General features: G+C 39.3%; 2 protein-coding genes across 2 annotated transcripts; one reads left to right on the top strand and one right to left on the bottom strand.

Annotated features, from left to right (window-relative positions):
• Positions 1-2,359: 2,359 nt before the first annotated feature.
• On the bottom strand, positions 2,360-12,370 carry LOC145776606 (uncharacterized). The gene is made up of 8 exons (XM_082587838.1): positions 12,187-12,370; positions 6,352-6,422; positions 5,798-5,951; positions 5,029-5,084; positions 4,640-4,741; positions 3,540-4,029; positions 3,144-3,203; positions 2,360-2,748 (listed from the first exon to the last, which is right to left on the bottom strand). Exons 1-8 carry the CDS (start codon positions 12,278-12,280, stop codon positions 2,684-2,686), a joined length of 1,092 nt encoding a protein of 363 aa, XP_082443964.1. The 5' UTR covers positions 12,281-12,370; the 3' UTR covers positions 2,360-2,683.
• An 8,030-nt stretch (positions 12,371-20,400) lies between these two features.
• On the top strand, positions 20,401-50,041 carry LOC145782834 (endoribonuclease Dicer-like). The gene is made up of 36 exons (XM_082594602.1): positions 20,401-20,519; positions 20,643-20,802; positions 22,655-22,782; positions 23,164-23,301; positions 23,678-23,803; positions 24,787-24,960; positions 25,604-25,709; positions 25,824-25,985; positions 26,789-27,012; positions 27,636-27,733; positions 27,975-28,145; positions 28,801-28,957; positions 29,806-29,927; positions 30,213-30,333; positions 30,940-31,088; positions 31,605-31,758; positions 32,095-32,200; positions 32,679-32,788; positions 33,420-33,599; positions 34,254-34,352; positions 34,773-34,887; positions 35,486-35,705; positions 36,124-36,279; positions 36,744-36,935; positions 37,286-38,117; positions 38,621-38,744; positions 41,293-41,496; positions 41,873-41,953; positions 42,335-42,502; positions 42,869-42,997; positions 45,172-45,335; positions 46,078-46,309; positions 46,968-47,149; positions 47,762-47,950; positions 48,138-48,331; positions 48,898-50,041. The coding sequence occupies exons 1-36, from the start codon at positions 20,433-20,435 to the stop codon at positions 49,046-49,048; spliced, it is 6,105 nt and encodes a 2,034-aa protein (XP_082450728.1). The 5' UTR covers positions 20,401-20,432; the 3' UTR covers positions 49,049-50,041.
• Positions 50,042-51,533: the final 1,492 nt, after the last annotated feature.

The following is a 51,533-nucleotide window of genomic DNA, read 5'->3' as shown; positions in this document are numbered from 1 at the left end:
TGATTAGTTTGAACATATTCCCTCATCGTGACGTTATCATAGCAACCATGAAGCCAGACTTCAAAAAGGACTACCCAAGCACCATGATCATCATCGACTGCACTGAAGTAGGCCTACGTCTCGAAACACTGTCCTCACTTCACCGTCAGTCGCAAACGTACTCGAACTATAAAAGTACAAACACTGCAAAGGCATTAGTCATTAGTGGGAGTTGATCCAAATGGGGGTAATATGTTTGTATTTCAGTTGTACACTGGTAATGTGAGTGACAAAGAAATATATCAGAGGAGCGGATTTTTTCACCTTTTGAAGCAGAAAATAGCTGCTAATGAACTGCACTTCATGATGCTGTTACGGCCGATAAAGGGTTTCTTATAGAAAAAGACTTAGCCTACATGGTATTGGTCTACATTTGAATATCTCACCGTTCCTAGGTAGAAGGCCTCAAATGAGTGAGGACAAAGTGTTGAATAAACGAAGTATTGCACGCCATCGCATTCATGTAGAGAGGACCATAAAAAAATTCGTCAATTTCACATCTTCGACAGGAAAATACCAGTGACTATGCTTGGTATCATCAATAAAATGTGGTTGGTTCGTTGCATATTATGTTATGCAGAATGAAAATAAAATGTTGCAAGACAAGGTGCCACTATCGTGGTCCATAATTCCCGGTCAAAATGCACACGCTTCACAATGGCGTCCTAAAATTGCCTTTCCTAGTCTGTTAGCCAACACTATGATTAAAACGAACAAGAATTGAAGTGTGCCGATAATCTAAAACAATTCATAAACACAAAAAATTTACTTTCACCTGCCACCGACCTCACGCTTGCTTGCAATAACAAGAAACGCCTTCATAAACCGTAGTAAACCAGCGATTCTCAACTCTCAGACTCCGCGTAACTCAAACGTCACGCTCTGGTGATTTTGAATGTGCAAAAGGTCTATTGATTACACCCTGAGTAGAGGTAAAGCTGTGGTTTTCAACAACCAGCTTAAGCCGGGAGTCGAACCAGGATTGGAGAGCGAGCATCTTCTCACCGTCATAAAGACAGTAGCCTGACTTAAAAAAGCCAAAATTAACATCAACTCGTCAATCGTAGCGAGAGTCCACACAAAAATATTATTAGCAGTGGTTTGGTCAAGTGCCCCTTTAAATTGAAAAAAAACCTTGTTTCTAATTTATTAAAAAGTTAAAAATCGTCTCATCCTAGATAAAACTAAACTATCTCGATCGGGCTTGCAGCTGATCTTATTACAAACAGAACTTGGTGACTTTAATGAACTGCCTGTAACTATAGGTTACCAGATGGAACAATCGCTGCAATAGCTTCGTTAGATCAGCGCTTCGTCAAGACCACGCTGCGCAAGTTCGACTCTCGGGGTGTGCGCTTGAGCAACGCATTTCAAGACTGCTTTCCTAGTGAATGAAAGAACTCCCTGGCAACACTTCAACAATCGGAAAACTTCACTCTGTCAATCTCGGTAACCGGCCCTGTGTCAAGAACCTCTACAAGTATGCGAAACTACCAGGAGTAAACCTATCAAGGCTTTGTCAGTCCGAGTATAAAAATTCAAAACCAACCAAAGCAATCCAGCGCCAGGTTTTTTGAGTGTGCGCTTAAGCAACACACTTTAGGGACAGCTCAGGATTCTGCGGCACCTTATGAATGGAATAATTCACAAGTACCGTACTAACAATACAATAAGCTTCAGCACTCTGTCAATCCCGGCTACCGGCTTTTAGAAAGTAAACTTTTACGATCATTTTTTCAAGTGACTTTCTCAGTCCTACAAGAAATAAAACGGCTGCTGTTTTACAACGTTTAGGCTACTTTGACCTAGCCGTGATGGCACCCTGGACGCAGTGCCGGTCTTAGGGTATTTCGTGCCCTGTGCGAATATCCTTTGCGGGCCCCAATGACAATGATCCAATTCAGTAGCGTAGCTAGGTATTTTGAAAGGGAGGGGGGAGTTGACGGCCGGTGGGCAAAAATTTTGAAAAATTACATTGTATTTGTTGCATTCTGAGAGCATGTTTAACAAAAATTTGAGTATGAATATTACTGTAAAATGGTGCTGTCCCTGTTCGGTGGCATAGCAAAACGATAAGGTCACATTTTCTTTGGCATTTTTCGAAAATACAGCTGAAGCCGCAACTGACTTCAAGGATACCGGTACTTGCTTGTGAATCGAATTGAATTTTTTTCATTGGAAATGACAAAATCACTACATTTTCTGAGTAAATAGCGGGCCCTGTGCGATCGCACGGTTTGCACACCCCAAAGACCGGCACTGCCTGGACGTATGTATCTTTTAAATCAGCTGTTGAGTGTGACAATTAATGCTAAAGACACACAATCCGTTCAGAGTTTTATTCTGTGTTTATTCGTTTGATTTGCGTGGATACAAAGATAAATATAGCGCAATTCCTACTCCTTTAAACTTGATAAAATAATTTCTGGTGGTAAAGCATCCAATTACGGAAGTCATGTACACAACCAACTACTAAAAAAGGCAGTAATGTTTTTTTTCTATCCGTCACACTCTTCAACCTCGGTCTTCCTTGCATTGATCCCGACCCTTCGCTCTGCTTCCAACATCGGTGACAATTCGGAAGCATTATTCCGCTCTATCACAGGCCAAACCTAACCAAGAATGCGCCAGAGCTTGAACTGAATCAAATGATAGAGTCCAACCAATCTTCAAGGTCGTCTTGTTCCTTGACGGATTTGTCTTGTAAGCCTGCAACATATTAGGCCTAGTAAGAGGATTATGATTGCTAATTTACAGATACGAGATATAAATCATTATTTCATGCACAATTCAAACAACACTGTTTGTTGTTTGCATCACGTCTGAGTCGACCATCAGATAGAAGTTTTAAAGAGTGGCCAACGAAAATAATAAAAACTGATTTGCATCGCTCCGACATTGGCGTGGTGAACTACGAATGACAGTCTATTCTTAAACCTGGTGATAATCATGCGGCATTAGAGCGCTTAAAAAAAGCAACCAGGTAATCGAATAAAGCTGTCAATGCATCATTCTAGCCCTTTTCTGTGGAGATAAAAAGTAAGCGTGTCTGACAGTAGGCTACAGTATAACACGGATATCATTCAAAGGATAAACAAGTCAACCTTTTGTAGCGAACGCAGTAGTACCGCTTTCGATTTTCGGGTTCTTTTTCACTTCAGAATCTGAAAAAAAAACGTAACCACTTGCACTTAGACAAACTGTCAAAATTATTCGAACTGCAACAACGATAAATGTGTAAGGATTTGTCCACAATTTTCATGGAAGGTTCAATTCATCTCTGACATCGTAGAACAGCTATATATTTGTCGTAAAGACGATTATCCGATTAGGTTATGTTGGAAGAATGATAAGCAAGCCAACCTTCGTGCACGCCTTCAACCATGTCACTATGCGTCTTGCCAAATCACGCCGCATGCTGAAGGAGGGTGTCGAACTGTCGGTCAAGCTTTGTTAACATTACAACAGAGAGTTTATGTCAGAATAAAAAGCTAACTTACTTTGAGAACTGGAAATAGTTATAGTACCAGAGAGCAAGTCGTCCAGTTCGCTTTCTAAATCTTCTGTGATGATAGACTTGGCGGTTGTAGAAGCAACTTGAGAAGTTGGTTTTGGTGAAACCGGTTTAGAGAAAGATATCGGTGAAGTGTTTCTATTTTCGCTTGGTGATGAAGTGTCTTCACATTTGTTTTTTAGGTTTTCTTCGATAGCAGCTACGTCATCTATTAACTTGCTGTCAACTGATTGTTTTCCTGCTATAGAAATTGGTTCCGACGAAGTTTCTTCGTCGTCGTGTAGCACTGTGGAATCAATAGCATCGGTGTTTGCAATGATGAGTGACGAATCGTTGGTGCTACTGAAATCCTTTTCATTTTTTGGATTGCTAAAGTCAAAGTTATAATCACGAAACGAAAAGGAATGCAAAGGAGCAGCTTTGCTTTTGACCTCGTTGCTTCCCTGACTCCCATTCAGTAATTTGACCAACGAAGGCTGGAAATACAAAAGAAACAAACTCAATGCTGTTATCTTGGCAACTTGTTAAACTTTCTAATGATTATTCTCTAATGTCTGACGTTACTTTGCACAATCTATTTAACTTGTGTGGGATAGAAATTGATCAAAGGCATCATTGCATTGTTTACTCGTTTCTCCGTGTGCATAAGACCTGCGATTTTCCAGCAGTTTCTATGTCATCATACTGTGAAAGCAGGACAGCAAATGCTTGTAAGCTCGTGTAAGAATAAATTCGCTCGTTCATTGTTTCTACAATGCAAAATAATATTGCAACGCCATTAAGATAAAGGATTTTGTTCTCTACGCGATTTTCGTATTTTGAACAATGACTTTTCAATATATTGAGGCAGTGAGTCACAGTGTTCTTACCACTGCCCCTAGATACGTTTAAACAAAACTACTGTATATATGCAAACTATACTGCAGTTCTGCATTTTGCTGCCACACACAGAAACCACAGCATTCTTACTATCGGCAAAATGCATAAATAGCTGTCTAGAGACGTTGAATCAATGTAAGTGGCAATTTCGTAAGCAGGGTTGAAATTTAGTCTGCAATAAAACAAAGATTGTAATGAAAAACTCACATCGAATTGAGTTTCATCTAAACCGAGACGTTCGAAGAATGGAAGCTTGGAAAGTGAGTCCGCCAGCTTTTGAAAATCAATCGACAAAACTTCGTCCATATCCTTAAAATTGAAAAGATAGACAAAAAACTGAAACTTTGTCGTATATTGGTCAAGTTGCTTAACCAGTTGCAAAATTGTTTGCGCGCATTTTCGTCATAAATAAAGTGAAAAAGCGAAACCTGCACTCGTTCATGCGAGAACAATGTGATGAATCGAATAGTGGATTATTTTAATAAAGAACAAAACACATGTTTTTGTCTGATGTCAGTGCTTAGAATTCATTTTAAGAGAAACGTCACATATTTTCTACCAGAACACCAACAATGAAAGTTGAAAAATTTAAAAACCTGATCTAGATTCCAATCTTTTTCCGTCTTGAGCACCATATGTGACGAAGCTCCACCTGCCAATACAAAAATTAGCAATGAGTAGCAAAGTATAAACTGTACACAATATACAGTTTTGGAAGTTAGTTTACATTGTAGAACAACATAAAAACGCACGCAACACAAAAGGCCATAACATTATTTTAATTAACGTGTAAAAATTAAATTAAGCTTTCCTGGAGCCCTATTTAGGAAACTGACATGTAATAATTACTAGCCTATCTGTGTAGTCCGCATTCTGAGTCTTTTCACGTTCTTTACAGATATGGGTTGCTTTGAAGTCTTTCAAAGGCAGACGGTATTAGTGCAATTCAGTATCTCATTATTCTTAATCCATTTCACATACAAAGTGATACAAACTAAACTTTCTTATATGCTTCAATCGAAAACAATGGAATGACGTCATGTAAATTGTAGTAGCCTATGGCTTGGTATTTTCACATGTTTGTTAAAAATTGGAGTCAACAGCATGCAACATGACTTGAAGAAAATTAGATGGATGGAATAATTCCCTGGCAACACTATGTGAAGACTGAGATTATATGTAAGTTACTCTAGTAGACCACCAAATGGTGGTTTTACACTGTATTAAAAAGTAATGCCAGTTGGGCTACAGTATTATGTTTCTTGAAAATTTTATTATGTGTATTAAATATTCTGCTGATTAAAAAAACATTTCACAGAAAACCTTAACACAGTTTGATGTAATTACATATTAGGTAGCCTATACCTGCAGCACTTAAAAGTTCATTGAAATCAGCTCCGATTTGTACGTTTTCTTTTTCTTGTTCTTCATATTTGTCCCAATTATTCAAAAGCGTTCTTTTTGAGTAGCTTTTCTTACCCACTGCTTCTTGAGCAAGACTGTCCACATTGGAGTTAAACTAAAGTTCAAAAAAAAATGTTGAAGTTTCTATTAACAAGAGCGCTAAAACCTTACCAAAACAAGTGAATTAATGCTATCATCAAGATAAAAACAATCGTGTAAAATACATCACGCACATATCAGCACATACGATTTGAAATGATCATTCTAATTCGAAACTACAAAGATTTTGTTTAGGTACTCTGTAAAGAAACGAAAAACAAGGTAGACATTGGAGACACTTAACATTTTCATAAGTCTATAACATCAACATTTTCGTTGCAAGACAACTTTTAGCAAGTTGATCAAATGGTTAAAAAAATGAGCACTTATTACATTATTACAAGTATTATATGTCTATGTCTAATTAATATGTAATAAAGTTTTGCAACCTTGACAAGCATATGAAAGCAGCATACCTTGCTGGTTCCTTCTTGAACATCTGCGATTTTGTTTGTCATAGCTTTTTCGCCTTTGTCTTGTAAAAGATCTAAAACATTCAGTTTGTTTAATAGCCTAGTCTATTAATATTTAAAGATACAGTATTTTAATTCAACTGGTTTAAGATATAAATACATTATACACAAAAAACTAATATCATAATTCATACACAAAGCTATGCCAATCCAAAAGCTAGGCAGTTAGCTTAAAAATCTGGTCTACTTCAAATAATGGTCCATGCTTTGAAATTTTATCTTCACAACAATCAGTTGTATAGATTTAATTGGGCTTCTATAGCCTAGATTAGATGCTAGCAGCTAAGCTTAATTAACATTTTCAACATACCAGAAATTTAATAAATACTATCTGATCATGCACCAAAAGGCAAAAACTGAAATTTTGTTGATTTAACTAAAACAAACCACGCCCTATCACTTAAAAAATTGTACAACTTGTAGGCCTACAAATACAAAAATTTACAACTTTTATAGGCTGCGTAGCCGAGGGATAAAAACTTCTACGCAACGTTAAAAAGGACGTGGGTTTGACACCGCTCCACATGACTTGACACCACACGACTTTGTCTTGGCAAAAACACTTAACAGCATGCCAAAATAAGGGAAACAGCTGACTCAATGACCATGTGTCTTTTCGCCGCTTCCCATTGTCTTGTGTTGCCAATGTGTTTGCAGAGTAGCTACTGTGTGTTGTTACAATGATGCAAAATAAAGCATGATTAGCTATTATTATTTGTTCAGACTTTCATCAATGTTTTTTTCTAGTGTGGTGTCACTTTGCAGTACCAACAAAGTCATAAGTTTTGTTCTACCATCCAATTTTTTCCCTCGCTAGTGTAACTTAATCTGCCACGCACGCAAAAATTGATTTATCATTGTTTGCTAATCTCAAGCTATGGTACACTACCGTACCTCAGAATCTCATGATGTTTCTGTAAACTCTTTCCAATAATGATTGATAATTGCATAGCTAAAAAGTTTACCATTTGCGTATGTTTTTGAGGATTATGCAATGAATAACACTGGTCAACAACAAAAAAAATTTTTTTTGCTTGCATGGGCTTTGAGAACTGATTTAGGGTAACTTTGGGGTGCTGAATCCGAATCTGACATCAGATTTATCCTATCACGTCAGGTTTGTGAGATATGATAAGAGCAAATTGCTACTTTTGTCAAAAGTGGAAGATTTGACGGTGCGTTTACCACCAACATACGCAGTGCTACAACGAAAGTTTAGTGTTAGACAGGCCAAAACAGCTTAAATAAGGTTACTGAACAAGCATTGCCATAGGCCTGTTTAAATCTTTGTGGTTTCATGCAAAATATTGACGGGGGTGGGGGTCAGTTATACTTTTAGCCTCCCTTTTACCTTGTTACTACTGTATGGTTAATAATGTTGCTTAGAAAACAAATTGGTGTCAAAATTATAGTTGGTGGGTGCATTTCAGCTACTTATGCACCCCATGGCCTGGATTTCTGGATATAGCACAATGTGTATGTGGAATAAATGCAACGTCAAATCTTCCATTTTTGACAAAAGTAGCCATTTGCTGTTATCATATCTCACAAACCTGACGTGATAGCATAAATCTGAGGTCAGATTCGGATTCAGCATCCCAAAATTACCCTAACTCCATTGAAAAACTCCATGCAAGAAAAGTTGTGTTGACCAGTGTAATAAATGTCAGTAAATCTTCCAACAGAAAAAATTCATCCTGATAAATGGGTCCACGTCTTTTAGGCGCAGACAGTTAGGCGCCGATCAAATAGGCGCGCACACTGTGGCGTCTGGATATTTAGGTGCGGAGCACTGTGGTGCCCGTTCATTTAGGTGCTATTCCTAGTAAAGTCTGCAGATTGTATCAGCTTGGTAGGTAGGGCAATGCTTTTCACACAAAATGTTATATTGAACAGAAAAATATGTTGTTTTGTTATTACGCGTGTGGAGATGTGCGAGACAACGCTCTACTACTCTTGATATTAGCACATCTCCACAGGACATTTACTATGCATCCTGAACACAGGTTGCAGCCAGATGGAGCTTTACTTAATCTGTTATCTTTCGCAATTACTTCTACTCGGGATGGATTGGTCGTGTGGCGAGTACGCATGATACAACGCTCTACTAGATGAATACATTTCTATAGGGCAGGGATGGCAAACCTTTTTTAGTGCATGGGTCACAAAAGAGACCTTAATCCTTGAAAAAGCAAAAGTGGGTCATAGGCTACATTTAATTACATGTTAATGCGAAACTTGCTGCTGCATCTTCTCTGCAAGTCTTATTATCCTTGGTTGGTAATCCGTAGTTTTTAGCTTCACACATGCAGCACCCATATCTGAGCTGAGACGATTTCGTGTGCTTGATTGTATAAAATTCATGTGCAAAAATAAAGATTCGCACGAATATGAAGAACCAAACAACGTTAACAGAGCTACCGCAAATCTTTTCATAGTTTCAAACGAATTTGGCAGGGAGTTCCACTCTGTAAGAATTATGTTTTCAGCATGGTTTTCAACAGCAGGAAAGTCACAACCATCCATATCCGTTTTCATTTCAATTTTTTGTAGGAGATGATTTAAGTCTACAAATTTTGTTTTCCAAACTGCACTTTCTTGAAAATCTATCATTTCCATTTTCAAGTTGTAAAGACGAAGCCATTCGAAGTTTGATAATTCAAGATTTTCAAATTGAATTGCATGCGGAAAAAGAATGAACTGCAATGTAGTATCTAGGTTTCGGAACTGGGTAAACCTTTCTGACATTACATTTTTGGCCTATTTCGTCAGTAAAACATATTGCGTGCAGTTTGCTTTTGTTCATACGTTAAATTGGTGCTTTAATAACTGAGGAAAATATTTTAGATGACCTTGTTCAAGGTCTACAGAAAAAAATAGCGAGTTTCTACTCAAATGCTTTAATGTGCCCAAACATGGATGGGAAAGTGGTGTAACATGGACCAGTGTGTAATTTGGACCAGTCCCCTAACTCAAAAAATAAAAATCGTTTTGTCAGTATTTTTGAACAGCTTGAAAGAAAAAATAATAATAGCCCGGATGTGAAAAACTCAGCTCATTAGGTTTAGAAACGTGGACGGGAGATTGGAATTTGTGGTTTTGGGTATGCTGATGTTATTTGGAGGAGTTGATTGCTAAACGCTGAGACGTTATTGGCATGACGTTTGAGTCTGATATGATGTTGGTATTATCTTTAACCTATAAGGAGATGTTGTGATCAATTACAAGACTTGTAACCAAGTGTGGAAGTCATAGTTGGTAATTTTTAACAGTGCATGACAGTGTGTAATTTGGACCAGTGATCTCACCTATGCAGCATCGCGTCAGTTCAAAATTCCCAAAGCTGTAGTGTTAAAACATGTCCATAACAGGCTACCAATAAATCTGCTACACAAATGTCAAAAACCATTGGTCGACAACTTGATCTTCCCGAAAATATTGAAGATCAACTGGTCAAACATGTTTTGAAAATGGAGTGAAGATTTTATGGTTTAGGGACCATAGATTTAAGAAAGCTTGCATATGACATTGCGTCTGCCAATAATATCAATACCCGCTTCAACAGTGAAAAGGGTCTGGCTGAAAAAGATTGGCTTAAGGGATTCTTGAACCGTCATCCAGAAATTTCATTTCGAAGACCTCAAGCAACTTCAGTTGAAATTACATACTCCAATGGTCCAAAATACACACCCCAATAGTCCAAAATACACACCATATGTGTAATTTGGACCATTTTTGAACATTTTTTATTGCTCAATTATTCTGTATTTTTTTATTGTATGTGATTTATATTTTCTACACTGGTTTGCAAGTATCTAGACTGTATCTGGGTGCAAAATAATACACATTGACCGGAAGTTGGCTGAGTTGTGCTTATTTTTCTTTAAGGAGTTCAAAATACACACCTTTCCCTAGTAGGCCTACAATATTTCCGCAGCCTTGCAATTTAGTATTTAACTTATTGTAATGCATTGTGAAATCAGCGAAAAAATTTAAATCATTCAACCACGTAGGCTACTTTCGCTTAACTCTGGACTCTGACTTTCGCTTAACTGCTATAGGCTATGGCAATTCGGTATGGTACTAGATTAAAATAGGGTGGGGCCTTATTACAAATATTTAGTGAAACATTTATTCTTTGCTAAAAATTTTGTTTAAATTTCATTATTCTAAAAAAGACAAGTGGGTCACTGAATATCTGTGATGGGTCACTTTGTGACCCGCGGGCCAGTGGTTCGCCATCCCTGCTATAGGGCATATGAACTCTGGCTACAAGTTGCAAGCATACTGGTTCGACTTTGCTCGTTATTAAACCTAGTCAGGGTTTTGACGAAAAACTAAGTTACTCTTCACTCAAGCCTACCACCCGCTTGAATATAGGCTACAGTATATTTTTTACTGATGTTTAGTGTAGTTATTATTTGACTCACTAAAAGTGAACTCAGTCATCTTCGGAAACTTGAATAATTTATTGATAAAGCTTTCGCCGACGCAAACCCGGACTAACAACAAATAAATGCCGAACATGCGCAATTGCGCATTAAAATACAATATTTTTTCTGTTCAATATTACATTTTGTGTGAAAAGCATGGCCGGTTTAAGCAGCTTCACTCACGGAAGCCATGACATATTTTTCTGTTCAATACAACATTTTGTGTGAAAAGCATTGCCCTACCTACCAAGCTGATACAATCTGCAGACTGAATTAGGAATAGCACCTAAATGAACGGGCACCACAGTGCTCCGCACCTAAATATCCAGACGCCACAATGTGCGCGCCTATTTGACCGGCGCCTAACTGTCTGCGCCTAAAAGACTTGCTCCCTGATAAATAGGCTATCTTCATTTGGACTCTTAGGCTCAGTAGCGTAGCCAGGAATTTTAAAAGGCGGGGTTTTGACCACCCAGCGGCGGGGGGCCTGGGGGGCCTCCCCCATAAAATTTTGAAAAATTACTTTAAATTTGGTGCATTCTGAAAGCATTTTCAACAAAAATGTGGGTATGAATATTCCTGTAAAATGGTGCTGTCCGGTAGCATAGCAAAAGGATAAGATCATGTTTTCTTGGGAATTTTTCGGAAATAAAGCTAAGTCTCTATGTTTTCTTGTTGCTAATTCCTGGCTGAGATGTTTGAATGTTTGGTATTGGCAAAACTCGCTCTTTTGATGCAGTTTTGTATAAAATTAGGCAATTTTTTTTTAGACTGAAAGCATCATTCTCACTATCGTGACGTCAAACGCATGCCAAAGGGGGGGTTGTAACCTCCAAACCCCCCCCCCCCCTTGGCTACGCCACTGCTTGGCTACTCTGGAAAATATTCTACCCAAAAAAATTGAAACTGTTTTAGTGAAAAATATTTATCAACGTGGATTTTTTTTATGGGGATTTTTATCAATTACCATAAACAACAAGTATATCAACTGTGCCTTGTCAAAGATTTTTGACCTATCTAAAGATGAACTGTTTATGTCAGAGTATCTTAACTTCCAATACACAATCTATGGATTTTATGAAGCAACTATTTCATCATCATCATCATTTTATTTTTCGTCATTAACGCGTCCGGGACGAAAAAGATACTAACTACAAAAATTGATATAAACCTACTTCAGCACGTTAACGAACGGGAAAAGGTGGCAAAACCTTGAAAGGTTTAAAACGTGCCTGAATGAAAAATTATGTAGTAGGCTATATTATATATCAGTAGTTAGCACGGCCACAAAACCCAAAAAAACAAATAGTAAATTTGGACCAATCGTCCATTATTAAAATTGTACCTGTCTTTTGGGTAGTTACATTGTCAGTCTTTTGAATCCCATGTTTCTTCTTATACTTGGCACTACTCTTCTTTTTGTGCTCATCTGGTCGCATAATAATTTTATTAACGCAGGTTAACAGAGCTAAGTAATAGCCTAATGGGCAAAAAATAACAGAATAGCATCTAGTGTGTGGGCGACTAAAATGTACTTCTGCAAGCAACACATTCTTTAACAAAATAATAAATATGGCTGCAACCTCTTCTACTCTAGATTCAGATAAGTTTGCCATGCCCACCACCTTTGCCCAGTCCTCTGCTCTTGTACAGTCGTACAGACTACAGATTTTTAGGATCCTAATTCCTAACCGGATCCAGCTTTTGATGTTTGAGTATTGAGATCTCAAACTGACAATTTCTCAAATCCGGATTTTGCTGAGGCATGACATTTGTTCAGCAACCACATGACAAGCAGTCACGTATGCTTTGGGCACCAATACAAACAAACACCATGGTTCAAAACCCGTGTTAAAAACTTTCTCTGTGTTTGGAAATATTAAAAGGTTATGTTTTTGTGTTCAAAACAAAAAAATTTAAAAAATCATGCAAATTCAATCCGGAACTGGCTCCTGCACACAAAACAAAATCCTGGTCCGGTCTGGTTTAGTTCAACTTCAGGATTTGTTGAAAAACAGAATGCTCTGTAACAGATATGGGAATAGACGTGGTTGAGGTGGTTTCAAATAAACTGTTAACACAGGCTGCGGAAGGAAGTGGATTTCAATTCAATTTATTCTGCTATCTTAAAAAGTTAAAATTGTACGGCAACCTTAACCAAACCTGGAAGAGGGAAGTAAAGACTAGAACATCATACAACTAAGGCGAAAGTGAAAATTGAAAAAACAAAAGTAAATAGTTAAAACATCGCACTCTCGAGTTTTTTGGCGCAAAAAGTAGCCTAACTCATGGACTTCTAACTATATAGAAGTCCATGCTTAACTACTTTCAATTCTCTCATTTTCGCAAACCATCATTTTTCCCCCCCGATTAGTTTTCTTTTTTCAATTTTCTCTTTTGCCTGAGTTGTGTGATGTTCTAGTTGTTAGCGAAGAGGAAAGTGCCAGTGATGCCAAAGTCACAATGTTGACAAACTAAACTTTGAAGAAGCTAAATAGCCTACGTGAGAGCACTGAACTGCACTGTAGAATATGAGGCAAAAATGTAGGAATGCGAAACCGCAGTTAGTAGGCTGCAGAACTAAAATATCCCTCTTTCACTATCCACCTTGGCAAAGTCAGTTCCAAGAATTTTTCCGAAGAAGCATATTTACTTGGGTCAATCATTTCCGGGAAGATTTTTGCCCATTTGTTTGTGTGTGTCTTCTACAGACAGTGTACAGATCACTCGGCATGCGACAACTCAGCAAGTAGGCTACATTTCAGCTACTGCCAAGTCAGCAAATGAGATACAGTCAGAGGTGGGCAGTAGCGCGCTACTTTTGTAGCGGCGCTACTTTTTTGGTAAAAGTAGCGACGCTACTTTTTAGTTGGAGTAGCGGCTGCAGTAGCGCCTAGCGGCGCTATTTTTATTGCAAAGTAGCGGTAGCGGGAGAGCCGCTACTTTTTTTCAGTCGCACTCCCGCTACTTTTTAATTTAAATTGAAAAAAATGCTTGTTTTTTTGCAATAGCCTACTGGCGTGGTCAAGCAGCTATATAATCGGCTTGGTTGCAAAGTTTCGGTCTTTTCTAGCTGACGTCAATTTGTTTGGGCAATATCTCGTATGATGAAACCTATCTGCCAGGCTTTAGACATTCTCCAGGGCGAGTTCAAGACATATTACGGAGTCTTGCTTCTAACCATCGCAATTTGCGGGAAGAAGTTGACCGAGATCAGTGATCTTGTGACCTGTGAGGAGTTGAAAGTGAAAGTCCTTGAAGGGGTGAAGAAACGATTCAACAAGTGCTTCAACAACATGAAATGCGTTATGGCATCATGTCTTCATCCCTCCTTCAAGACGTCGTCGTGGCTACAATTTCTGCACCACGTTTCCACGGATGATGCTGACGCACTGCGAGAAAAGGTCAAGACAGATGTAATTCGACTGTTGCGGGAGACATCAAGCCAGGTTGATACCGAGAAGAGTGACACCAACACCAATCATGACTCCGAGGATGTATTTTTTGGAGTATTTGCGCCATCCCGTGAAACGTCGGTGCAGAAGGAAGCAACAATTGTAGACGCCTTTTTTTCGGACAAGAGCAATAAGTCCTTGAGCTTTTCGAATACCGAGTTAAAACATCTGTTCATTAAATACAACACCCCCATTCCTTCCAGTGCTGCGGTGGAGAGACTTTTCTCTGTTGGAAAAGAAAAAGATGTGCTTAAGCGAAAGTGTGGGTAGGACTTAGTGACTCTCATTTTGAAATTCTCGTGTTTTTGAAAGATGCGTAACAGTAAATTTCCCTTAGAATGTGTTTTCTATAACGACGTCAAAATGACAGCGTAAACGAATGATAACATTCGTTATCAAGGTCATTTTTGCGTCACTAAGGACTTGAGTGTTTCCTAGTGTCATTTTAGACAAAAGTAGCGGAAGAAGTAGCGGTAGCGCGCGCTACTTTGGCCCTAGTAGCGGTAACGGGTAGCGCGCTACTTTTGTAAATTGGTAGCGGGTAGCGGTAGCGCGCGCTACTTTGGCCCAGGTAGCGGTAGCGGGTAGCGCGCTACTTTAAAAGTAACGGTGCCCACCTCTGGATATACTTGCTCACAGTGGCGTACGCAGGATTTTCTCAAGGGGGGGCCATTGACAGTAGCGTGGCTAGGAACTTTGAAAAGGGGGGTTTTGACGACCGGCGGGCGAAGCTCGACGGCGTTTTTGTTTAAGACGACACCCAGCGGCGGGGGGTCTGGGGGCCTCCCCCATAAAATTTTGAAAAATTACTTTGAATTTGGTGCAATCTGACAGCATTTTCAACAAAAATGTGGGTATGAATATTCCTGTAAAATGGTGCTGTCAGGTGGCATAGCAAAAGGATAAGATCATGTTTTCTTCGGCATTTTTCGGAAATAATACAAAATCTCTATGTTTGCTTGTTGCTAATTCCTGGCTGAGATGTTTGAATGTTTGGTACCGTATTGGCAAAACTCGCTCTTTTAATGCAGTTTTGTTTAAAATTTAGCAAGTTTTTTTTAGACTGAAAACATCATTCCCAAGCATAAAGAGACTGAAAGCATCATTCTCGATATCGTGACGTCACACGCGTACCAAAGGGGGGGTTGTAACAAACCCTAAAACTTCCCTATGGCTACGCCACTGGCCATTGATATCCCAGACGTCTTCATGATATCCCATCAGTATGGTTTTAGTTTAGACTTTATCCACTTCTTTCTCATTATAATAGGGTTATAGAACACTATGCTACATTGGCATACCTGGGGTGGGGTAGGTGGATTGGGCCATGTATTTCGTATTGGCTTAGTCTATAGAATAACATTGTTAATTGCTTTGACAGTGCAATCCAAAACATCTTAAATGCCTTAATCTATCGTTATCATAACTATTAAAGCATTTTTAAGGGGGGGGGGGGGGCATGGCCCAATGACCCCTACGTACGCTAGTGCTTGCTCACGTCGGATTTGTTTGGTCATCGCTTGTCAAACTCACTTTGCTGACTTGTGACATTTTAAGTTTCAGCTTGCTCAGTTATTACTTTCTCAGTTTTATTTCTTGCTCAGACTTGTCGGAGACTCATGAAAATATTGCCCCTTAGTGTCGAAGATGCAGTCCTCTTGAAACGCATGACCGACCGACGAAGTGACAATCATTGCAATTTGCAATTGCAAAACTTGCAATGAAGAAACCAGCATTGCAGAATGTCTAGAAAGAATCAGTGTTCAGTTCAGTTTGTTTTTATTTCTGACCATCACAACGAAAAAAAAACAATATATGACAAACATAGCAGAGGTCTAGAAAAAGGTAGAAGCGACAAAACGCGGACGTTATAGCGTGCTGCGTGATACCAAAGCAGAACAACCAGTTTAAAATATGGCACGGTCGCAACACCAGTGGGAATGTATTAATAATATTACGTACCGTATATAGGTAATGCTGCAAGCACCAAGGTGCTTTTTCATCATTCTCACCTACATAATGCACTTGTTTTGTTTGTTTTTTATCCTGCATTGCAGGAAAGCGGACTTGAGCGCTATACATCGGTTTACACCTTCTGATGTACACCTGACCCACGCTGCAGCCGACGGCAACGTCTGTTTCCGGTCGTCAACTCTACTTATGACTTAAATTTGGTACTACCCATTACTCGAAATCGATCACTGGGTAGAGGCAATTATCGTAAAGTTTCTAGCCCAGAGAAACAACAGCAAGTGCGGATGGCTGGAGTCGAACATGCAGGCTCTCGACTGCGAGCCCAACGCGATAACAGCTACACTTTCATGTATATACATTTATTGTAAAACGTAGATCAGAAAGAACTCTATCCAGAGTATGGGTAGATTCGTAGATTGGTTACGGTACCCTAACAATTTGATGTAATATCAATTTAGTAGCAAACCAGTCTGATAGCTTGTAAAACTACCCAAAACACGATCTAAGAGGTTCGGGTGCAACCTAGTTCGTACCCTGAACAGTTCGTACCCTGACAAGATCGAGAGAAAAAATTAAAAAAGCCGAAGTCGCTGATCGCAGTTTAATAGCACAAAGCCGAAGTCGCTGATCGTAGTTTAATAGCACAAAGCCGAAGTCGCTGATCGGAGTTTCCGCAAACAACTCGAGGGTTAGGTTTAGCGGAAACTGCGAAAAAATATTTGCGGAAACTGCGATCAGCTAGGGTTAGGGTTAGAGCATAGATTACTCTATGGTTAGAGTTAGGGTAAAGGTTAGCGGAATTCGGAAACTGCGATCAGCGAGGGTTAGGGCATAGATTACTCTAAGGTTAGGGTAAGGGTTAGCGGAAACTGCGGTTAGCGGAAACTACGGAAAAATGTTTGCAAAAACTGCGATCAGCGAGGGTTAAGGTTAGAGCATAGATTAGTCTATGGCAACAGTGGGCAAACTGCGGCTCGCGAGCCGCATGCGGCTCTTCAACAAAATTTTGTGGCTCTTGTATTGAATCGTAATATACCGGTACTACAAAAAAATTAAGATTATAATTTATAAATGTATCTCGGACTGTCAACCAAGCAGTGGCGTACCTAGCGTATAGCAGGTATGGCTCGAGCCATGGGCGCCACATTGATAGGCGCAAAAATCGGTTGGTATAAATTGAAATTTGTGAATTAGCCTACACTGTCTTCAAAATCTAATTTGCGGCCAATACAACACAAAGATCAAACAAGAGTCTCTCTTTTACTGTAGCCATTGTTAAACAATGGAACTGTGACTTTGCAAAAGCAACATTGTGCTTCTCCTGGCTCATTTTGCGTTCAGTGAGCAACAATTGGAAGTTTACTAAAGTCGTTATAAGCAGCGATTAGTTGAAGCTTAACAGTAGTACCGGTACCAGAACTTACTTATTCATTTTTACAAAAATTTATAACTTTGTAAAATCAAAACATCGTGCAACCTTGACAAATGGAAGAATTAATTCGCACAGCAGTAACAACTTATCGTCCAAATTTTCAGAGATTAGTGAGTCAAGTACATTGTCGTCGTCTTCGTGTGAGCATCTGGGGCCGAGGGTCTATCCTTTTACCACCCCAGATTCACGATTTTCCTGAACTACCCTGGAAGGCTACTAGAGAGCAGCCAGTCTTTGGTTTCATCATCCATGACACTCAGACCTTCCACTCCGTTAGGTGGCTTGAAGATGGAGCAGTCATTGATGATGTGGTCTGCGGTCTGTTCCTCGGCATCACATTCACAGGAGGAGGAAGAGGCCATTTCCCATTGGTGCATGGTTGAGCGGAAAAGCCCGACGCCCGTACAGAGACGGTTGAGGCGCACCCATGCCTGTCTTGGTAGTGTTAGACCGATGGGGCGCGTGTCAGCGTCCGGGATGAACGAATAGAGTCTGGTGGCGGTTGACTTCCATTCAGAACTCCATTTATGCTCCGCCCAAGCAGCCGCAGAGATGAACATAAAGTACATAACTCATATGAATCAACAATCATTGTGTTTTTATTGCTGTTATGTTATGTCAACCGATTTTGCGGCTCGCTGGTGTTTATGGTTTATCTGCGAGCGGCTCTTTCTTTGAACAACTTTGTCCACCCCTGGTCTATGGTTAGAGTTAGGGTTAGCAAAAAGTGCAGAAAAATGTTTGCGGAAACTGCGATCAGCGAGGGTTAGCGTTAGGGTGAGGGTTAGCGGAAACTGCGATCAGCGACTTTGGTTTTGTGCTATCTTTCTCTCGATCTTTTCAGAGGGGAAATTTTTAAATGTTTGCGGAAACTGCGATCAGCGTCTTCCGCTTTTTTTAATTTTTTCTCTCGATCTTTTCAGGGTACGAACTGTTCTGGGTACAAACTAGGTTGCATCCATGAGGTTCCACCTAGCTAAATTTTAGGACCCACCACAATATCAGTATCTTTATGGCTGTAGTTATTTTTCCCATAGAAATGTTGCCAGATAAAAAATTTTGCCCTACTTTGGGAAAAGTGTGAAGCTGTTAAAGACTAAAATTATTATTTTGGAAAATTTTGAAGGGATGCAACCTAATTCGTACCATGAACAATTCGTACCATGAACAATTCGTACCGTCAGTTCGTACCTTGAAAAGATCAAGAAAAAAACTTAAAAAAGCCGAAGTCGCTGATCGCAGCTTCCACAAACATTTTTAAATTTTCTGCAAACAAAGAAAAACTCTTAGGATCATTACCAGAAATTTTAAAATGTTTGCGGAAACTCCGATCAACCCTAACCCTTTTAAAATGTTTGTGGAAACTCCGATCAACCCTAACCCTTTTAAAATGTTGGCGGAAACTGCAATCAGCGACTTTGGCAAACTCTTAAGATCATTACCGGAAGTTTTAAAATGTTTGCGGAAAAACGGAAACTGCGATCAGCGATTTCAGCTTTGTATTATTTTTTTCTCTCGATCTTTTCAGTTTGTTTGCGGAAACACTCTAAACCCTAACCCTTTTAAAATGTTTGCAGAAACTCCGATCAACCCTAACCCTTTTAAAATATTTGCGAAAACTGCGATCAGCGACTTCGGTAAACTCTTAGGATCATTTCTGGAAATTTTAAAATGTCTGCGGAAAAACGGAAACTGCAATCAGCGATGTTCTATTTTTTTTTCTCAATCTTTTCAGTTTGTTTGTTTGCGGATACCGATACCCTAACCCTTTTAAAATGTTTGCGGAAAATGCGAGCAGCGACTTCGGCTTTTTGAATTTTTACTCTCGATCTCTTTAAGGTACGAACTGACGGTACGAATTGTTCATGGTACGAATTAGGTTGCACCCATTTTGAGGTTCTAGGCAGACAAAAAAATCTTAGCCTCAACTTTTGCACAAAAGTATGCGAGGCTATTTGAGGCACAGAACATCACATCTTAACAATGGAATTTATTATGTTCCTGTTTTTCGTTTGCATAGTGTATTTTACCTTCAAGTTTGTGCACACATTTTGACTACTTTCAATGCTTTTGATGAAATTTTTGCTTCTATGTAGTAACCAGAATCTCGATGTCAACGGCTTTTCCAAATTTCGGACCAATTTCTAGAAATCTTGAGATTTTGTAAAAAAAAGCTATCCAATTTTGCTTGTTTCGATGTTGCTTTTAGGTGAAACCCGGTGCAAAATAAATATAATAAGCTGAATCGGCTGCCGAGAAACATTAAAGACTGGCCTAATGACCCATTGTCTGGTCATAAAATGCTAGAAATACAATTATTGACAGTTAAAATTTTTGAAATTTTGGCGGAGGCCATGGCCGCTTTGACCCCCCTCCTGGCTACGCCTGTGGTTGGACCATAGGGTACATTTTCACTGAAAAAAATATAACCATTTCATGTTGAAAAAACTTTTTTGCAAGAAAACATTTAGCCCTTAGAACTAGATTGATTTTACTAAGGTGGTCAAAAATAAGTATATAACTGAAATGAGTGACAAAACTGGCCTAAGTGGCTAGCCAACAATATTAACCTTACTGTAATTTTTAGTTTTTCAACATTAACACCAAATACTATTTTACACAGTAAAGTATATCAGTTTCATTCTGTAGAAAAGCCATTACAGTGACATATCGGTTTTGCAAAGTTTTTAAACTTTAATGTTGAAAGCATTTTTGTCCTCAAATTAAAAGATGCATTCAGCAAGTCCACCAAAACTCAATAAAAGCTCTTGGAACTGTGGAATTTTTACAAATATATTTACTCCCAGACCTTATCAGGTATGTCAACATTTAAAAGGCAAATATTTCTAGTTATATAACTAAAATGCCCTATTTGTCAACCAATTTTGTTTTGACAATTTTTATTTTTACTGGAAATAAGCTGAGATTACCTTTTCATAGATTGAACTTCTGGAATGTGCAGTAAAGCAGAACACGATCATTTGTGTCAACACCAAGCCAGGGAAGCATTTTATCTCAACCATGTTGACTCGAGAAATGATTGTTAAGAATGACGATTCCAAACAAAAGCATCCACTTGCTATTTTGCTTTTTAATGACGGTATTACATAAATATCAGGCAATGTGTCATAACTAGTTAACTGTTTGTTTTATTGTTTTTGTAGTGCAGATAATTTGTAGTAACATCATCATTTATTTTTCATTTTATAAAACATGCAATTATTGAAATAATAATTTCTTAAAATGAGACTGACCGTTTACAGAATTTGTTTGTTGTTTCTGCTGTATCAATTGTAACTATGTAAAATGTGTAAATAACTCAAGTATATGGATTTTGGTGGTTTTACAATATTGTACTATACTTTTCAAGACTGCCAAACATTCTTTCAGAGAGATGTTGAAATAAGTGTGTTGGATAATACAGTCAGCCCTCGAAATTAGCTTCCATCTACGACGGCAAAAACATTGCCGTCGCCAAATTAACAAACCTTGGATTACGGCGGCAATTGCCGTATGCTTTAATCAAACAAAATTTTATGCGCTTCTTCTTCATCGTGTGTCACACGGCGGTAGCCCAGAGCATCACAAAAGCTATTTTATGCGCTGACAATGCTCTTGTGAACTGTAAAAAGTTTGCAACCTTATAAATAGGCTACTGGCTTAATTGTTACGCAAAACTTATTCTTTCATCGAATGCTTATTTTTTACCGGTGTCGTTGCGAATATAAAAAGTGGTACAAAATTAGATAAATGGTTTTTCGGCAGTAAAGTAATGCTTCCGATCATATGGCATCGCGCGTTCATGAACAGGCAGTTTTGCGTCTTCAAGTATTCCAGTGACGACGCGACAACCTCTTCCTCCGGTACAGCATCCGATTTCGACTAGTTCTTTATCCAACAGACTTTGTGTTGCTCGCAGTATCCTAATTGTGCCGAAATTATGTTAGTGTATTGTATACGTAAATCGAGGCAATCTTCTATTGATTTGTTACCGGTACCTGATTGAGCAATTAACGTTATTTCATGATAATTCAACGTCGCTAGATGTCGAATTAATGTAAAACAAACGTAAATTTCTTATTGGCATTGTTGTTATGCGATATAACCCGCCGGAAAAATTAAATCGATTTGTGCTGGCTCGAACGTTGAATCAACCCAAAATTAACTTACTGTTTTCCCCCCAATGAGTTATTTCACGTGAATCACCGTAACAGCGTGCGTATCGCGTTTCTCGCTTTATCGATACTTTTGGTATTATTACATCATAACAAATCAAACAGTGCGGCCGTGATAGATTATTCGATTATATTTTTCTCTTCTCGTTTTACATGTTTTGGTACAATTTTTTCGTAATAAACGTTCACAGCAATTGCCGAGGCAATTTCAACTTTTGCCGTTTGGCCTTGTCAACGTTTTTGCAAAGTAAAAATATGCTAATTTCGAAGACTGCGTGAGTGTTCACAGCAAGTAAAATAGTCCGAGGTTAGGTCTTGGTGCGATGTTTCTGCTGATTAAACTCCCGCTGCGAGTAAACAAAACAGGAAGAAATTTTGAACAATTTTTGTCCTAATTAAGTGCTCATTTTGCGACGGCATTTTTATTGCCGTAGCAGAATGGCCATGATGATGTTTGCGGCGGCAATTGCCGTGTGCCGCCGCTAATTTCGAGGACTGTACAGTGCAATAGTTTTGCTAACCTACAAAGAGAGATTGTAAAACAACTTAAAGATGATGTTATGGCATGGTATCAATTTCTGTGACATTTTTACATTAAGCAAACAATTCAAGTTATAGGTCTATTAAAAACTTCACGTTTTCTGAACTAAGGTTCTGGAATTACAAATTTCAAAAATGTGTTTGTTTTAACTAGATGAGTTATTTTTAGTCACTACACGAAAAAAAAATCTACTAAACTACTTATTTATATTGTTCAATGCATTTTACTCTATTCAGAAAAATTGGTAAGAAGCCAAAGTGAGTTATTACAAAGCCATCTTAACCTTGATGTAATGGCATGCACCAAAGACCATTGTGTAAATTTAAACACAAAAGATTGGAAATCAGTTTTCACATCTCATCAGGTACCGTACAATTTAAAAAATCATTGAATGTTGGCCACACTTGGTCAAACGATTGATAAAATCATTTCATATCATGGGCAATTGGGCAAATGCCATCAAGTCATGGTTAAAGGTCATAGAACGATTTCATATCATTTGTGAAGATCGTAAGATCAAAGCCCATGAAATATAATGTTCATGTTTAAAACTAAACAGTTTCCATTTGATTTCATTATTTTTATAGTAACAATTATACCAACCTTTTCAAAGCTTTAAAATTTTGGATGTTTACCTTAGCCTTTCAATTCACCGTGACAATGAAAGTCTGAAAGTGGTTTTAGGTTATAAAAACGTTTGATTGTTGCTGCGTGGATTTGTAAAGGCCAAGTTAAATGTTTTTAGGTTATAACGATATCTCCAGAACTTCTGCTCGATGCGATACTTCTTGATTCTTCCTTGGTGCAATTAATTTATTTAATTACTTTTGATGAATGTCACTATGTTCGAGACGAATCTCATCCTTACAGAAAGATAATGAAGGTGTGTACATAGTAATGTTTACAAAGTCTAAAAAATGTTCATTGTTCAGCCAGTGTCGAATTAGTTTTGGAAGTTTGATAAAAAAATGGACAAAATATTAAATATGTTTTTGTCAGTGATTGGATACTTTTTATGGCACATCTAGTGTTGGCGGAGAAGCAAGAGTGATTGGCTGATGGGTTAACGTAACATCTATAGAGAAAAGCCTATTCACTGTTCAGAAAGGTTTTGTGTTAAGAATTACATGGAGTACCTTACAATTACCCTTTCTATTCACTAAATGCAAATCTCAAACCACTCGGTGTAACTTTAGACTAGAGGGCGCACCTTTAATTTGCATGGCTTGATACAAAACCTGATAATATAATTTGTGAAGATACTGGATGACAATCACGCAACGCCTAATATACTTGGATTAACAACGTCACTTTTGCGAGATCAGAGTACAGCGGATAAACTGAAGCAAGAGATTGAAGAAATGGAATTGCTGTTGCATTCCAAAGTGAGTTACTCATTTTTTTTTCTTCATTCTTAAAAGCAGTTGGTTCTTACGGCACCATTTTCAGCACCCCAAATCTTACCGACTTCTTTCGCTATGCTACAGACCTCCATAACTTCGATTTTAACCTTGAAAAGGCCTGGAGTAACTGCTGTGAGTGATAGTAGGCTAGTAGCAGTACAAGAACTAGGTGGTTGTCCGTATCCCCAGGCGCCAAATACATCACTTTTACTCAGGTCAGAACTACAACGGAAGGATGGGTTAACTCCATCTTCACACTGAAGTTTAACTTTTTCACAGCAATATGTTTCAATGTGGTCTTGCAGAATCGCCATCTTGTGTTTAGGGATCAAACTCCCAGACCCAGACCACACAACCAGGGCTGTGGAGTCGGGCAAAAAATATATGACTTCGACTCCTGACCTCGGTTTATAACTTTGCGATTCCGGACACGTCAAAATCCCTCCGACTCCACAGCCCTGCACACTACACGGGTCTGCTACTATTCGGTGAGTTCCTAACCTCTAACCCTAAAACGGCAATGATAATTAAGCTACGGTACCCGATAATTAAAAAAAAGAATTGAAAAAATCCCCCGTTCAGGGATCGGACTCACCGAAACGGGCCATTCCGACGCTACACAGCATTCATAGGTGCCCTGTCCACTGACTTTGAGATGAAAATGCTAACCTCACAGCACTTGATAGCAACATAGTCCAATGGCTGCCTCTTAAATATGGAAGAGCATGAGTTCTACCACCTCGTTTGCAAAACGAATTCATTTTTACCAACTAAGCATGCTTGTGTACGATTGTAAATCGATCATATTTACCCATAAAATAAACATAAAAACAAATTATAAAGAGAGCACGAAATCTTAACATCTCGTTCAATTTATCATCAAAAGGAGATTCTTCTTTTGTGTCTTTGTGGATATATATGTTTCCTCATTCACTTTTGAATGAAACTGTTTCGTGTTGTTAAAGGCTCAGACCGCTACCGACTTGATAGCCTTGGATCGCCATGCACTTCTACAACCATCCGAAAACATCATTTTAAGTGCCGACCAGCACAATAACCAAGACATAGCGATATCGAATCTTGTCGACGAGACGAAAAGCATACTCCGCAATACGCTGGCATGGTTGGATGTGTGCAAGGTGTGTAGTTTTACGATTTGGATTACTTGATTTGATGGTATTGTTGATTTTTTTTGCGGCTTTTTTTCTTGTTTCAGTTTAAATTGACTAACAACACCTCGCGCCATTATTTATTTCTTTTTATGTCATTATAAATTTCATAGTGAATGTTGGCAGCCAGCAGGGCCATTGAGGTACAATTTTTAACCTTACATTTGCTTCAGATGATAATTTGTGTATCTGCATTACGAATAACAGTTTTTAATTCAGGGGTGTGGAGTCAGGCAAGAAATGTGCGACTTCGACTCCTCGGTTCATAAATGACCGACTTTGGTCTCAGTGTTGCCAGATTTTGGAGGATTGCTAGATTTTTTAATACGAGGAACAAGAAACAATTTTTTGAAAAAAGATCGCAAATTTTTTTTTTATCATTTTGTATCGTCGGAGTCGTCCTTTTTTTAACGAATCCTACTCTGGACACGCCAAAATCCTTCCAACTTCACGATTCCGACTCCATAGCCCTGGTTTTTATCGGCAATTCACTCATGTGCTTTGATTTAAGTTTTTTTTAGCACTATGTGGGATGTAATTCGTTGCAGAATTATTTTCTATGTTATTTCGATATGACATGTTTGTACCCTGACGACTACACTACTTCATGCAGATCCAATCAAGCAGCGAAATTCGCACCATTGACTGGGAGGTTACCGCGCTATCCGAAACGCTTTCTGACGACACTGTCGTGGGCGAGCAAACGATCATTGACTCTGGTAATACTTTTGCACTTTGTCTGGTATTATCTTTGCAACAACACGTTTTAATAAGTTGTTGAACTTAGAGTGGCCAAAGCTAACATGTTAATTCTCCACATGTCGTTTTTTCAGAAGCAAACGACATTGAAGAAAAGTCAAAGGAATCCCCGATCTGTGCTGACTTAGTAGATAATCGTGATGCAGAAGAAGCTGGTGAAGCAGAAGATCTTTGCGGTTCTTCTAAAAAGCTCATCAAAGAAATCTTAACAGTCCTAGATGTTTTAGGACCATGGTGTGAGTGGTTTTTGTCGTTTGACAAATGTGTCACCAATGTTGATTGCGAACAATTGGACAGTCTGTATCTTTGTGTTCTTCTTTGTACCTTTAAATATTGGAGACTTTAAACAAATGGTTCCCAACTGGTGTATCATGGCCCAGTGGTGGGCCACCGAGCTATGCATAAATCCGAATAATAAACCACAATAGCCATCATAAATTTTTATCAGCAGAAACTGTCTTAAAAAACTATTGCCTTTCAACATCACGTGATTGTGTGAGTCAATCTTCTCATGTCATTTTGTGTTTTTATTGCATAAGTTAATGGACCACCATCAAAATCTTCCTAGTTTAATGGGCCATGAGCAGAATAAGGTTGGAAACCACTTCTTTAAATCACTGATGCAAAAATAATTTATCTCTCGTTTCTATGTGTGCAAATCGACTCTTTCGTTCTTTAATCTTCCGTTTCATCGTTCACAAAGCTGGGTGTCCATTTAATCATTTAACTTCATCGGGGCATGCATTAAGTTACGTTAGTCAGTTAAAACTTACTCTAAAAGTACATCGAAACGATGTCATTCTTTTGTAGTATCCAGGCATACGCGCCGTGGTTAAAGATTTGGATTAAGTGGCCGAGAAGGCAAGGAAGCCAATCTTTGTGTTCATTTTCAGGCATGCCTTTAAATGTCTTGCCAAAGACATATGCTCTTTAGCGGAGTCGAACCATCGGCCTTTTAAACGTCGAGCCAGGGCTTTCACTACACGGCTATGCGGTCGATAATGATGTATTGTGTCGTCATACTTCTGACATTGTTTAGGTGCTTACAAACTGATTGAGCTAGTGATCAAACAACTCCACAAAGCTATCCTCAGCGTAGGACGTCGCCTGAAAGCTACAATGGCCGATGACAACGAAGAAGAGCCCACGAGTGGGTCACTACTGTGGCAAAAAATACTGTTCCAATACGTCAATACAACGTTGAGAATGATCTACACAATGTACCACCATCATATCGGTGAAACAAAACATGTCGATTTAAAGGTGTGAGTTTTGTATTACGCTGCGGTTACAATAACTTATTCTCAGTGTGTTTATAGTTCATAATACGAATTATGTAAGAAATTTTACCTAGATTTGGCGACTGATGACATAGAATTTATTAAACCTCAGCCTGTGTTGATAGAATCACCTTGCTTAGTTCCAAGATGGTATATGAACTTTCTTCACGTGTAATCTACATATCAGTTGTGACCTTAACCCAGCACGTCTTGAGATGGTAATAACATACAAAGCCTAAATGACAAACTATTTTAGCACCCCTTGCTTTGTATATTCAATGTCAGTTAGAATGATATAAGTACATCATACCTAGAATGTAGCTTAAAAAAGTTCTTTTTCACTAAATAGAAGAGACAGTCTTATCTTTGTTAATTAGACCTCTTTTTAACAACTTTTTGAGTTGAAGACCTTGCATGGTGTTTTCGTAGCTTCTCGTTCCTATTGTGTGTATTTTAAGTTCTTAGTTTGTTCCATTGCAAATAATTGTTACAATTATGTTGTGCTTTGCATTTTTGTTCACGCTTTTTTTACAACATCAAATAAATTTATACTATTTGCTGCATTTTATTGGTTGTTTGATCTCTGCATAAAACGTTGTTTTACAGTTTGTTTCGCCGAAAGTTCATCGTTTGCTGCAAGTGCTCAAAGAATACAAACCTAGTAGCGAACCTGAACAGAAACAAGCTCACAAGTACAACGATCGGTGAGGTCTTCTCTGAGAGCATGGATCTTCAACATGTTTTGGTTTCTTGCAGCTGAACGAGCAATGTTTTCTTGTGCAAATTAGATCACTTGCGAAGCTCAATCAGCGCAATAACAAAAAATGGCGCCGGACCGAAGTTATAGTTTGCAGGTTCAATGCACCGGGTCTCGTTACCTAAAGCAACTTGTTCGGATACATATTGTTACATTTTTTGTCCTAAAGGATGTTGTTCAACATGCAGGAGTGAAGCTGATTATGTGTCTTGGTGGCAAAACTCGGACACGGAAGATGATGACGATGAGAAAGAATACGGGCAGAAGAAGAAGAGTCAGAAGAGTAACGTCTCAACGGATGACAGTTACCCCTCTCCCTTGACCAACACTTTGTGCGGCATTGTCTTTGTAAAAGAAAGGTCAGTTTCCACTATTAGTCCAATTGAAATGTTTTGCTACGTTCATATTTACCACTATTGCGATTTCTAAAGTTTAAACGTAGATTTCCTTTTAAGTCAAATAAAAAAATCTTGTCATGAGGGTCGAGCACTGACAACACCCCAGACAGCAAAATCCTTCATTTTACATTGATTCAACGTCTGCGGACGTACAAATTTAAAAATAACGGATTTTTCTGTCTGAAGCTGCATCAGTTTATGTTTTCTATTATTTATAACATACAAAAGTATAAACAAACTGCAAACATGCAATTTTTGATTAAAATCTTCGCTAATCTTTGTCATTCGATAAGCTTTACTGTAGCTGACGCACGAGAACACAATTTTAGTACAGAAAATCTGTTGATGTTATTGAAACATCTCTGGCTATTTTATTCAGGTTTAAAAACTACCCTGTGCGAAAACAAGTTCTGAAATTCAGGGAAAATTTTCGATCACCTTTTCATCTGCTTAACGTTTTTGTTTCTCTAAATCACTTTCACGAAAATGATGTTGCAAAGAAAACGCTTTTAGTGTGTTTTTCAATGTTACAAGCTGACCTGGACTCGAGTTTTCGAAAATATACGACATTTTGCATTGCACTTATCTGCTGCATTTACAATAATTCTACGTACAGTTACGTTGCCATGATGTTACACCGACTGCTGAAAGATGTATGCAAGGAAGACTCTGACCTGAAACACGTGATCAGCTCCCACCTCGGGATTGCCACAGAGGAAAGTGCACAAACGGGAATATTCTCAACGACTACCGAAAAGGCAAAACAAGAAGAAGTACGATAATCCAGACGGCAAATTAGTCATTTTTTGTCTGCAGACGTTGAATCAATGTAAAAAAGGGCTAATTTTTTTGTTTGGGTAGTATGCAAGACTGGACACGTCTGTTTTTTCATTAATTCTACGTGTCTAGATTTGGCTAGCTCGCGTGTATCATAATGTAATTACAGAAACGAGAAACGAAGTCTTTTTAGGTGTTTTGAACTGTCAAAGAAGTGCGTTTCATACAAATTTAATCCAAATATCTTAAAGTAAGAATTTTACTTGTGATATATTTTTCTAACTTTCATTATTGTTGTAATTCACAAAACTAAATGTGGAACAATCTACTTTTTAACAAACAAAAACGTTCTTTTTTACATTGATTCAACATCTGCAAACAATCAGGGGGTGGGTTTTCTTCATTTGTGGTTGGAAAATTCCCGTTAGCAACTTTTCAAAAGGTACCATAAAAAAATCCCCTATGTTAAAACTTCGAAAGAACAAAGGAAAAACGCAAATAGTAGCTAAATTTAGTCATCGGTTTAGCATCGGCTGACTTGGCGCAGAGAATTAGGACGGTGGTAGTCATTTCATTGATGTGGGTTTTATTGTCACCATTGCTATTGCTCTTTTTTCTTCTGTAATTACCAAACAAAGTTCAAAGTAATAAGTGTTAAAGTGCCTACCCTACTGATCAGCGCGACTCTGATTGGTCAAATTTCAAAGTAGGGAATTTTTTTATGGTACCTTTTGGGTACCTTTTGGAAAGTTGCTTTCCGTTACCTGACATCGTCCTTACATTTGAAACAAGTTGATATTTTTAAAAATAAATTACACGATTTGTTGACAGCTGTCTGCCACAGGTTGTGCGTAAGTTCCGATGTCACGAAACAAACCTTTTGATAACGTCCGGAGGGTTGGAGAATTGCGCGTACATGCCAAAATGCAATCTCGTAGTGAGATTCGATGTGGCGAAGTCGTACAGGTAAGAGTCGAACGGCGTTTAGTTATTTGTTAGTTCGCTACATTATATATAGTTTTTATGAAAATTTGTACGATTTGTTTCAAAAATTTCGTAATTTAGACATTATTTTTAAAACAGTTATCATCCCTTCTGTATTAACGTTTGTCATCTCCAATAGCGTTGTTTGTAAACAATAAACATCCTTTTGTAGCTTTCAGGAAACCTTCTGAAGAATGTATCTTCTCATTGTGTCCATGTTATTTTTTTTATGCCAGAATACTTAAGTTTGAAAATGTTACGTTTCAGCGCATACAGCCAATCAAAAAGCAGAGCGCGCGCACACACCTCCGCTTACGTAATGCTTGTTCGGGAGACGGAAAAGCACGAATTCATAGAGACTCTGCAGGAATACAAACGCATTGAACAAGTCAGTCGTTTTGAACACAAAGCTCCTGTATCTCAGGAGATTGCTAAATCCAGGGCTGTGGAGTCGGGCAAAAAATACACCACTCCGACTCTTCGGTTTATGACTGTCCGACTCCTATTTCAGTGTTGCCAAATTTTTTTAAATTTTTGTCCTGTTTCATTTTTTTTAAATATTACTACGTTTTGATCGAGATTGAGACAGTGACTTTCACAGGAACAAACACTTTTATTTTCAAGCAAAGTTTTAGAGCGCAAAACAAAGAACAAGAAACAATATTTTGAAAAAAGATTGCAACACAAATTTTATTGATCATCGTTTTGTATCAAGTCAGAGTCGGCCTTTTTAACGACTCTGGACACGCCAACATCCTTCCGACTCCACAGCCCTGGCTAAATATCACAACAAGCATCAACTTTTAAAGTTTAACGTTAATCCCATTAGAAGTTAATCATCAAAAAATTCCACCCAGCCAACAAATTGGTTATATTTTACACTAATTCAACGTATCCAAGCCTTAAATCAAAGTAAAAAACGACTGAATAGTGTGTGCGATTTTATTCAACTTTTATTTCTACTTTCTATTTCATGACAGTTCGTGCTTCCCAGGTGCTACAAGGTTCGTCGTGCTTGGACGAAGATGAAGGCATTCTTGAAGACGGTGAAGAAACATACGACTATGACAACGTCATACCTCCCTACTCTCCCTCTAGTTCCGCATCAGTGACCATGCGTAACGCTATCAAGATCGTAAATAGGTAATGTTGGTGTGTATTTAAAGTAAATGAAATCACTCGTCATCAAAAAAACTTTTAGGATCTTCAGAAGGTTCAAGAGTCTAGACATTTTATTTGAATAAGGACCTTTCGAAGATCCTATTTTAGCACGAAAGACTGAGTGTTGAGGTTTTTTTCGTTGGTAATTGTAATTTCATTTACTCGGATTTTCTTCGCTTGGTAACATGTTCGGCATTTCGGTTAGGTAGCAAACTAGCCATTTTTTACATTATATTAACATTGCCAGCACTTTTTTGTGGAGCTTGAGATTATTTATTGCGTCTCTATTGTATACTGATATTGTAAATATTGTAAATATTGTACTGATATTGTAAATAGCAAATATTGTATACTCTATTGTATACTGCTTAGCTGAATGAAGTATTGAGCATTTCAGGTTTTGGCGGCTTAAGCTTTCCAGACGTTGAATCAGTGTAAAAAACGGTTGATTTGCTGTCTGGGTCGAGACTTCAAACCATAATTTGTCCCTGTATCCAGATATTGCAGTCGTTTGCCCAGCGATCCATTCACCCACTTGAGCCCACGTTGTGACGTCAGCGAGGAGATAGGCGGTGGCTACTTGGCCAATGAGCGGATGTATCGGTGCACCCTGCAGCTGCCTATCAACTCTCATGTCAGAGAGCCCATTAAGGTTTGATACAAAAACTCTCTTCTGTAATGAAACTACTTCTCCACTACATGGCTTCGATTTTTTGTGACACCTTGAAATAGAAATAGTTTTGAACTTATTTCACTTTTAGATTTAGTCAAAAGTAAGTTTTCAAAACGGCGGTTGTAATAGAAAACCGACCGGTTTTAAAGAAAAACTTTTCACCATTCAATTGTTAACAAAAACGAGGTCATCAAAGACTCAAGTGTCCGTGACTTAGATGCGCTATGAACATTGCTTGATATACTTCTATTGTCTTCCGTTTGTGTTTAGAGCGTTGTTGTTTTTCAGTTGCTATGTACCGTATTTTTATGACAGGGAATTCTGATGCCTTCAGTGATACTTGCCCAGCAAGCAGTGGCTATGGAAGCTTGCAAAAGGCTGCACTTACGCGGAGAGCTGGATGATAATCTTATGCCAATAGGTTTGTCATCAGCGTGTTAGCCACTTAGGCCCCTTCTTTGTGCCAGGCTTAGAACGCCCTGCACACTTGTTTCCATGTATGGCTCTATAAATCTTTTAAAAATGTTTTCAGTTTAAAAATTTGGAGTTGGTTTAAAATATAATTTGAGAAGTTTTTTTTTTTTTTTTCTTGAGCACGGCATTCCTTTGTGTTTCGCTGAAATGCCTGATAAGTTTTTTCTTTTTCAAATTTGCTTCTAAAATGAGATATTTTGTGGCATGAGATTTTACATTTAACAATTTAGCTTTATTCAAAACTCATTCAACCCGTAATGTCTTAGTAAATAAATAGTATTTTCACCTTAAGAATATCACCATCATCCAAATTCGGTTTTGTCCCTACTACCGGAAGTGGCCGATTCTTTCCTTGCTATGTTGTCATAAATAGTTATGATACTCCTGAAAACAACTCATTGTTTCATGTTGTTCTCTACACGAAGGCAAAGAGACTGTGAAGTATGCTGAGGAACTGGACCCCTGGAAACCTGAACCTTCCACTGTGCCCGGTCGCCCAGGATCGACCAAAAGAAGACAAACTTATGTTAAAGACGTAAGATTTTAACGAATCAAGAAAGTAACATTTCAAAATAGTTTACCCAATTAATAGAAATGTCAACATCATAGACTTGGCTCAAGACCCTGATATCTACTCGCAGCCCAATCTGAAACACTGTCATTCACACCAGCATCATGGCAGTGGTTGTTGTCGTGTCCAGGCTTACACCCGGTAGTTGATAATTTCAATTAAATGGACGGGAAGGCAGGGAGTCCACCTTCAGGCATGCCTTTAAGTGTCCTGCCAAAGAAACAGCCGCATGCTATTGAACGGTGTCCAACAGGCGCTCTTTCGAGTACCGTTTCATGGCTCTCACCACTTGGCTAAGCAGTCAAAACAATAGCACTGAGGCACAAGACAATGACAATGAGGCACAAGACAATGACAATGAGGCACAAGACAATGGTGATAAATAAGAAATAACTATGAGTCCCAACGTGGTTGCTGCCTTACGTGGAGAAAATGTGCAATAAAGTTACACATGCAGCTGTGGTTTTGTTTATTTCCAAACGAAAGTCATACAAGAGGGAAGATCCTTTTAATCAACTGATGTACACCTGCAGCAAAAAGTTCTCTATCAGCTTATTCCAAAGAATTTCATCTATGCGTCTTTTCCTGTCTCCAGATTCCGACGACTTTGCGCAGTTGTCTTCCCAATACTGATGAAAACGTGTTTATATACGAGATCGAGATGCGGATCAAATCTCCTCTTCCAGAACAACTGAACGTGAGAATGAGGAAAATCTATCTTCCAGAAGACACACCGAGATGCTTTGGTCTTCTCACCACCAAAAGAATCCCACAGGTAATTATTTTCGAAAAGGTGATAAATCTTTTTTTATGAAACCGTGGAACTAGAAATCTGCAATTTCTTGTTGAAAACATTTTCTTTGGAAGACCCTTCCCATCACCGTTTACCGTGTCTGAAAGTGTACAACTGACACTCTAAGCTTTGAGTTAAAGTCCGCCAGCTTCATCAGAAATTTTGAACCATCAAGTATGTAGTGTATTGTACAAGGTAGAAGAAATAACGTTAGATAATCGTTAAAAATCGTCCATGACTGCAAATAAATAGCGTCTTTTTTAAATAGGTTTGAAGTTATTACTCGTAGTGCTTGAACTGTTTTTATAGACATATAAACATGTAGATTTGTAGAACGTCAACGGGTTTCACCTTTATTTGTTAAATCTTAAATTATTTAAGTTTTATTTTGTTAACGCAAAAAAGATGCTGACATAGCATAAACATAAACAAAGTTTTCATAACAGAAAACTTTCAAAACGTTTTCAACATATCCTTGTGTTCTCGTTCAGGAATAGCCTGGTTTTTAGAGTGGACACTGGACAGTGATCTGCATGTTACCTTTTCAAATTTCATCGCTATGCGATATATTACTGTACCTTCAGTCAAACATCTTGCTCTTTATCCATTGATAAGACCTCTTTGTTTTCATCACAGATTCCCGGCACCCCGATCTTTACTCGCTCCGGCGAAGAAATAGCACGATTGCGCTTGTGCCGAGCCTTTGTAAAGCTCAATGCTCAGGAAATACAACTGGTCAGTTATTGCCTTGATCCGTTTGTTTGGTAATCTTCACTTGAAGGGTGACATTTCTAAAACCTTCAGAAATGAAGTTGCTCTTACCCAGAAGGCATAGCAACCATTTTTTTGCATTGATTCAACCTATGCAGAAATTGCATCAATGTAAAAAATGGTTGATTTTCTGTGTTGGGTACATGTTGAGATTTTTTTTCTTGTAAACTAAAATTTGTTACCTGAAGCCTTTTTATGAATTGAAATAAATAATCTTTACTGGTTATTTTCTGGAAGCTCTTTACTGGTTATTTTAACTTTTGGGGTTTCGCCTATTTCAAGTTTTTTCATCTAATATCGGTTTTTATTTTTTTCTAAGTTATGATCGCTTGATTTTATTGACAAGAATTGTCTGCACTCTTTCAAAACTCTGGTTTTCAACAGATAAAAGCCTTCCATCGCTACATCTTCTCGGACACTTTACGAGTGGACAGGGTTCCGTTGTCATTTCAACCTGACCATTCAGCCAATCAGCTTCTTATAGTCGTCTTGAACAGAGGTACGGTGCTTTTGCTGTGATGTCATAACTCTTTCGCGCCCAGTATCATTTTCAGCATGTTGCTCCTTTGCGAGTGACAAAAATCTTTGTAACAAAACATCTATACGATAAATTTGTTGACTCCTTTTAAAGTGCGTGTTGCCAGATGGAAAATATCAAAGTCGTTGGAGACCAAACTTTGGAATTTTGAAAATATTCAAGATCTAGGAATTTGTATCAGAAATCGTTTCCTGCAAAGCCAACTGGGTTTTATTGTTCAAACTGCTAAACAAGATAACTTCCAAACACCTAATCTACGTTGTTTTACGACGCATCAATATGCCTTGTTACGGATGTGCTAAACAGAGATATCTAAAGAGTAAAGGAAATAATCCCAACTATCAAAACTTTTCCTTTTTTACATTCTGTTTTTTGCAGACGTTAATTCAATATAAAAAAGCGGATTTTATAAACTGGGATAAATTATTTCAGCCCTGATGAACCCTGCTTTGCACGCCTTAAAAAATATCTCAGTTTCTTTTCCGCTGAGATCCCTCGCAGTGGTTTTTGGATTCAAGTTTCATCATCTCAATCAAGAGATGCTCACCTGTTGTTGCAGCTCCTTCGTCTCGATATTGCCCGAACCTCAGTCGGCTCGACATCGATTGGAGCTTCATGACGCGTACTGACGCAAAACGACGCGTTGCTGAGAAAATGAAGCGCGATCCTTGGTATAATCACCGCATGTCCGAGAAAAACAAATCGTTCACTTTCAACCGAAAAGTTTACGAAGACGGCGTGGTTGTCGCAAAGTACAGGACCTGCGACCAACCGAACAGGTAGAAGACGTAGTTATCCCACGTTTGGTGTAAAAAACAAACACGGTGTCATAAGTGATGTAGTAGAAAATCTGAATTACATTTGATTTTTATAATTGAAAGATTCCTGTTTTGGTGTATATGGTACTTCCTCTCTGAAAAACAAATTGCTTGATTAGTAAATCACAAAAATAATGTTACAAAAAAGAAAGAAAATAACGCTAAGGAGCAAATATCTACATTGCATAAAAACCCACAAGTGTCGTCATAAAACACCTGCATTCCAGCCATGTAATATCCCTGCCATCAACCTGTCCAGTAAAATTTGTTCTTTTGATATTGGTTTAACGTCTTGCCGACGTTGAACACAAAACGGCGTATTTGCTAGCAAGCTTTGCGTTGTAACTTCCACAATTCGGTTAAACACATTTCATTTAAGGTTCTATGTGGCTGAGATCAAAGACGAGCTCGATCCATCCAGTCCCTTCCCATCTTCTGAGTATCAAAGCTTCAAACAGTACTACTCTGTCAAGTATGGACTGGATGTAAGATGCGCTAGTCAGCCGTTGTTAGATGTCGACCACACTTCTTCCAGGTGAAAAACGCATTAATTGAATTAAACTACGGGAATTGCTTGTAAATTCTGACATCTGAGAGGTCAAACTTTTTTATTTCAATTTTAAACGTTGCCAAGCTCAGTTCATCAAACACGTGTGGGACACAATAGGTTTTCTCAAGCTTCTGTAAGTTGGAGCTTAGAAAACATGGAACTGGGACGCTGAAGTGATTACGCTTTCGCGATGATGATTATTTCATCAGTCTCCTTTGTGACATCATGCGATACAATTGCATATATTTTTACGTAACAGCAAGGTGGCAAATGCAAAATAACCAACAGCAAAAGACTGTTGAAAGGCTATCCAATCAGCTGCTTCCATTTCGGCATTTCTCTGCCTTTTCAAGGCATAGCCACGTGTACTTTTGCACTTGGTAAAGCAATGATTTTATGGTTGTTCGTCAAACCCATAAGAGTACCGATGTTTATCTTTTTTATTTCAGATTAAATCTGCTTACCCCTCGACATCTCAATCAGAAAGGAAAAGCTCTCCCCCTGTCTTCATTGGAAAAGAAGAGAGCAAAATATGAAAGTCTCCACAACCGACAGATCCTTGTTCCGGAGTTATGTGAGGCTCACCCCATTCCTGCCTCTCTCTGGAGGAAAGCCGTCTGTCTGCCTTCTATTCTATATCGGTATTTGGTTTTGCTGTTACTTCGACTCCATACCATTTGGCAGCACTGTTGCGAATGAGTAGTGGCATTGTAGCATCACGTTTGCGATCAAGTGTATGCTGTTCGGTGCGGTTTTTTTTTTGTCTTTTTTGTTGGTTTCAAAGTTTAATTCAGTTCCTGGAAAAGTGATTGATCACAGATTCGTTGTTTCGGTTGTGCAAATTGTAAGGCAGCCATTGACCCATTATTGAAGTGATTTTCATGAAATGTAGTTTATAGTCTACCTTATGCTATACATAAGTTTTTTCTTGAAAATCTACTATTTTTTTAAACGATCCGTTTTTTCTGATACGTTTTTTTTGCCGGTTCAGAGTCTTTCAGCTTTTGGTCGCCGAAGAGCTGCGCCAGGATATTTCTGCCAAATCAGGCATCACAGCTGAAGAGAGACCGCTCGGGCACACCTGGGACGACATCAACTTTGGTTGGGGCAGCGGAGGCCCAGTTGCTTATTCCAGTCCCTTAGTTTCAAAGCGTTTCCTTGCTACCGTTACAAACGACCATCTATCCCAAGTGGATTTGTCAGTGTCGCCAGTTTGTAGTGTTTCCGATTCAGCATTTATAAAAGAAGTGGATGGCAAAAACGATTCAACTGTTGATAAAAACCACGACCACAATATCTCAGAATCGTCTTCATTGCCGCCTGCCCCGTCAGGTCCAGATGAGATCGATAAACCAGAAATCTGTAACTCGTCTTTGGTGAGCGATGATTGTGATGTTTCTGCTTCTGGCGTGTCTGAAAAAAACTCAAGTATAGCCACAGAATCGCCACCCCCTTGCTGTGGCTCACAAAATGTCGAGGACGCTGAAAATCGGGAAGATGCCCTATCTGACAAAAGCTCCTCCAGCAAAAGTGGATCTAACAGTTCTGGAGCGATCGAAAACAAGATTAAAGATGATGATCTTTCCGACTCTTCTTCTGTTGAGGGTTGCTGTTCTGATGTTTCTTTTTCGTCTGATGATTTTGAAGAATGCTTCATCAGCGATGACGAATCTCGCAAAGAAAGGAAGAAGAAGAAAAGAAAGCGTCGTGAAAAAGATGACTCTCCACCGAATGATTTGCGTTACATTCTGCCTAAGTCGTTGCTAAGCAACACGCAATTTGACACAACACAAATCGGCCCCGGCCCTGACGTCATCTTGCGGGTAACTACTTGTCTTAACTTTTTGTTCAAGCTGACAATCATGTGATCTACGCTTTGACGGGTGTTTCTCGCCAATGAAACTAGGTTTGTCGCTTAAAATTTTTTAATTTTCATTGCGTCATCTTTAGTGGTAGAGGTATCAGAGGATTTGCTTTCTTTCGTTTGGTCCAGACGCCAACCAGTGATAGTGGGCTATGTTACAAAATAAAAATTGATCGACAACGTTTTTTTTTTTGTGCCCATTGCACTTAGTATATAGAATAATATAGATCCAATGTCCTTTTAAGCGTCGTGCTCTCTCCTAGTATTCGATCATGAAGCCGACATCAATAACAGCTGTTGAGTAGCACTTGACCTGGAGAAGAACCTACAGAGCAAATCAGTCGTTATTTACATTGTATGAATCAAGGTAAAAATCGACTGATTTGTAGTCTGGAAAACTGCCTCTGCTAGCGACATAGAGCTTGCATCTTATCTCATTTGTTTGCTTTGTGTATTCATTAGGCTCTGACCCTGTCGAATGCTAGTGACGGGTTCAATTTGGAAAGGTTGGAGATGTTGGGAGACTCGTTTCTCAAACATGCAGTCACTCTCTACTTGTATTGTACCTACCCGGAAGCCCATGAAGGTACAACGATAAGAAATTTAAAGTTTGAAATATAACATTCGTATTCTTGATCGTAATAATCGTATTCTTGATAGATTTCTTGCTTCCTTGTTATGACGCCACTTTGCCATTGTGAGCATGTCTAAAGGTTTTATGTTATATTCCATGCAAAATATGCAGTTTTTAATACTTTATATGTTACTTAACTTGTATTATAGAGAAATAAAACATAGTAACTTTAGCGGGTTTAACATACTTTATTTCACACAAAATATAACATAATTAAAATAAAATAAACTCAAACGTTTTCGACACGTACGTGTGTCCTCATCAGGAATTAAATCTGCAATACATAAAATGAAAAATCGTAAGATAAATTTGACTATGCACTGTAACTGTAACGACACTCTGGACTGAAAAGCACAAACTGAACAAATGATACGAGAATGATTGTGAGTAAATTATGCGGTGGGAAACAGATCACATGAGGTGTAGACTACAGGCATTGGACAAAACAATTAGAACACACACAAAAGGAACGATGAGCCACAGGCGAATAACTGCCGGTTGAGAGATGGATTGTTACGTTTAATTCTTAAGGCTTTCCATGATCTTAGTCTGAAAATCAGATCTGCCTCGAGAGATGATTTTAAATTGGTCGATCGAGACATTGTCAGAGCACGTTTCACAAGAGGCGATGTGCTCTTTAATTGCACTTTTGGGTTTAAGTGCTCCCCGGCCCTTGTCAACAAATGTCTGGTTGACATACCAATGTATGTCTGGTTTGCATCACGCAAACAACTAAATTTATACACAACATTTGAAGAAAGAGCAAAGGGGGTAGGCGACTTCAGTTGAAAATATTGGTGCACTTTAAATGTTTTATACACAGGATGAACGTCACATGAAAATTTCTTTTTTATAAGTTTAGCTAGGTTTTTCGCAAAAATTGTTGAATATTTTCCTAGAAAGGGTATATTAATAAAATAGCTAAAATCTACTTCTTCAGGCGTGTCTTTTGGTTCATCAGCCATGAAGGTGTTTAAGACTTTATTGAAAAAGTGAGAAGGATATCCAGTGAGAAGGATATCCACCAAAGCTTTAACTTGTATTATGGTATATGTTTTATCTCTTAGTTAGATAAACCTTCTTTGTGTGTTTGTCATAATCAGAGAAGTCGGCTACATCGCTGAGTGGTGATAGCCCTGGCTCGGCGAAAATAAAGTGCCGGTTCGACACCGCTCAAGAACATGTGATCGTGTCTTTGACAGGACACTCACACACATGTCTGAAGTTCGTCACGAAGATTGGCTTTCTTGCCTTCCCGTTCACTTCATCTAAATCTTCATCTACTAAGACAGGGGTCGGCAACCTTTCTTCAGTCGCGGGCCAAAACAAAACTGCGCAGATGTCAACGGGCCGTACAAGTTTTCCATTTGCACTTCCGTTTTCTTTACTTTTCATAATATTGTTAAAATTGGCGTTCTTATCAGAGTATCTCCATATTTAGCTACTATAGGCTTATATAGATTAATATAAAGAAAATTAGTAACAGTTGGTAACGAAAAACACCAAGTACTTTATTTATTGACAGCACAACATTAATGTGATATTTGATGTTGTTTCCTGCTAGAAAGTTTCTGAAGGTCAGGTGATAGGTTGGATGAGGCAAGAATCATAACATCTTGCAAGTGGTCATCAGTAAGTTGTGTTCTCAACTTGCCGTTAAATATACGGTTAATTGACTATTACTAACGCAACTCATGTAGCCTGCAACTAGCATGCAGTAAATAGGCTAATATAACCGGACTTCAAGGTGAAACTGCCCTTGATGCTACCTTCTGCAAGCTTAAGCTAAATTTTGCCCCAAACCTAGTTTACTATAACAAAGCGACCCGTGATCGATAGGTCGCGGGTACAAAGGCGCTTTGTGATAATTTCCTATGCTTGGTGGATTCTAACAAGCAGCAAATTCTTCAAAGACAAGAATCACTTGTTGAAAAAAACGGAAAAATGGAACTGGGAGTAAATTATAACTCTAAAAAATAAAGTAATTTAAAAGTCTGGACCGGCTGTCACTAAAAAGGCCAATTCCTGCTTCCTAAGCTACACATATTTCTAAATTATCAACCTTCAAACAAACTAATTCTTAAAACTTCAAATCTATCAAACTATCTGTCAGGCCTGCAACGTCGCTCTCTCTAAAATGCAGTTCGCAGAGAAAGAATATCAAGGAAATTCAAAATGGCGACAATGCCCTAACTAAGCATTGTTGCGGCATAAGTACACAGGCTACGTGATTACAAGTGAGCGTTACGGATAAATATGGAAAAGTAAAAATTGCGAAAGTTTTACATAACATTTAGTAATCTTAATTCTGTTATGTAAAACCAAATGGCAGCATAAAATAATGGGATGTTCGTTTTGGCCCGCCAACTACAATTTGCAAAAATGCTGCGGGCCGGATAATTTTGCTTGGCGGGCCGGATCCGGCCCGCGGGCCGTAGGTTGCCGACCCCTGTACTAAGAGAAGCCACAATTGCGATAACTTGGATTATTCGCTTTTCAGGCAAGCTGTCGTACATGAGAAGCAAGAAGGTGTCCAACTATAACCTCTATAGGATCGGTCGGGCATTTGGACTCGCTGGAAAAATTACCGCTCATATATTTGACCCGACTGTGAATTGGATGCCAGCCGGCTTCGTTGTCGGTTCATCGGCGACCGATGACGCCGCCGACGACTTTTCCTTCTCGGACGATGAAGTTGAGATAGGTGAGTCCACCACTCAATTTTTTTATTCTGCGATCATGCCTAAAGGTCCAGAGTATATGTAATTCACATTGTGGTGCGGAAATAGATTGCCATTTGTACGTTTTAGACCTATTTGCTCCTTACTTTTCATGTTGGTTCATGTCTTGAAAAATGATTATTTGGTAAACAAATTATCGTTTTAAAAAACAAATTTTTTTGGAGATCGGTTCAGTTTCTTGAAACAAAAAGCGTAAACGTTTGACGGTAGCCTAAGTAGCATGTTCTAGCGCTGACATATGAAGCTGAAAAAAAAATTCATTAATTTTTTTAAATCTTAAACATAGCTGTGAGCTAGCTTCTAATGCCGTTTGCCCGATTCTTTTACTCTATCTTGCAGGTGTGTGGACGGGAGTACCGGGAGCCAAAAAGAAATCAGCTCCAGCGAAATCTCGCGATTTGAAAGGCTCATCACAACCTGGTTAGTTGGCCTCAACCTGACCATTATGACGAACACATTTACAATTCGCTGTTTGAATCGGTTTATGGATTGACGTAGAACGTCGATTTTGCGGCGGAGTAATAAAAGCGTCTGACTGACGCTCGAGAGGTTGTGGGTTTGACTCTCGATAGAAGCACGTGTCTTGCTGGACGGTTGACACAAAAATTGACATTCCTGCGCTTAATCCTCACTAAATCTTAAACATGATGTGCTTAGCTCACGACCTAATAAATGACGTGTGGTTGAAAATAACAACTTCTAGCCATGAAGTGACAATGGTTTCTTATCGCCGAAAACGTTTGGTCTGGTCCAAACACGCGTGTGCTTTCCATTTATTTGATTTGACTACATCTTTGTTAGATTCAAACCAGTCCACATCCGCAACTTCCGAGCAAAAGGAGAACGAGGAAGAGATCTACGACGAAGATGAGATCCGGATGATAGATGGGATGCTAGGAGGATGCCTGAAATACCTCGGAGGCGAAGCGGGGAAGCAAAAAAAGGGAAACAACGGAATATTGGGCTTTGGTAATTTTCAGCTACCCAGCCAAAAGGACTGATTTGCTGGCTGGGTAGGAATTGAGCCATAAGAGTTGTGTTGCAATTAGTTGCTTGTTATGAACATGGTGATGGTATTGTATTAATGCTTGCAGCGTATGTCACACAGTGGAACGTGGTACAGCAGTAGATGCTGTGGCTGAATTCTTAAAGATACCCAACCAACAAAAGTCCATTCTACATCGTTTAAATGTCGCTAGACGTTAATACAATGTGAAAATAACAATTTTTGCTTCTGGACCTGCCAACTCTCTCCAACGACGAAGACCACTGTGCTCACGTTTTATCTTGATCTTCTTCACTCGTTCACTGACTTGTCAGGTTCAATGATTTCAGATGTGACTGGATCTCTACCAGGACACCGATCAATGCATTTCACCGACAAGGCAGCCTTGAAACAAAGCGCACTCGTCCAATCCTCTGGCGAATTTGTCATTGACACATGGGCTCCGGTTGATGCGAAAGGTGAGCTATCTTTTTCTTCCTTTTGGGTAAGCCTACATTAACTGTTATGTGACTTTACACGGAGCGAATTCAATGGAGCGAATTCTTCATGGAGCATGGAGCGAATTCAATGGAGCGAATCCTTCTCACGGAGCGAATTCAATGCTGCCCTCAAGCACCTAAAACCTGGTAAGGCCCCTGGTCCAGATAGGATATGTCCAGAGCTTATCATCCACGCTGGTTATATTCTAAAGTCCTGGTTATGCGATTTCCTGTCGTCCTGCCTGCGCCGCCTCAAGATTCCTAAAGTATGGAGAAGATCTCTGGTCGTCACGATCCCTAAGCCAAACAAACCACTAGACGATGCAAAGAGCTATCGCCCCATCTCCTTGCTCTGCATCCCTTTCAAGATCCTTGAGAGACTGATCTACGCCAGTGTCGAACCAACATTTGACCCACTGCTAATTGACCCACAACATACCTTGGGATTCCGACACGGGAGGTCAACTGTAGACCAAGTCACACTACTAACTCAGGATATTGAGGAGAGTTTCTCGGCAAAAAAGAAAGGTCGATAAAAACAGCCCCCGCTAACAGCAGCCTATGACACTGTTTGGCACCGTGGCCTAGTCTACAAGCTACTCCGCCTGCTCCCTGGCGGGCACATGGTCAAAATGATCATGAAACTCATCCACAACAGGAGTTTTGCCCTTACCACCGGAAGCGGAAAACCAAGTAGACTGCGGCGACTCAAAAACGGTGTCCAGTCTTGGCTCCCCTCCTTTTCAACGTCTATACGCATGACCTACCATCAACAACATCTCACAAATATGCATATGCTGATGACTTGGCCATCTTGCACTCTGCGAAAGACTGGCAATCATTACAAACGACGTTGAGCCAAGACATGACGACCATATCTGGATACCTTCATCAGTGGGGGCTGAGGCTCGGCGGGGGTGGGGCTGTGGCGGCGGCCTTCCATCTCAACAACAGGGAGGCAAAACGTGATCTGAAAGTGACCGTTAACGGCAAAATTCTGCCGCCCTGCCCAGAACCAACATACCTTGGGGTTACACTTGACAGGTCACTCACATACCGTCACCATTTACAGTCACTACGCAAAAAGCTGACATCTCGCGTCGCCCTGCTGAGACGTTTGGCAGGCACAACTTGGGGCGCAGGTGCTGACACCTTGCGCACTGCAACCCTGGCTTTGGTTCACTCCACTGCTGAATACTGCGCTGGTGCCGCAGTGCCCACACCCGCCTCATCGACAGCCCAATCAACGACGCATTGCGAATTGTGACTGGATGCCTGCGCCCAACTCCAATAGAGTATTTACCAATCCTTGCAGGCATCCAACCTGCTGAGCTTTGCCGAAAGGGAGCCATTATACACCTGGCTCGCCGGGCGGGGGATCCTGACCACTTGCTCCATGCAAAACTCAGCATCCCACCTCAGGAATCTCCCCGGCAACTAAAGTCAAGACACCCCTTTGTGCCAGCTGCTGTTGAATTACTACAACCATTCAGCGATCGTGCCATCAGCGCAGCACACTTCATGGAAGACACTTGGAATGCAGCATGGTGCGCCACCGACACCAAACTACATGGTTTTATGCCCCACCCGGTGGCGCGCCCCCCTGGTATGGACCCTCCTCGGCCGACTTGGGTCAAGCTCAACAGAATCCGAACCGGAGTCGGTCGCTTCCATTCCAACATGCACAAGTGGGGTCTGGCTCCCTCATCGGCCTGCGAATGCGGCGCGGAGGAACAAACTGCTGACCATGTCGTTCTCGAATGTCCCATCTACAAGGCACCAAATGGAACGCATGGTATAGCAACGCTGGACGAAGCTACACTCACCTGGCTCTCCACCACCTGCCCTGAAATTTGATCTAGTCTCAAACGAAAGAAGAAGAAGACAACAAACCAATGTTGTTAATTTGATGAAAAAATAACGATAATTATATTAATTAATGCCTTGCTGCTTCTTCCTCCACATCGATATGATAAGCTTTCCTTCAATTAATCACCCTTTTGACGTCGATTCAAGTCCACAAACGTTGAATCAATGTAAAAAGGCACTAAATTGCTGACTGCTTGATTGCCCTTTTTGAAGAGGTCAGTCTTGATTGATTGGCGAACTGAGTCAATTTCCTCACTATGTTTTATCTCTGATTCTCTAACCAGGAAAACCCTTGAGCAACAGCGATCCTTTGATGCTTGACCTCCACAACCAACAATCACTCGCCGATAAGTCGATCGCGGACGGTGTGGAAGCGTTACTGGGCGCTTACTTGACGTCGTGTGGCCATCGCTCAGCCCAGTTATTGCTGTGTCATATGGGTCTTACAGTAAGTAAAGGACTAACTCAGCTAGCAAGGTCTATCGTTTTTGCAAAAAAACGGATTTCGCTAGCTGGGCACTTAGTTTTTACAATATCCTTCGTTAGCAGCTTCATTAAAAGCGCATCTGCTTGTGGTACCTGTCCAACAAAGTGGCAATGTTTGTTTATTTCACAAACTTAACGATCTGATGGTTATGCCACGTACCCGAGGTGATGGTCTTCACGTAAAGCCTAACGGTGAGATCTTAAATGAAATTCTTTTGAATTTTAAACATTTGAAATCATTTAGAACGGCAAGTTGTGGATGTATGCCTATTGCCTAGTTTCTTTCTCTAGTCTCTGTGCTTTAGCTTTTGAGATATGTTTTTCTCAAAAGTGGCAGCACCTTTTGGATGGTGATCTCCAAATAAGGCTGTCCTCTGCGGCTTCCTAATTAGTGTAACCGATATTATACTTCTTGAGGTTGCTTTTCAGAGAATCTTTATAGCGCTTATTCTGTCCACCGACTTAACGTTTACCTTTTACCGATTCTGAAGAGAAGATTTGCTTAGAAGGACAGTGATCTGGCATTCGTACTACATGCTCGCACCATCCAAGCTGGTTTTGAATGATGTGGGACTTAATACTTGTTTCTTCTTCTTCCAGTACGATAAATATTAATTTTTATTAAGTTCAATAGTGTTAAATCTTCTAGGCTATAACTTTAGGTTGGCAGTTACAAAATAAGAAAGCTCTATTGTTCGCATTAGGTCTTGCCGAAAGTGGACGCACCTACCGAATCGACGAAGACAGCGAGTCAATATGGCTTCCTACAGGCGCCAGCCAACAACTTCACTGGCGTGTCACATTCTCAAGCTAAAGTGGATCAACTGCTTGAAGGGTTGAAGGGATTTGAAAGGAAGATAAACTACACATTCAAGAACAAAGCTTATCTATTACAAGCTTTCACCCACGCCTCTTACTACTATAACACTGTTACTGGTAAATAAGTCAGTTCACTTTACTTTGTAAATTAAAGCTTTAGAGCATTTTTGACCGGTTTAAGATAAACTATTATGGGTTGCGGTAGTGATCTGCGCATATTCTGACGTTTTGTCAACTGGACATAGCCAACTTCTTCAATCAGTTTAATCAGAAAAAATGAAAGTTTATGCAAAAGCAAATAATTAGCAGAGCACAGAATCATGCTATAAAAACGAAACAATCTAATTTAAAAAGGGGAACTTTGTGAAAGAATTCTGTGGATAATTCGGTCAGTCGTGCACAGTGCATTATTAAAATGCATACATCTTAAAATTGAATTTACAAAATTACTTGATGGAGTCTTTATCCCCGACTGAGAAAGCCTCTTTGGAAGCGCATACTTGTAAAGGTTTTGAACTACTGACCCAGGCGGTCCTGATCACTGATATTGGCACAGTAAAGTTTTTTTTGAAGGATTGGTGTCTGTGAATTATTCCATCCACTGGCTGCTGCTGAATAGAGAACTGTCCTTGAAATGCGTTGTTCAGCGCATTCTCCGAGAGTTGAATCATCGTTGCTAAATCTTGTTACTTCTAAGTGACTGAGCCGTCGTTTCGTCAGCACAGAGGTTTAAAAACGTTCCAACTACTTTCAATTAGCTTCATTTTTGGTTCAGATTGCTACCAACGCTTGGAGTTTCTCGGTGACGCTGTGCTCGACTTTCTCATTACTCGCTACTTGTTCAACGACGAGCGGCAGCACACACCTGGTGCGCTGACCGATCTTCGATCAGCTCTTGTCAACAATACGATCTTTGCCTCACTGGCTGTTAGATATGATTTCCACAAATATTTCAAAGTAAGCAGCATGACTAATATGAGTACAGAGTGGCAGTGCATGTTAAGCAAGACGCTTAGTCATATGCTTGAACGCTGACCACTGACCAGGGCTAATTGTTAGAATCTTATAGTTTGGTCATGTATTTACATCCCAGACAGCAAATCAACAGTTTTTCTTCAATTGGTTCAATATCTGAACACGTTGAGTGAATATAAGAAACGCAGGATTTGCTGTTTTGGACGTAGTTTGCCTTCCCGTCGTCTTTGTAATTTTCAGCCACCAGATTGTGTAAGCCTGAACACGACCAAAGGTTGTGAGGTTTTGGAGTTAATTTGATTTTTTAAGCAACCACTCTTGTAGTGTAGTAACAGTTTACTTTCCATATCTTCTAATATAGTGGGCTTGTTTAACGCTGATTCCCCATTACACAACGTTGCAGCAGGCAAAACAGGTTCTCTTCACGTTATTAAACGTTTATTGATGTTAAAACAACCTGGTTTTCTTGGCGGATATCAATCTTTTGTTTTTCACTATTGGCGTGCCCCGTAAAAAAACGATGAAAAGTTTGTAAAGTTAAAACAATGTAAAAAGAAGTAACTTTTGCTGATTGAGATCCTCCATCTCCCACAGGCGATATCTCCCGACCTCCAGATCTTGATTGAAGACTTTGTGGCGTACCAGCGAAGGCAGGAGGAAGCTCAAGGGATGGATGCGCAGTTGATGCGGCACTATGGAGACAGCTCATTGGAGCAAACTGCTGCGTCTGATCAATCTTTCATTGATGGAGATGAAGAGGAAGATGAAACAGAAGATGTAGAGGTGTGGTGATTAAAGCAAGCTGATGCAGTAGAATTTGTCAGTTCGTCTTATTCGTCAATTTGACCTGTTTGCATAATTCGTCACTTTTTCAATCCCCTTGAAGTGACGAATTAGGCAATTCTACTCTTTCACCTTCAGAATTTTGGACCTTCGAAAAACAACACACTTTCTATTTTTCATCTGCTAGGTTCCGAAAGCTCTTGGTGATATTTTTGAATCAGTAGCCGGAGCGATCTTCATGGATAGCGGTATGGATCTGGGCCAGGTCTGGGAGGTTTACTCCGTGATGATGCTTCCTCTTATTGAAAAGTTTAGTGCCTGCGTGCCTAGGTCACCAGTTCGTGAATTGCTTGAGATGGAACCAGAGACTGCAAAGTTCAGGTATCGTATTTATTATTGGTTGGTTTTGAATCTTTATCCTCGGACTAACAAAGCCTTGATAGGTTATTCCTGGTAGTTTCGCATACTTGTAGAGGTTCTTGACGTAGGGACGGTTACCGAGATTGACAGAGTGAAGTTTTCGGATTGTTGAAGTGTTATTGCCAGAGAACTATTCCATTCACTAGGTGCCGCTGAATGGAGAGCAGTCCTGAAATGCGTTGCTCAGGCGCACACCCCGAGAGTCGAACCAGCGCCGGTTGAATATACATTTACTCACCTGGAAGTTGCATCAGAATTGGTTAATTAAATGGTTTCAATTTCGAATTATTTTGTAGTAATCGACAGAACACTTGTTTAGTTTTTTTCGTCCTTGACCTAAACTGTGTGTGTTGACTTTCATTTAAACCGTTTGTCTAGTGAAACTGGTTTTCTTGCTGAAAAGTATCAACAAATTATCTTCTAGCGATGGATCCTTGCAATGGACCACAACAGCTTATACAAGACGCTCATTTATTCATTTAAACAGGGCAGATTTTTTACTTACTGGATAACTTTATTCCTTTCAGTTGCGCTGAGAAGAGATACGACGGGAAGATACGCGTCACTGTTGAAATCATTGGCAAAGGTCGTTTCAAGGGGGTCGGACGGAGCTACAGGGCTGCCAAGTCCGCAGCCGCGAGAAGAGCATTAAGGTTTTTGAAACAACGCGGACTGTAGTTAATTTTTGTCATCATTTTTTATTTTTCTGTTGGTTTAACGTTGCTAAACGTTTAAGCAACGTGAAACTGTCACTCTCAACCAGCTGGGCTAACCGTGGGGAAATCGCTACCATTAGTCTTTTACCACTTGTACTGTATACTGCTTCAAATGTTTTTTGTTGCTTTTGTCATTTCGTACTTGCTATTTATATTGTGGCTTGCTTAAATTCGTCAATCATGCCAATATGCACAGACAGGGTCAATCATTCAAACGACCAAGTTCAAAGCTCTTCCATTGCAATATCCAAAATATAATCATGTTGAAATTGATGTCCGCAGTCAATGCGTTGGTTTCTTGCTATGAAAGTTGCGCATTGTGAACTTTCTGCTATTCACGTTGTCTTTCTTGTGCTTGTTAATTATAAGCTGCAGTTGGTTAATCGCCCGACTTTGTTCACGAAGAAAAAAGCAAGATGCAGCCGCCCTGGTGCGATTCTCGGGGTGTGCGCTTGAGCAACGCATGTTAAGGAACTGCTTTCCATTCATCTGCTACTAGTGGGTGGCATAATTCAGACAGCAACACTTTGGCAATCGGCAACTTTACTCTCAATCTCGATAGCCCGGTCTATGTGAGTTGTTTCAAGCCTCTACAAGTGGGCTGTGCGAAACTACCAGAAATAAATGTTTATGCTTTTTCAGTCTGAGGACAAAGACTCAAACCAATAAGCGTGTGCAAATAACGCCACTGTTGGGAAAGTGCAAGGTGAAACAATGTTTGTGTTGTCTTCAGAGAACTCCATTTTTCTCGGTTTGTAAGACTTCCGGGACTGAGGAACCGGGTAACAGCTTTTGTTTGACAACAACGTTCTAATAAATACTAAATAGTCTTCTGCCGTTTCAATGTTTTCTGCTTTAAAATGTGATTACTTGTCGATGCACCAAAAAGATCATTCCTTTGTGTTTCAATGTGAAGAGTTGCATGAACTATTTAAATGTCTTTCAAAATATATTTTATAAAGAAGTTATGCTTGTTTTCTTCATTTCAATAATCTCTGTTACATAACCGTTTCAATAATCTCGGTTACATAACCTAGTAGTGACAGCTCTGGTGTGACGTTCGCAAGGACGTCGGTTCGACACCGCTTGAGCACTCGGCTGTGTTATTGGCAGGATACTTACATGCATGCCTGAAGGTTCAGTTCAGTTTGTTTTTATTTCTGACCATCACAACGAAAAAACAATATATGCCAAACATAGCAAAGACATATACATTACAACCAAGCAACCACACGGCATTTAACATGATCCATTAAAATTGAACATAAACTATAAGCTACAAACGTTTTCGGCCATACACACGTTAGCCCTTATCAAGTAACACAAAAAAAATAACTGCTTATCATATCTACAATGAAAATGAATAATTGATCTAAACACTGAATTGAAAACGAAATGCAAAATGAAACGGCAGAGCATAGGAGAAAGGCACATCACATGGCGTTTAAATTACACGAGGCAAAGACGCATCATATGACGTATCAAGAAAAGACGTTGAGTAAATAAGAAGCACCTGAGGCAAACAACTGTGTATTGAGGCGAGGATTGTATGATTTTATTAGCAAAGCCTCGTGGATTTTAGTGTCGAATTCGGTGGAACATTTACGCATAATTCTAAACTTTGGAGTCGTTTAGCGTTTAATTAAAAGAAATACTCAAGAATAATACACTATCACAACAAAAAATATGATCAAATTTAAACATTTGAGAAACTAGCTCACACAAAATGATAACTGAACAATTACGCACCACAACAGGTCAAGTATTAGAGGTAAAATTAATTAATTATTTAGAAAAGGACTCGAGCAGATTACGCAAGATGGACAGAAGCACAGCACGAGATAGTGACACAAACAAAGTAAAAATATGAGAAGCACAAGACATGACAATTCAATCACAAACTGTTAAAAGATAAGAGGCTCCGCCAGCAAATAATTGCCTGTTGAGCCCTGGGTTGAAAGACTTGATTATATCAATGCCTCATTAATCTTGGTGTCGAACTCGGACAAACACTTATGAACAATTTCGAAGAATTCCAATGAGGGTTTATTGTTTTTTAAAAGCTGGAACAATGCAATTCTGTTGTAAAGAATAACCTTATTGCTGAACTGACCTATCCTGGAGGTATGAGGTGAGGTAGATCTATAGCAGTAAGCCAGTTTTAATTCAGTAACGTTCCCGAAGTTGGCCGGACCCACATGTAGTATCATTCTGCGTAAGATTATACAAATAGCCTACCGGTACTTGAGATGGGTTTTCACATCCTTATTAGCCTACGTTGTGTAACTTACAAAAAGTACAGATAATCAGGTTTGTGCTTTTTGCATAATAAGCTAAAATGTTTGCAGCTTTTTTTACCAAATTTTAGATGCACAAAAAGATGTCAAAAGTGTCCCATGATACAAACAGAAACAATGCGGAAGAAGGGATTATTTAGAGTCTCCTTT

This window comes from Aplidium turbinatum, chromosome 1 (assembly GCF_918807975.1).
Source record: "Aplidium turbinatum chromosome 1, kaAplTurb1.1, whole genome shotgun sequence".
Taxonomy (NCBI): Eukaryota; Metazoa; Chordata; class Ascidiacea; order Aplousobranchia; family Polyclinidae; genus Aplidium; species Aplidium turbinatum.
This window is presented reverse-complemented; position numbering and strand designations above follow the sequence as displayed.

Bases quoted from the DNA above. Each gene is read 5' to 3' on its own strand.
- LOC145776606 (XM_082587838.1), bottom strand. From the start codon at position 12,280: ATGCGACCAGATGAGCACAAAAAGAAGAGTAGTGCCAAGTATAAGAAG. The intron at 6,423-12,186 runs GTACAATTTTAA...TGAATGTTTTAG, and splicing joins TGTAACTACCCAAAAGACAG to ATCTTTTACAAGACAAAGGC. The intron at 4,030-4,639 runs GTGAGTTTTTCA...TTGTATTTCCAG, and splicing joins TAGATGAAACTCAATTCGAT to CCTTCGTTGGTCAAATTACT.
- LOC145782834 (XM_082594602.1), top strand. From the start codon at position 20,433: ATGCATTCAGCAAGTCCACCAAAACTCAATAAAAGCTCTTGGAACTGT. The intron at 25,710-25,823 runs GTAATACTTTTG...TCGTTTTTTCAG, and splicing joins GCAAACGATCATTGACTCTG to AAGCAAACGACATTGAAGAA. The intron at 47,951-48,137 runs GTGTGGTGATTA...TTCATCTGCTAG, and splicing joins ATGAAACAGAAGATGTAGAG to GTTCCGAAAGCTCTTGGTGA.